Source organism: Tachyglossus aculeatus, chromosome 7, assembly GCF_015852505.1.
Source record: "Tachyglossus aculeatus isolate mTacAcu1 chromosome 7, mTacAcu1.pri, whole genome shotgun sequence".
Taxonomy (NCBI): Eukaryota; Metazoa; Chordata; class Mammalia; order Monotremata; family Tachyglossidae; genus Tachyglossus; species Tachyglossus aculeatus.
Genome location: NC_052072.1, coordinates 29,341,652 through 29,402,599, shown reverse-complemented (window position 1 = coordinate 29,402,599; position 60,948 = coordinate 29,341,652). Strand labels below are relative to the sequence as shown.

The 60,948-nt window shown below is 48.4% G+C and overlaps 4 protein-coding genes across 4 annotated transcripts; 3 read left to right on the top strand and 1 right to left on the bottom strand.

Annotated features, from left to right (window-relative positions):
• The first annotated feature begins 1,109 nt into the window (after nt 1–1,109).
• LOC119930957 (guanylyl cyclase-activating protein 1) lies at nt 1,110–9,939 on the top strand. The gene is made up of 4 exons (XM_038749774.1): nt 1,110–1,310; nt 7,729–7,878; nt 8,808–8,901; nt 9,826–9,939. The coding sequence occupies exons 1-4, from the start codon at nt 1,110–1,112 to the stop codon at nt 9,921–9,923; spliced, it is 543 nt and encodes a 180-aa protein (XP_038605702.1). The 3' UTR covers nt 9,924–9,939.
• An 8,178-nt stretch (nt 9,940–18,117) lies between these two features.
• Nucleotides 18,118–30,243, bottom strand: GUCA1B (guanylate cyclase activator 1B). Its single transcript, XM_038748773.1, has 4 exons — nt 30,037–30,243; nt 24,087–24,236; nt 19,312–19,432; nt 18,118–18,245 (listed from the first exon to the last, which is right to left on the bottom strand). The coding sequence occupies exons 1-4, from the start codon at nt 30,241–30,243 to the stop codon at nt 18,118–18,120; spliced, it is 606 nt and encodes a 201-aa protein (XP_038604701.1).
• Nucleotides 30,244–34,945: 4,702 nt separating this feature from the next.
• LOC119930445 (arginyl aminopeptidase) lies at nt 34,946–47,342 on the top strand. The gene is given in 7 exon segments (XM_038748772.1): nt 34,946–35,165; nt 35,749–35,847; nt 40,323–40,435; nt 41,461–41,569; nt 43,358–43,582; nt 44,858–45,000; nt 47,184–47,342. Coding segments are annotated over 7 exon segments (1,068 nt in total).
• A 7,602-nt stretch (nt 47,343–54,944) lies between these two features.
• ELF3 (E74 like ETS transcription factor 3) lies at nt 54,945–59,822 on the top strand. Its single transcript, XM_038749250.1, has 9 exons — nt 54,945–55,112; nt 55,525–55,689; nt 56,086–56,307; nt 56,628–56,723; nt 56,817–56,939; nt 57,147–57,242; nt 57,740–57,856; nt 58,536–58,731; nt 58,861–59,822. Exons 2-9 carry the CDS (start codon nt 55,533–55,535, stop codon nt 58,973–58,975), a joined length of 1,122 nt encoding a protein of 373 aa, XP_038605178.1. The 5' UTR covers nt 54,945–55,112; nt 55,525–55,532; the 3' UTR covers nt 58,976–59,822.
• The last annotated feature ends 1,126 nt before the right edge of the window (nt 59,823–60,948 follow it).

Genomic DNA, 60,948 nt, shown 5'->3' with positions numbered 1-60,948 from the left:
TCTTGAGCCTCCCCATCCCTCCCCACCTCCAGAAGACCTGGCTGGAGATGTGGAGCTCCAGTTGAGCTTTACTGATCTCCAGACATCTTTCTTGGGGAAGCAGTGTGGCTTAGTGGAAAGGGCACGGGCTTGGGAGTCAGAGGTTGTGGGTTCTAATTCCGGCTCCACCACTTGTCAGCTGTATGACTTCACTTCCCTGGGCCTCAGTTACCTCATCTGTAAAATGGGGATTAAGACTGTGAGTCCCATGTGGGACAATCTGATAACCTTGTATCTAACCCAGTCCTTAGAACAGTGCTCAGCACATAGTAAGCGCCTAACAAAAACCATCATTATTATTATTATTGAGCTGGAGATAGATCGTGTGAGGGAACTGGCTTTGAAGGGTGGGAATCCAAGAGCTAGCATCAAACCCAGTTTCCTCCTCTCCGGGCCGAGCCATCGACTTCATGGGGGGGGAAGGACAAGGTCAAATGCTGGAGACAAACAGAGCATGGGTCAGGTTGGGATCATCCTGTTTTGAATTCTATTCTGGGTGCCCCTGATGTCATTCATATTGATAGAGAGTCAGGAAGACCTGGGATTAGAGGATTACAGTCCACTAGGAAAATTCTGTCCCCTAATCCCAGGGCAGCCACCCAGCCCCTTGTGACTTCCTGCTTTCTACTTTTTCTTGACTCCTGGTTGACCTCATCCCCATTCCTTCACCCCATTGACTGTCAGGGGATTTAGGGGGGCCTTTAATTTGTCAGAATGAGGACTGGAGGAGGGCAACGTCTCCTGCAGGGAGGAAAAGACTGACTCCTGCCTCTGAGGACCGGGCCACCTCATGGGCAGGCAAGTCTGATTCCCTTCCACCTTTTAGGGTTTTCTCCTGCCTGTTTTTCCATTCTCCTGCTCTCCAGTTCTTCAGATTTCCAACTCATCTGCCCTCCGGCTTTCCACTCCCACTGCCCTGCTTTCTCTCCCACTCTCCCCATGGTAAAAGAGCTTTAGCCCAAGAAGATGTCAGGTTGAGAGTGAGAAGAAATCCCCCCAACACACACACACTCTGAAGTCCCTGTCCTAGTCCTGGCCCCCAGCCGCTGGCTGGCCTGTCACGTGGGGAAATGAGATATGTTATGGGAGGGAAGACCATGGAGGAACTGAGCAGCACCGAGTGCCACCAGTGGTACAAAAAATTCATTAACGTGTGTCCGTCGGGCCAGCTCACCCTGCACCAATTCAGACATTTCTTTGGCCTGAAGAACCTCAGCCCGACCGCCAAAGAATATGTCGAACAAATGTTTGAGACGTTTGACTTCAATAAGGTAGGCCTGAAAGGCGGTTTGGGCCAGACAGTAGATTTCTGAGTGGCCCTAATAACTGAAGGGTTAATACAAGGAGAATGATAGATCATCCTTCTCCAGGATCACAGAGGCTGGCACAAATAACATTAGGAGAGCACCAACTTAGATATTAGGAAGAATTTTCTGATGGCCAGGGGATCAGACCACTGAGCAAAGCTACCATGGAAGTGGTAGAATCTGAATATCTTTAAAAATAGGACAGGGACTTCTCTGACCTATCAATCAATCAATGGTGTTTATTGAGTGCTTACTGTGTGCAGAGCACTGTACTAAATGCTTGGGTAAGTTTGATACAGATACAACAGGGTTGGTAGATGCGATGGCTGCCCATGAGAAATAGACAGGGTGAGGCAGACATTAATATAAATTCCAAAGAGGGGAAATAGTAGAGTATAAGAACATTTACCTGAGTTTTTTGCGACTGGGATGAGTATCAAAGTGCTTTAAGGGTACAGAACCAAGTGCATAGTTGACACAGAGGGATGGCAGAATAGGGGAATAACGGGCTTAGACTAGGAAGGCCTCTTGGAGGAGTTGTGATTTCAGTAGGGTTTTGAAGATGGGGAGTATGATTTAGGCATTCATCTACTAGGCCAAATTACCTCTTGAGGTCTCTTCCAGTTCTTGTGTTCTAGAATGGGGGAATACTGGGGCATCTGGCTGAATCTCTTTTCAAGAAACTTGCAAGAAAGAAAAAAATTATCAAATAAAGAAGGAATCTGGAGCAGAGAAAGAGAAGAGGTCGAACAGGGCAGGAGGAAATTAAGTTCCAGCAGAAGGGTGTTAGATCAAACACAAAAAAGAACCTCTCGAGTGTTGGATTGTACACTGTGATGAATTGTTGAGGATCCTCAGGCACATGTTAACTGGGTAAAACGATGTCTTCTCTGTTGATTTTGAAGAAAATGGGAGATAGGCTGGATTAAGAGGCAGCCTGAATCCAGGCAGAGGAATTAGCTAAACGACTTCTTATACCTCCTTTCTGCTCTCTGCTTCCTGCGGACTACTCTGTCCCTGGGGGGCTCAGGTCTTCCTGCCTCTGCTCCCCTTCCTCTTCTTTCCTCTCCTCAGAAGGCTTAAAGCCTGGCGACTGGCGACCAACGACCAAGGTCTGCAGGGTCCAGATGAATAATTCACTGAAAGGATAATGCAGTAATGAGCTGTCATTGTTTCAACTCAGCCCTGTCTGTAATCCCTGTCCCTCCACCACCCCACCCCTCCCCCATGGGATTAAAACAGAGAAGCCATATGGAGCCCTACTGGACTCTACTGGACTAAATTCATTTTTTCTCTTCCCGCTAATCCGGGCTTCTTCAGCATTCGGGTGCTCAGTTCTAATCCACTCTGGAAATCCAGTCCCGGGGTGGAGCTCAGGGGCTACTTACAATTTATTGGGTTCTGGGAATCTAGGATAAAGTAGATTATGGGTTTCAGAATGGACCCTAGGGCCAGCTAGTGGGTGGGGTGGGGCATAATTGGCGTACGGTGCAATCAGTACAGTGCAAGCACTTAGTACAGTGCTCTGCACACAGTAAGTGCTCAATAAATACGATTGAACGAATGAATGTTCTTTGGGGACTGGGAACAAACAGGGCCAGGCTATGGGACTGGTCTTGAGTTGGCAAGGAGAAAGAAGCTTCTTTCATTTATAGTGTTAAAAAGACATAGAAGAGAAGGAGGAAGATAAAATGAAGGAGGAGGAAGAGGAAAAGAAGTAGGAAAAGGAGGAGGAGGAAGAGTCAGTCAAGCCTTTATTGAAGGCAAAAGTGAAAACAGGGTCAGTCAGGTCAGGCTGTCTTTGACAAAGACAGCCTTTGTGGGCAGTGTAGTTAAGGGTGGGGCTCCTGCATGACCTTTTGGTCAGCCACACATGCACCTATGGGTGAATTTCACTATTGGAAACATTATCTTTGGTCCAAAGAACAGCTGCTCTCTCTCTCTCTCTCTCTCTCTCTCTCTCTCTCTCTCTCTCTCTCTCTCTCTCTCTCTCTCTCTCTCTCTCTCTCTCTCTCTCGCATCTTGTTAGATGCTTGGGATCCATCTTAGAGAAGAGACACTGTTCCTGCTGCTTTAGAGCTCCCAGGCCAGCGTGGGAGTCAGGTCAATAATAATAATAATTGTGGTATTTGTTAAGTGCTCACTGTGTGTCAAGCACCGTACTGAACTCTGAGGTTGATACAAGGTAATCGGATAGCTATAATCCCTATAATAATAATGATGGCATTTGTTAAGTGCTTCCTATGTGCCAAGCACTGTTCTAAGCACTGGGATAGATACAAGGCTATAAGGTTGTTCCGTGTGGGGCTCACAGTCTTAATCCCCATTTTATAGATGAGGTAACTGAGGCCCAGAGAAGTTAAGTGACTTGCCCAAAGTCACACAGGTGACAAGTGGCAGAGCTGGGATTAGAACCCATGACCCCATGACTTCTGACTCCCAAGCCCATGCTCTGTCCACTAAGCCACACTGCTTCCCAATCCCAAATGAACCTAACAGCCTAAGCAGAGAGGAGAACAGGTATTGACTCCCCATTTTACAGTTGAGGAAACAGGCACAGAGAAGTCAATCAATGGTATTAAATGTTTATTATGTGCAGAGCATTGTACTAAGTGTGTGGAAGAATACAGTAGAACAGATTTGTTAGACACAGTCCCTGCCCACAAGGAGTTTACTGTCTAGAGGGCTTTGTCCAAGGTCACATAGTAGGCAAGTGGCAGAACCAGGATTAAAACCCAGGTCCTCTGACTCCCATGCCCACGCACTTTCCACAAGGCCAAGCCAGAGACTGTCATTAGAGTAACAGATTGTCAAGAGAAAAGACCGCTTCTTGTGCCCTCCGCTGTCTCTTTCCACAAAGCCTGGATCTGAACTATACTCTGAACTCTGTACACTTGTCAGCTGTGTGACTTTGAGCAAGTCACTTAACTTCTCTTTGCCTCAGTTCCCTCATCTGTAAAATAGGGATTAAGACTGTGAGCCCCCCATGGGACAACCTGATAATAATAATAATGATAGTATTTATTAAGCGCTTACTGTGTGCAAAGCACTGTTCTAAGCGCTGGAGAGGTTACAAGGTGATCAGGTTGTCCCACATGGGGCTCGGAGTCTTAATCCCCATTTTACAGATGAGGTAACTGAGGCACAGAGAAGTTAAGTGACTTGCCCAAAGTCACACAGCTGACAATTGGCGGAGCCGGAATTTGAACCCAAGACCTCTGACTCCAAAGCCTGTGCTCTTTCCACTGAGCCAGACTGCTTCTCACCTTGCAGGTCACCTGATCACCCTGTAGCCTCCCCAGCACTTAGAACACTGCTTTGCACATATTAAGCACTTAATAAATGCCATTATTATTATTGTTATTATTACTCCAAAGTCTTGCTAAAATACATATTCATTCATTCAATCATATTTACTGAGCACTTACTGTGTGCAGAGCACTGTACTAAGCACTTGGGAAGTACAAGTTGGCGACATAGAGACGGTCCCTACCCTAGGCTCACAGTCTAGAAGGGGGAGACAGACAACAAAATATATTAACCAAATAAAATAATAAGAACGAATATGTACAAATAAAATAGAGTAATAAATACGTACAAACATATATACATATGCATATATGAGGGGGATGAGGGGGATGAGGAGGGGCATCTCCCCCACCTACCCGCTCCCACCACCTCAGAGCTGCAGCCGGGACGGACGGACGGACGGACTGAGGGAGAGACATATCAATCAATCAATCAATCAATCAATCAATCGTATTTATTGAGCGCTTACTTTGTGCAGAGCACTGTACTAAGCGCTTGGGAAGTACAAGTTGGCAACATATAGAGACAGTCCCTACCCAACAGTGGGCTCACAGTCTAAAAGGGGGAGACAGAGAACAAAACCAAACATACTAACAAAATAAAATAAATAGAATAGATATGTTCAAGTAAAATAAATAAATAACTAGAGTAATAAATATGTACAAACATATATACATATATACAGGTGCTGTGGGGAAGGGAAGGAGGTAAGATGGGGGGATGGAGAGGGGGACGAAGGGGAGAAGAAGGAAGGGGCTCAGTCTGGGAAGTCTTCCTGGAGGAGGTGAGCTCTCAGTAGGGCCTTGAAGGGAGGAAGAGAGCTAGCTTGGTGGATGGGCAGAGGGAGGGCATTCCAGGCCTGGGGGATGACGTGGGCCAGGGGTCGATGGCGGGACGATGGCGATGGCAAGAACGAGGTACAGTGAGGAGATTAGCGGCAGAGGAGCGGAGGGTGCGGGCTGGGCTGGAGAAGGAGAGAAGGGAGGTGAGGTAGGAGGGGGCGAGGTGATGGACAGCCTTGAAGCCCAGGGTGAGGAGTTTCTGCCTGATGAGCAGATTGATTGGTAGCCACTGGAGATTTTTGAGGAGGGGAGTAACATGCCCAGAGCGTTTCTGGACAAAGACAATCCGGGCAGCAGCATGAAGTATGGATTGAAGTGGGGAGAGACACGAGGATGGGAGATCAGAGAGAAGGTTGATGCAGAAGTCCAGACGGGATAGGATGAGAGCTTGAACGAGCAGGGTAGCGGTATGGATGGAGAGGAAAGGGCGGATCTTGGCAATGTTGCGGAGCTGAGACCGGCAGGGTTTGGTGACGGTTTGGATATGACGGGTGAAAGAGAGAGCGGAGTCGAGGATGACACCAAGTTTGCAGGCTTGTGTGACGGGAAGGATGGTAGTGCCGTCAACAGAGATGGGAAAGTCAGGGAGAGGGCAGGGTTTGGGAGGGAAGACAAGGAGTTCAGTCTTGGACATGTTGAGTTTTAGGTGGCGGGCAGACATCCAAATGGAGATGTCCTGAAGGCAGGAAGAGATGCGAGCCTGGAGAGAGGGGGAGAGAGCAGGGGCAGAGATGTAGATCTGGGTGTCATCAGCATAGAGATGATAGTTGTACATGACATGACATGAGTAGTACATGACATATGTACTAGTAGAAAGAGTAATGACAAGAATGAGCCAGAAAAGGAAGAGTCGTGGATGGGCAGACCAGGTGGAGAATGGGAGGGATTAACCAGGAAGAGTTTCCTGGAGGAGTATGCTACAAACTGGGGTTCAGAGTGTCCCCTTAGGACTCCACTCCAAGGGGGTGATGGGGGCAATCACTCCCATTGCAGCCTGAACTGTACCCCCAGACTTGCTCATCCCAAGTCTCTGACCAGACCTGCAAGTTTCCAATCAGGGCTGAAAAGACTCAAAATGGAGCCTTTCTGGCCTATTGGCTTTTTAAAGCCTCACCCTATCCTCAATCCCACTAAAATCCCTACCCCATTTTCACCCCCACACTCCAAATGAAAAGTTGGAATCACTGACCATTCCCCCTCTCTTGTTTCTCTGACGTTATATGTCTCCCCATACTCCACCATTGTATTCCATTTGCCCAGCTTGCCTGCCCCCATATGCATTAGCAACCTTAAAAGCCTCTCTCAGCTCTCCGTACTAAGGGGGCACTGAAATCCACAGATCGTTCCAGCCAGTAACTTCACCCCTCTCCCCGCTGAAGCTTTATTAGCAACTCAAGAGGCCAGGTAGTGGAGTTGGAGTTTTGGCTCATCCATTTGCCCACTCCCTCTGGGGGGAGGGTCAGTAAGCAGTGATATGTTCAGAATTGGTGAGCAGATTGGTGAGCAAAGGGGCCTGGAGTGTTTAGCATAGTGCTCGGCACATATTAAGAGCTTGATAAATGTCATCATCATGCTGAAGAAACTTCCCCTGCATCACTGAATGTTGGCTACACTTGATTTCCCAAAATGGATAATGTTCAGAATGGTCTACAGTCATTCCAGAAAATAGGCTACTGTCCCAGGGCAAAATTTAACTCTTTTGGCCCCTAACTCTGTTGATATGTTGACCTGGGATTCCAGCACTAAGCCACTTCAGCTTGTATTCCGCTTCTGCCCAGCCTCTGGTTTGGTTCCATCCAATCTTTGACATTCGCTCTCCCCAGCACCTAATAATTAATCATAATTGTGGTATTTGTTAAGTGCTTACTATGTACCAGACACTATACTAAGCACTGGAGTGAGTACAAGCAAATCAGATGGGACACAGTCCCTGTCCCACATGGGGCTCACAGTCTTAAATTCCCATTTTACAAATGAGGTAACTGAGGCATAGAGAAGTGAAGTGACTTGCCCAAAGTCACATAGAGGACAAGTGGTGGAGCCTGTATTAGAACCCAGGTCCTTCTGACTCCCAAGCTCTATCCATTAGGCCACACTGTTTCTCACCTGTGAGATTTCCAGGCCAATTTGGCCTCAACTCCTTCCCTCCCACAGCCTCTCGTCTTTCCTCTCTTGCCTTTCCTGCCCTGTTGTTCCCCTCTGGACCCTCTCTGGCCCTGTTCTCTCCCCAGGATGGCCACATCGACTTCATGGAGTACGTGGCCGCTCTCAGCCTGGTCCTGAAAAGAAAGGTGGAGCAGAAGCTGCGCTGGTACTTTAAGCTCTATGATGTGGATGGCAATGGCTGCATTGACTGGGGAGAGCTGCTGACCATCATCCAGGTGAGCCATGATAGCAGCCCACGTCCCACTCCCCCCTCCTCCAACCTTCTACTTCCCATAGTGGAGCTTCTCTAGCTGGGTGGAAAGAGCTCTAGTGGAAAGAGCACGGGCTTTGGAGTCAGAGGTCATGGGCTCAAATCCCGACTCTATCAACTGTCAGCTGTGTGACTCTGGGCAAGTCACTTCACTTCTCTGTGCCTCAGTTACCTCATCTGTAAAATGGGGATTAAAACCGTGACCCCCCGTGGGACAACCTGATCACCTTGTAATCCCCCCAACACTTAGAACAGTGCTTTGCACATAATAAGCGCTTAATACCATCATCATCATCATCATCATCAATTATCTTGTATCTACCCCAGAGCTTAGTATGGTGCCTGACACATAGAAAGCGCTTGACAAATACCATAAAAAAATGGGGAGAATTATTCCTTCCCCTCCTTACCCCACAGAAGTGGAGTGAGACTACAGTGAGATCAAATCTGGGAAAGCATTTCAGGAGGGAGGTATTATTCATTCTAGTGTTCATTTGGTTTTCATAACTACTTTATGTGTTTTCCGACTGGGCTCAACAGGCAGGAGCGAGGCTGGTTTTTCCACCTTAAAGCCTCATATTTCAGACTTAGATCTTGCTCTGCAAGTTTTTGGCAAGGCTGAGGGGTGGCAGCCCAGAATGTCCCTCTTTGAGGAGCCAACTGTGAAGAGGACCACCACACCTCCCTCCCAATCACAGATAAACCCATGAAGGTGTAGACAGATGTCCCCATCCTGCAGTGCCTCCTGCTGTTGGTGCCCTGACTTTGAACTCCTTCCCACATGAATGAAGTTTCATGAGGTTTCGGCGTCTTCCTTCCCTTAGCTCTCCTGTTCCCTCTCCACCCATAGCAGTACATCCCCCTCTCATCCCTTCCCTCGTCCCCCCCTTCCAGGTCATCCGCGCTATCAACCCCTGTAAAGACTCCACCGTGACTGCCGAGGAGTTCACAGACATGGTGTTCACCAAGATTGATATCAATGGAGATGGTAACATAGGAGAAGGGTTGGGGGGCTCAGAGGAAGGGAGAAATGATCCTGTCCTCCTCCCAACAGTTCTTGCAGAGTGACCCGACCCATGGGGGCACCTGAGAAATAAGTGGGAATGTTGGGAAGGTTGATAACTGAGGGGCCTTCAGATGGGCAGGCCCCCTCCATCCACCTTGAGGACCATGGAATGACTGGGATTAGGATACAAAATGGGGAGACCCTCCCCAGCCACAGGAAAAGTCTTCTGGCTGTGGAGAGGAGTGATCCTGCAGCCAGTGGTAATCAATCAATGGTATTTATTGAGTGCTTACTATGTGCAGAGCACTGTACTGAGCATTTGGGAGAGTGTAATATGAGAGAATTAGCATGCCCATTAATAATGTTGGCATTTGTTAAGCACTTACTATGTGCCAGCCACTGTATTAAGTAAATCGGATTGGACATAGTCCCTGTCCCATGTGAGGCTCACAGTCTCTAACTCCATTTTAAAGATGAGGTAACTGAGGCAAAGAGAAGTTAAATGACATGCTCAAGGTCACACAGCAGACAAGTGGCAGAGCTGGGATTAGACCCATGACCTTCTGTACTCCCAGGCCCCTGCTCCCTGCCCATAATGAGTTTACAGCCCAAGAGAGGGCCTAGATTCACGATTCAGATGCCAACCTCCCAAGGCATAGGTTGCATGCAACTTGTGGGTTGTTCACTTCCCGTCCAAAGGCCCAGAGATTTGCCCAGCTCCTTCTCTTTTTCTCCCAAAGGCCCACAGCTGGAAGAGTTGACTGGTAGCCTGGACTCAGCCAGGTTGAGTGGCTTGGTTTCTGCTCTTGCACATCCCTGGCTCCCAATTCTAGCCCCATGTCACTTCCCAGGGCAGCCAGCGTACCTCTCTTCCCCTGCTCTTACTGGTGGTGACCTTCTCTGCAGGGGAGTTGTCCCTGGAGGAGTTCATGGAGGGCACCCAGAAGGACGAGATGCTGCTGGACACGTTGACCCACAGCCTGGACCTCATCCACATCGTGTAGATGATCCAGGAGGACGGGCAGGACAAAGACAAATTGGATGAGGAGGCCGGCTGAACCCAGCTTGGAAGGCCTTGCTTGGGCTGGTTTTTATATTTCTGTTTTAACTATCATATATTTATCTAGAAGGCTGGGAAGTGTGTTGTATCAGTGGGAGGAGAAGGTGTAGGTATCCTGGGCATAGAGGCTGGGGAACAGATCCAGATAGGGAGATGGGACTCCTGGAGAACCGTGACCCCAATCATTCATTCATTCATTCATTCAATCGTATTTATTGAGTGCTTACTGTGTGCAGAGCAATGTACTAAGCGCTTGGGAAGTACAAGTTGGCAACATCAGTTTCCTCCCCACTCCTGTGTGAGCTGCCCTCTGATTCCTGCCTCTAATGGTAGAATGTTAGGGAATTGAGCCTGGACCCCACAAAAGGCTATCTCCTCCCAGGACTTGAGTTTAGAGGGATTCAGGCCTTCCTTCTCTCTCCACTTTGGTCCAGACTCAATTCCCTAACATTCCACCATTAGAGGGCAGGAATCAGACGGAGGACACTCACGGAGGGGTGGGGAGGAAACAACGGCCTTTTGTGGGGACTGTGGGAGACTGGGAGAGCGAAGGGAAACACTAAAGATACCCAAAGCTGGATCACCTTCCTGCTTCCCTCTTACCTCCCAACAAAATGCCTCTTCCTTCTTGTGCAGAGAAGGCTGCTGGATGGGAAAGGAGGAGGGTGTCTCACCCTCCACCCCCAACCCCAGTCAGCCCCTTCCTTCTTTCCTGGACATCACTATTTTTCCAGGGCGTTATGAGGATTCAAGCTGGATTCAAAAATTTCTCAAGTTTGTAAATACCATTGGAGAAGCAGCGTGGCTCAGTGGAAAGAGCCCGGGCTTGGGAGTCAGAGGTCATGGGTTCAAATCCCGGCTCTGCCGCTTGTCAGCTGTGTGACTTTGGGCAAGTCACTTAGCTTCTCTGTGCCTCAGTTACCTCATCTGTAAAATGGGGATGAAGACTGTGAGCCCCACATGGGACAACCTGATCACCTTATATGTACCCTCCCCAGCGCTTAGAACAGTGCTTTGCATATAGTGAGCACTTAATACCAAAATTATTATTAATATTATTATTGACTGATAAGTACTTAGTTCAATGCTCTGCACACAGTAAGTACTCACTAAATACCACTGATTGATAAAGTTCTTTCTAGCCTTTTAGTCTATATTCTGGAGAAGTGGAAGGAAGAGGTATGAAAGGGCAGGGGCAGAGTCTTCCAAGAGGCCTAGGCTTCCCACCGCTTGCCAGGGGTCCCAGACACAAGCTTGGGTTCAGTGTTAATTTTCCAAAAGCTTGGAAACATTTACTTCAGCTCTTAATCATCTCCTTGTCTCCAAGCTCTAAGACAACCCTGGTAGCTGAGCTTCTATGCCCTCTTGAGTGACTTTTGGAAAAGGATAGACACCAGGATGCCTTCTTCCCACAAACAGGATCTGCTCTCCCAACCCTGAACCTTAGCGCCCACCCACACATAATAATAATAATGATGACATTTGTTAAGTGCTTACTATGTGCAAGGGACTGTTCCAAGCACTGGGGGGGATACAAGGTGATCATGTTGTCCCACGTGGGGCTCACAGTCTTAATCCCCATTTTACACATCTTACCTCTGTCCCGGAACGCCCTTCCACCTCGCATCGGACAATTATTCTCTCCCTCTCCAAAGTCTTATTGAAGGCACAGCTCCTCCAAGAGAACTTCTCTGACTAAGCCCTCCTTTCCTCTTCTCCCTCTCTCTTCTGCATCACCCTGACTTGCTCCCAACATTTATCACCCCCAGCCCTACAACACATATACACACCTGTAATGTATTTATATTAATGTCTGTCTTTCCACCTCTAGACAGTAAGCTCACTATGGGCAGGGAATGTGTCTGTTGTTGTACTCTCCCAAGCACTTAGTACAGTACTTTGCACACAGTAAGCACTCAATAAATATGATTGAATTGAATGAATCAATTGTTAATGGTGAACTTGTCCCTTCTTCAGCAGCTGTTTCTATCTCTACGTCCCCAGTGCCCTTTCCCCAGTCTGATCCCTTAGCCCATCTCTATCTCTCAGGTGCCCTTTCCCCTGTCTTGCCCTTTGGCCAATCTCTACCTCTGCAGCAGCCTTTCTCTCATCTGGTACCTTTGCCCATCTCTTCCTACCCGATGATCTTTCCCCAGTCTGATCTTTGGTGTTCGATGCCTTTCTCCATTCTGCTGCCCTTTGATCTTGCCAGGAGGTCCAATCCAAAGATCAAACATAAAAGGTTTTATAGAGCCCTGGATGATGTAGGGTCCATAAGAGACTTCATTTCTTCTGGTCCTGCCCCAAAGTGACCAGCCGGGCAGTACCACCCTCTTCAACTACTCCAACACTAGAGTGGCCAGTGACACCATAACAAACACTGGAAATGCCTTTGCTGAACCAGAAATAACAGGCCTATGTTACATTACAGGCGTTCCACAGATTATGAAGTGGAGAATGGTGACATCATACAGAATGTTTTATGGAAATTCACAGACCTTGAGGGGATCCCAGACCTTCCCAAACTTGTTCCAGAGCCTTGGGGGAATGTTTTACAAGGGGGGTTTGGGGACTGGCAAAAATACATACATAAACTTACAATCAATCAGTAGTACTTATTGAGCATTTACTCTGAGTAGAGCACTGTTCCAAATACTTGGGAGCGTGTAATAGAGTTGGTAGACATGATCCCTGCCCTCAAGGAGCTTGCAATCTAGTAAGATTACAAGGCCAGGAGGAAATACTGAAGGAAGAAACATGACCAGGTGTTTCACAGTAATAATAATGGCAGTGTTTGTTAAGCTCTGGTAGATACAATATAAGAAGATCAGATACAATGCCAGTCCCTCATGGGGTTCACAGTCAGAGAAGGAGGGAGAACAGATATTCTGTCCCTATTTTACTGATGAGGAAACTGAGGTCCAGAACAGTGGGAAGAAGTATAGCCTAGTGGAAACAGCCCGGTCCTGGGAGTCAGAGGATCTGGGTTCTAATCCTGGGTCTGCCAGGTGTCTGCTGTGTGACCTCGGGCACTTCAACAACTTCTCTGGGCCTCAGTTTTCTTACCTGTAAAATGGGAATTCAAAACCTGTTCTAATTTAGACTGTGATCCCCATGTGGAACAGGGACTGTGTCCAACCTGAGTAACTTATATCTACCCCAGAGCCTAGAACAGTGACCCACAGTAAGTGCTTAATAACTACCATTAAAAAATAAATTTAAACATAACGAAGTCCTCAAACATGTGCCTTTCAACTTGTCATAGACATTTTTTGCTGTATTTCCATTCACTCTTGTCTCCCAACTATCACCTCTCTGACCTTCACACAGAGATAAGGAATATTAGGGCAGGTTCCCCATTGTTCAGATGGAGATACTGAGGCCTTAAGAGGGGAAGGGGCTTGCTCAAAGTCAAGCAGCAGGTCTATGGCCCAGTGGCATCTTCCAGCTCTGGGCACTGTCTAAACAAACAGTTATTTTGTGATTTAGGGGTAGTTTAGTGGGTGGTCAAGAAGCCAAGGTTAGCGGGTGACAGTGGCTAAGATTAACTGCTTGTCCTGGGCTTCTATAACATCTCTGATACAGATAGCCTAGAAGAAATGTCTCTTGCCTTGCACAGGGAGTCCGGAGAGTCCCTGTCCCATGGCTATTGGGAGCCATGCTTCAACAGAACAAATGATAATAAAATCCCATAAAATATTCTGCTACTCCAAAGCTTCCCTAAGCACCTCTTGGTGGCTTGTGGATCCAGTGGAGAGAAAAGCACTCCAAGACATTTTGATGGTTCATAAGCAAAATGTCTGTGACCATTCAGGGCAGGTGTTCCCAGCCTCCTTCTGAACCTATGACACTCAGAGAGATCTCTGGATCATTCTGGAGCTCTGCCACCCTCACTTCTCAGAAGATTTAAAAGTTTCCTTCATCCAATATCCACAATTTATTTGCATTGTCTGCCTTCCTCTCTAGGCTGTAAGCTCCTGGTGGGCAAGAGACATGTCTACCAACTCTGTTACATTGTACTCTCCCAAGGGCTTAGTACAGTGCTCTTCACACAATAAGCACTCAATACCTTTGATTGATTGATTGAATTGTCTGGTCCCTAGATTTCTACAGGGTGGGATTTTCTGATTATTTTGTATCTACCCCAACACTTAGTACAATGGTTGGCACATCCTAAATGTTTAACAAATACCACAGTTATTAATCATCATCATGGGGCCTGAAAAACAGGCTTTTATCTATCAAAAATTAATAATAATAATAATAATAATGGCATTTGTTAAGCGCTATGTGCAAAGCACTGTTCTAAGCTAATATTAGGATGGTCCAGGTTGGGGTGAAGAGGATGACAACCAGGGGATAGGTTTCACAGGAACATGACAAAAGAAAGCTGTATTTTCACCTGGAACTATAGGGGAGGCATATCTGGTGGTCTCCAGAGGTCATTTCCGTGGTCATGTTCAGTTCTATGAGACTGTAATTCAGCCAACTTCATTACTTTAATGGTATTTGTTAAGTGCTTACTATTTTCCTGGCACAGTACTAAGCACTGGGGTAGATACAAGATAATCGTGTTGGATACAGTCCATGTCCCACATGGGGCTCACAGTCTTAATCCCCACTTTCTACAGATGAGAGAATTGAGGCACAGAGAAGTTAAGTGACTTGCCCAAGATCATACAGCAAACAAGTGGCATTCATTCATTCATATTTATTGAGTGCTTACTGTGTGCAGAGCATTGTACTGAGTGCTTGGGAAGTAAGTTGACAACATATAGAGATGGTCCCTACCCAACAACGGGCTCAAAGTCTAGAAGGGTGAGACAGACAACAAAACGAAACATGTGGACAGGTGTCAAGTCATCAGAATAAATAGAAGTAAAGCTAGATGCACATCATTAACAAAAATAGAATAGTAAATATGTACAAGTAAAATAAATAGAGTAATAAATCTGTACAAACATATATACAGGTGCGGTGGGGAGGGGGAGAGGAAAAAGGGGGCTCAATCTGGGATGCAGGTGGATAGTTAATAGAGGGCAAGAGGGTCCCTTTCATTTTCTGGCTTCCAGAAAGTCAAGTCTAGGTTTTACACAACATAGAGCCCAGCACTATTATCAACTATTAAGAACATTTAATAAGCACTCAATATATGTCCCACATAGTCCCACTGTTGGGTAGGAACCATCTCTATATGTTGCCAGCTTGTACTTCCCAAGCACTTAGTACAGTGCTCTGCACACAGTAAGCGCTTAATAAATACAATTGAATGAATGAATAGTCACTGATCCTCATCAGACCGCACTTACTGAAGTCCTACAGTGTGCAGAAATCACAGTTGTAGGCACAGGGAAAATATACAACAGAAGTAATAATAATAATTGTGGTATTTGTTCAGTGCTTACTGTGTGTCAGGCACTGTACTAGGTGCTGGGGTATATTAAGCAAATCGGGTTGGAACCAGTTCCTGTCCCACATCGGGTTCACAGTCTCAATCCTCATTTTACAAATGAGGTAACTGAGGCACAGAGAAGTGAAGTGACTTGCCCAAAAGTCATACAGCAAAGTGGCAGACCCAGGATTAGAACCCATGACCTTCTGACTCTCAGGCCCGTGCTCTAGCCACTATGCCATGCTGCTTCTCATAGTAGCAGGAGACATTATCCCTGCCCAGGAGGACTTACCATCTAAGAGAGGAGATGAGCAAAGACAAATGGCCAAAAATGCAATAAGTAAAAGAGGGAGAATTAAAAAAACAAAAGTAATCAATCAATAAAAAATTGAATAGACAAATATCACAGGAGTGATGAAGAGGCTGAGGGGAGCCAGGGCTGGGAAGTTTGGGGAGTGTCAATTGGCAGACAAGAGGGAAGTAAGGTGGCAAAGTGGGTATAGCACGAGCCTGAGAGTCAGAGGACCTGAGCTCTATTCCTGGCTCCACTACTTGTCTGCTGTGTGTCCTAGTACAAGTCACTTGACTTCTCTGTGCCTCAGGTACTTCAGCTGTAAAATGGGAATTAAAAGTGTGAGTCCTGTGTGGGAGGTGGATTGTGGCCAATCTGATTATCTTGTATCTACCCCAGCACTTTGTACGATGCCTGAAACATAGTCAGTGTTTAGGAGATACCATTAAAAAAAGAGGGCTTTTTTAAGAGAGCTCTGACAATGGGGAATGGTGTGGTTTGGTGGAATTGGGAAGGGAGTCCCATGAAGAGAAAAGATCTGAGCGATGGTTGGCAATAGGGAAGTAGCCAATTAGGTACCATTACAAGGTTGGCATGGGGACGGTGAAGTGAAGAATGAAAGCAGAGAAGGGAGCAGATATTCTGTTGGAGTTGAAGATGTTGTCCACAAGATACTGTGAACCCATTCTACAATAGGGGTACCTATTTACGAAGCACACTCACGAACATTTTCCAATCCAGGAGGACAGAAAGCCTCAGCCTGAGATGTGATAGAAGCCCCTCTTCCCCCACCCCTGACTACCATGTTTCCTGAACAAAAAGAAACTACAATGAAGAGACACCCATGAAATTTGGCACAAAAAACTCCAAACAAAAATTGATAACCCTTACCCAAAAGGCCTTGGAATAGTATTACGGAATGACAGCAGGGAGATTATTTGCTAACATCATTCAGACCTGCAGCAGGAGGGACTGGATCAGACTCCAAGAAGTCTCTTCTAACAGTGAGCCTGGGAAGGGCAGCCAGAGGAAATTGCTGTCCTGATGAAGCTTTAAGAGTCAGTGAGGGACACCTCCAACTATGTGCATTAGGGTCAAGGAAGTGGATGAAGTGAACCTGATTCATCTGGCCAATTCTCCCCAGGACTGGATGAGAGGGAGGAACCCCAAGACCTCTTCCCTGGGGAGCCCAATGATTCAGACCCCGGATTTCCATCCCGCGGAAGCTGTCCTCACGTCCCAAGCTAGAACCCGGCTTGAGTCCTGAGCCCTGTCCCTTACAGTCCTGGAAGGAAAAACATAACCAAGTCAAGAGGATGTAGATTAACCTTAGACCTAGAAACCCATGGGTTAGGGAAGGAGATCCTGATGATAATAATAATAACAATAACAATAATGTTGGTATTTATTAAGCGCTTACTATGTGCAAAGCACTGTTCTAAGCGCTGGGGAGGATACAAGGTGATCAGGTTGTCCCACATGGGGCTCACAGTCTTAATCCCCATTTTACAGATGAGGTAACAGACACAGAGAAGTCAAGTGACTTGCCCAAAGTCACACAGCTGACAAGTGGCGGAGCCTGATGGGTCTCAGACTCAGGACGGGTCATCCTGATCCTTCACTGGTGGGTTTGGCCAGCTGGAGAGTCTAAAGTAGGGGTGGAGGAGGGAGAAGACTCACAAAAGGCACTAGATCTAGGTACATTGGCTGCTCCACAGCCCAAGGACTAGTGCTTCTGTTATCAGCGCTCCTCTCCATCATCCCTCCATGGGAAGTTCTGGTTAGAATGAATGGGTGACTTCCAGGGAGGCCTGGCCCTCTTGCCTCCAGCACTTCTGAATCCAGGAACTGAAAGGGTCATTAGGAGGTCACCTAATCCAGCCCCCAGGCAGGCGAATGCTTATGACTCTCTGGAAAGGTGAGGGGCTGTTTTTGTACAAAAAAGGGCTCCCTTGTCCCTGTCAGCCAAGGCATCCTTCCTTACACTTAACAGAGTTCATCCTCACTGCAATTTTAGTCTGCTGCCCATAAGGACAGTGAACAACTGCTCAGTATCACCCTTGAACTGACCCTTCATAGGCTTGGCCCAGTTCATAAGTAGCCCTTCAGCTTTCTCTCCTCCCAACTCTCTCCTTCTAGTTTCAAGTCTTTCCTACAGTTCCTCTGTGCCCTGGCTCTCAGAGGCCTAAGGGGAGAGCTGCCCTTAGGGGCCCGCCCAGCATAGGCCCTGTCCCCATCTTCCTGGTGTGTTTGCAACTTTCAACTTCCTCCAGCACAGAAGAGGGAGAGGCCTGGTCCAGATGGGGGTGCTAGGCGATTGGGCAGGGCTAGGCTCCCCCCACCACCCCAGGGATCTGAGTCCTGCTGACCCTCTGGGGATGGGCGAGGGGGTGCAAAGCAGAGTCCTTTTAGAGCCCTGGTCTCCACAGAAGACTCGGCTCCCGGGACACTGTGTCAGGAGCTGGTGCCTTTCCTCTGCTGCTGGGAGATCCACCCACCGGGTTTCATGTCCATCTGGAGCATCTTCATCACCCACTTGTCTCGCCGGGCCCCATCGATGAACTCATTCAGGGACAGCTGACCTACAGAGCAGGGCAGGAAGGGGGAAGAGGCAGATTGGCAGTGACCAAGAAAGGACAGTTGGGGGGAGGGGAGTGGAGAGACAGAGAGGTGCCGAGGGAGGGGAGAGATATGAGAGAGACAGGATTGGCTTCTGCTGGAGAGGCAGGGAAACAGTCTCTTGGAGTGTGTGCAACTGTGTTCTCTGTCTCCCCTTTTTAGACTGTGAGCCCACTCTTGGGTAGGGACTGTCTCTATATGTTGCCAACTTGTACTTCCCAAGCGCTTAGTACAGTGATCTGCACACAGTAAACGCTCAATAAATACGATTGATTGATTGATTGATGTTTGCCCCAAGGCCCAGTGGGATGACGGCTCCCTGCAATTCCCCAAACGACCAGCAGAGGCACCGGGTAGCCTCTCTCCCTGCCATGGCTATTGAGTTAATAATAATTACGGTATTTGATAAGCACCTACTATGTGCCAAGCCCTATTCATTCATTCATTCATTCAATCGTATTTATTGAATGCTTACTGTGTGCAGAGCACTGTACTAAGCGCTTGGGAAGTACAAGTTGGCAACATATAGAGACGGTCCCTACCCAACAGCGGGCTCACGGTCTAGAAGGGGGAGAGAGAGAACAAAACACAACATATTAACAAAATAAAATAAATAGAATAAATATGTACAAATAAAATAGAGCAATAAATATGTACAAACATATATACAGGTGCTTTGGGGAGGGGAAGGAGGTAAGGCAGGGGGATGGGGAGGGGGATGAGGGGGAAAGGAAGGAGGGGGTTCAGTCTGGGAAGGCCTCCTGGAGGAGGTGAGCTCTCAGTAGGGCTCTAAGCACTGGGACAGCCACAAGGTAATCCGGTTGTCCCACGTGGGGCTCACAGTCTTAATCCCCATTTTATAAATGAGGTAACTGAGGCCCAGAGCAGTTAAGTGGCTTGCCCAAGGTCACACAGCAGACAAGTGACAGAGCCGGGATTAGAACCCACGTCCTTCTGACTCTCCAGGTCCATGTTCTAACCACTAAGCCATGCTGCTAGTAACCTCCCATCCCAGCCTCCCCTGCTCACCGTCACTGTTCTCATCCACCAGGAGGAATATCCGGTCCACCACCTCCTCCGGGGACAGCAGCGGGATGTGTTCGTCCGCCTCCATCTCCACGCGGCAGGCCTTCTTCAGTTGGTAAATTGACTGCCAAAGGAACCAACCCCGGGTGAACGTGGTCTCCTCCCACTAGAGAGCTGTGGTGCTTAGAGTCAGTCAATCATATTTATTGAGCACTTACTATGTGCAGTGCACTATACTAAGTGCTTGGGAGAGCACAATATAACAGATAAATTCCCTGCCTACAATGAACTTACAGTCTAGATGGGGCAGTGGCAGAGGCCAAGGCACCCATTCTGGAGGAAGGGGGATGGCAAATCGCTGCTGTTCAAACGTGAGAGCACTGAACATTTTGGAATTCACTGCAGACTCCCAGGGCTACAGGACCCTGAAGCCCATAGGTCTGGCTGAGCTTGCCTTTTTGTTTTAATGGTATTTGTTAAGCTCTTACTAAGCACCAGGCATTGTTCTAAGCATTTGGGTAGATACAAGATAACCATGCTGGACGCTGCCATTGTTCCACACACGGCTTACGGTCTTAATCACCATTTTACAGATGAGGTAACTGAGGCACAGAGACATTAAGGGACCTGGCTAAGGTTACACAGAAGACAAGTAGCAGAGCCAGGACTGGAACCCAGGTCCTTCTGCCTCACAGCCCCGTGCTCTGTCCACTAGACCATGCTGCTTCTTTTAGCCCAAGTGGGGTTTTGGGCAGGGTCTGGTTCCACCTTTCTGGGATTTGGTTTGACCCAAGATTTCGGCCCAAACAGGATTCACCTGAGTTGGGTCTAGAGACTCCTTGGCTATTCAAGAGCTTCTCATGCAGGGTTCATGATTGCCCTACTCAGCAACCGGTGGTAATAATAACAACTGTGGTATTTGTTAAACTCTTTGTTCCAAGTAAATGCTCGGGTAGATACAATATAATCACATCAGGCACAGTTCCTGTACCACATGGGGCTCACTGTCTAAGAAGGGACAGAGAACAGGCATCTAATCCCCATTTTATAGATGAGAAAAATGAGGGTCCAGAGAAGTTAATATAATGATGGTATTTCTTAAGCACTTTCTATGTGCCGAGCACTGTTCTAAGCGCTATGGTAGATACAATGTAATCAGGTTGTCCCACATGGGGCTCACAGCCTTAATCCCCATTTTACAGATGAGGTAACAGGCACAGAGAAGTTAAGTGGCTTGCCCAAGGTCACAGAGCAGACAAGTGGCAGAGCTGGGATTAGAACCCAAATCCATTAGAAGAAGCAGCGTGGCTCAGTGGAAAGAGTGCGGGCTTTGGAGTCAGAGGTCATGGGTTCAAATCCCGGCTCCACCAGTTGACAGCTGTGTGACTTTGGGCAAGTCACAACTTCTCTGTGCCTCAGTGACCTCATCTGTAAAATGGGGATTAAAACTGTGAGCCCCCCCCGGGACAACCTGATCACCTTGTAACCTACCCAGCGCTTAGAACAGTGCTTTGCACATAGTAAGCACTTAATAAATGCCATTATTATTATTATTATTATTATTATTATTATCCTCTGACTTCCAAGCCCATGCTTTTTCCATTGAGCCATGCTGCTTCCCATGTCCGAAGTCATACAGCAGGCAAGTTGCAGAGCCAGGATTAGAACTCAGGTCTCCTAATAAATAATAATAATAATAATAATAACAATAATAATAATAAATGGCATTTGTTAAGCACTTACTATGTCTCAAGCACTGTACTAAGCAGTGGTACTGGTACTGCTTTTATCATTGACAAAAAAACAAGCTCTGAGCCATATGACTGCACAAATTGCATGAGGTGGAAATGGAGTGGCCGATGGGGAGCATGGTTTGCAGGGATTTGGCCTCCCTTGGTGACTCTTGTAGAGCGACTGAATGGCAGAGCTGAGAGACCCAGAGCCACAAGGAGCTCATGCCCCCAGCCAGCCTCACTTGGGTCCCCCCAGAGTCCAATATCTCAGCAATGGGACAAAGTGGAGAAATAGAGTAAGAGAAATCATATCAAAGTCCCACCAATTATATTGCGTGAGCGGCAGTGTGGTCTAGTAGAAAGAGCACAGATCTGGGAGTCCTGGATTCTAATCCTGACTCCGTCAATTGCTTGCTGTGTGACCTCAGGCAATTCACTTAATTTTTCTTTCCTTGACTGCAAAATAGGGATTCAATATCTGTTCTCCCTCCTACTTAGGCTGTGAGTCCCATGTGGGATAGGGACTGTGGTCAACCTGACAAAGATGTATCTACCCCAGCACTTAGAATAGTGCTTGACACAAAGTACTAAACTGATACCATAAAACAAATAAATTAATACTGGGATAATAAGGTCAGGGATGCACACTCTAAGTAAAATGAGCAATAGGTATGAAATCCCCATTTTATAGATGAGGTAAGTGAGGCACAGAGGAGTTGAATGACTTGGACAAGGTCACACAGCTGGTAAATGGTGAAGCTGGGATTAGAACCCAGGACCCCTCACTCCCATGCCTGGGCACTTTCCACTAGGCCATGCTGCTTCTCTCATAACAATAATAGTAAATTGTGGCATTATAAATTATAAATTATTTATATTAATATTCATCTCCCCATCTAGATTGTAAGCTCGTTGTGGGCAGGGAAACATGTGGGACCTGATTATCTTGAATCGACCACAATGCTTGGCACACAGTAAGCACTTAAACACCATCATCGATAATCAATGGTATTTATTGAGCACTTACTATGTCCTTGATACCTGAGGGTTTTTTTTTTATAGTATTGGTTAAGCACGCACTTACTGTGTGCCAGGCTGGAGTAGCTACAAGCTAATCAGGTTGGACACAGTCCACGTCTCACATGGGGCTCACAATTTTAATCCCCATTTTCCAGCTACGGTAATTGAGCCACAGAGAAGTGAAGTGACTTGCCCAAGGTCACGCAGACAAATGGTGGAGCTGGGATTAGAACTCAGGTCCTTCTAACTCCTAGACTCATGCTCTATCAACCAGGCCATGCTGCTTCTGGATGGAATAAGAGAACACAGGTATTGATTCAGGCCCAGCAGGCTCTTTTCATTCATTCCTTCATTCAGCTGCATTTATTGAGCAGTTAATCTGTGAGGAGCACTGTACTAAGCGCTTGGGAGAGTACAATACAACACTAGACACATTCCCTGTCCACTACAAGCGAGGCCACGCTGCTTCTCTGTGAATATAATTTCCATGGGGAGGCCAACTCCAGGTACTCCCAGGTTTCTCCATTGCTCAGGACAAGGCTGGGTAGAGTTTTCCCAGAGATCTACTCTGCACACCCGGCAGCCCCCCTGCGCCCCTGGGATCCACGTTTGCTGGCTGGAATCCTCTTTCCACACTTGGAATCCTCCATGGACCCATTTGGCACAAGTGGGGTCCATGCTTTTTTTTTAAAAAAATGGTATTTGTTAAGGGCTTACTATGTGTCAGTCACTGTTCTAAGCACTGGGTTAGGTACAAGTTAATTAGGTCAGATACAGTCCCTGTCCCACATGGGGCTCACAGTCTAAGCACACTTTAAAAAAAAGCAAACCGTATTTTTTAAGTGCTTACTATGTGCCAGGCACTGTTCTAAGCATTCATTCATTCAATCATATTTATTGAGCGCTTACTGTGTGCAGAGCACTGTACTAAGCGCTTGGGAAGTACAAGTTGGCAACATATAGAGACGGTCCCTACGCAACGGCGGGCTCACAGTCTAGAAGGGGGAGACAGACAACAAAACAAAACATATTAACAAAATAAATAGAATAAATATGTACAAGTAAAATAGAGTAATAAATATGTACAAACATGTATACATATATACAGGCGCTCTGGGGAGGGGAAGGAGAGGGCTCAGTCTGGGAAGGCCTCCTGGAGGAGGTGAGCTCTCAGTAGGGCTTTGAAGGGAGGAAGAGAGCTAGCTTGGAGGATGTGCGGAGGGAGGGCATTCCAGGCCAGGGGGAGGACGTGGGCCGGGGGTCGATGGTGGGACAGGCAAGAACGAGGCCCAGTGAGGAGGTTAGCGGCAGAGGAGCGGAGGGTGCGAGCTGGGCTGTAGAAGGAAAGAAGGGAGGTGAGGTAGGAGGGGGCGAGGTGGTGGACAGCCTTGAAGCCGAGAATGAGGAGTTTTTGCCTGATGTGTAGGTTGATTGGTAGCCACTGGAGATTTTTGAGGAGGGGAGTAACATGCCCAGAGCATTTCTACACAAAGATGATCTGGGCAGCAGTGTGAAGTATAGACTGAAGTGGGGAGAGACAGGAGGATGGGAGATCAGAGAGGAGGCTGATGCAGTAATCCAGTTGGGATAGGATGAGAGATTGAACCAGCAGGGTAGCAGTTTGGATGGAGAGGAAAGGGCAGATCTTGGCGATGTTGCGGAGGTGAGACCAGCAGGTTTTGGTGACGGCTTGGATGTGAGGGGTGAACGAGAGAGCAGAGTCGAGGATGACACCAAGGTTGCGGGCTTGTGAGGTGGGAAGGATGGTAGTGCCATCAACAGTGATGGGAAAGTCAGGGAGAGAGCAGGTTTTGGGAGGGAAGATAAGGAGTTCAGTCTGGGACATATTGAGTTTTAGATGGCAGGCAGACATCCAGATGGAGATGTCTAAGCACTGGGGTAGATACAAGGTAATCAGCTTGGATGCTTCCCACCTAAGACCCACTCTATTAGGGGGGTCCTCTCCCAGGCCTGTTCCATGACACTCCTTCCTTCACCGCGAGCGGGTCAGTAGTTCAGACTCACATCCACAATCTCCAGGAGCTCCGGCTTGTCGATGCAGCCGTTGCCGTCTCTGTCGTAGACCTTGAATGTCCACTTCAGCTTGTGCTCCAGCTTCCCCCGAAGGACCAGATTCAGGGCTGCCACATACTCCAAAAAGTCGATGGTATTGTCCTGGAATCAAATAAGGCCTCTGAGCCTAAGCCTCACACCATGTCCCCAGGGGCAGGAAGGAAAAATGGACGGAGTCACACTATTGCCTAGAAATCCAGGCTGCCCAGGAAGCAGTCTCCTTCTGTCTGATAGGACTTTCAAAGTTTATCCCATCCAACCCCCTGCCTCCAGAATGACCCCAGCCTCGAGCCCTGACAGACAGGACCCTCTCCTGTTCCGAAAGGTTTCCAAGAAAGGGAGTTCACAGCCTTACCTAGTCACCCATCCCAGTGTCTAACCCTCCTCACTGTTAATTATAAATATATAATTGTGGAATTTGTTAAGCACTTTTGGTTCACAATCTGGGGGAAACAAGAACAGGTATTTAATCCCCATTTTACTGATGGGGAAATTGAGGCACAGAGAAGTTAAGTGACTTGCCCAAGCGCATGCAGCTGGCAAGGGTAGGATCCAAGTTTGAACCCAAATCTCCTAATTCACACCCTTCTACTCTTTTTTTAATGGTATTTGTATTTTAAATGGTATTTATTTAAATGGTATTACACTTACTGTGTAATAATACAGAATAATAATGGTAAGAGTTTATTACATGCCAGGTACTGTACTAGGCGCTGGAGGAGATAAAAGAAAATCAACTTAGCACAGTCCCTGTCCCACCTGGGACCCACAGTCCTAATCCCCAGTTTACAGATGAGATAATTGAGGCATGGAGAAGTTTAAGTGACTTTCCCACCAAGATCACACAGCAGACAAGTGGCAGAGCTGGGATTAGAATGGAAATCCTCCAACTCCCAGGCAAAGACTCTTTCCACAAGACAATGCTGACTTTTTTTATAATAGTATTTATTATTTGCTTATTATGTGCCAGGCACTGTACTAAGCCCTAGGGTAGATACAAGCTAATCAAGTTGGACACATGTCCCACATGAGGCTCACAATCTTAATCCCCATTTTACAAATGAAGTAACTAAGGCACAGAGTAGTTAGTGATTTGCCCAAGGTCACACAGTGGACATGCAACGGCACTGGAATTAGACCCAGGTCTTTCTGACTCCCAAGCCTGTGCTCTGTCCACTAAACCACACTGCTTCTTAAGAAGTACTTCCAGGTGACAGGCTAGGCTTACTCAGCACCCAGCTCTTTGCTGATGTCCTTGTCCCCTGCAATTATTCACTTAATAGTATTTATTGTGTTGAATGTGAGCAGAACACTGTGTTATGTGCTTGAGAAAGTAAATTAGTGTTAGTAAACATGACCCCTGCCTTCAGGGAGTTTATAACATAGTGAGGGAGAAAGACACTATAAAATAATTTATAAATAGGAGAAAGAAAGGAGGGCATGTTTATAAGTTGGTACTTAGGTCAGAGGCTACATAAGCTATGTAAGTATTACCACCTAAACTAGATGTGACCCCTTAGACCATAAGTTCCTTGGGGTCAGGAACATGTCAACTCTGTTCCCTTGTACTCTCCCAAGTGTTTAGTACAGAGTTCTGCACACAGTAATAATAATAATGATGGAATTTGTTGAGTGCTTACTATGTGCCAAGCACTGGGTTAGATACAAGGTAATCAGGTTGTCTCACATGGGGCTCAGAGTCTTCACCCTTATTTTACAGATGAGGTAACTGAAGCACAGAGAAGTTAAGTGGCTTGCCGAAGGTCATGCAGCAGACAAGTGGAGGAGCAAGGACTAGAACCCACATCCCTTGACTCCCAAGCCCGTGCTCTTTCCACTAAGTCACGCTGCTGTAAGCACTCAATAAATTCTACTGATTAATTGGTAGAGGTTATGAGCACCCAAGTGCATAGGTAGTGCTGATCAGCGGCAACTGGGGGATATAACTTAGAAATTAATTAAGAAAGGCCTCCTAGAGGGGATATTTCACAAGGGCTTTGAAGCTGGAGAAACAGTGATATGTCTGTTGTGAAGGAGGTAGGAGTTACAGACAAAGGGCAGGGCTTAAGGAAGGGGTCTAAAGAGGGGAGAGACAAGAACAAGGCATGGGCAGTGGGGGTGCTTGAGAGGAGTGAAGATTATGAGCTGTGTTGCATTGGAAGATGAGTGTGGATAAATAAGAGATGGAGAGCGAGTGCCTTGAAGCCAATGATCTGCTTGACATGGAGAGGAAGGGGAAACCACTTGAACTGGTTGATGAGTGGGGAAGTTGTGACTAGAATGATGATTTAGAAAAATAATCCAGGCAGCACAGTAAAGCAGAGACTGGAGGCAGTGAGATCAGTGAAGAGGCTGAGACAGGAATCGAGCTGGGAATGATAATAATAATGATGGAATTTGTTAAGCACTTACTATGTGCAAAGCACTGTCTTAAGCGATGGGGAGAATACAAGGTGATCGGGTTGTCCCACGGGGGGCTCACAGTCAATCCCATTTTACAGATGAAGTAACAGACACAGAAAAGTGAAGTGACTTGCCCAAAGTCACACAGCTGACAAGTGGTGGAGCTGGGATTTGAACCCATGAACTCTGACTCCCAAGCCCGGGCTCTTTCCACTGAGCCACGTTGCTTCCCCTCTAGATAATAATAACCATGGTATTTGTTAAGCACTTACTATGTGTCAAGCACTGTTCTAAGCACTGGGGTGGGTACAAACTAATCAGGCTGGACACAGTCCCTGTTCCACACGGGGCTCAGTCTAAATCTCCATTTTAGAGATGAGGTGGCTGAGGCACAGAAAATTTAAGTGACATGTCCAAGGTCACACAGCAAAGTGGCTGAGCTAGAATTAGAACTCAGATCCTTTTGACTCCCAATCAACCATATTTATTGAGCGCTTACTGTGTGCAAAGCACTGTGCTTGGGAAGTATAAATTGGCAACAGATAGAGACAGTCCCTACCCAACAGTGGGCTCACAGTCTAGAAGGGGGAGACAGAGAACAAAACCAAACATATTAACAAAATAAAATAGAATAGATATGTACAAGTAAAATAGAGTAATAAATATGTACAAACATATATACATATATACAGGTCTACATATATATAGACTCCCAGGCTGGTGCTCCATCCACTAGGCTATGCTGCTTCCAAATACCTGGACCTGTGTGGGTCAGGGGAGGTTGGGGGAGAGAAGGATTCTGGAAATAACCCCCACCTGCAGCTATCTCTGTATTTTTGTAACTGCACTTTGTTTTCTAAACCAGATTGCCTGGATCTCAAGTCAAATGTGATGCAAAGCCAGAAGTCAGTCACTTGTATTCCTGTCCCAGCTGCTTCGGAGACCCTGGCTTCCACATTTTCCTTCTAGGCAGGGACTATGTATGACCTTAGATTTTCAGTCTGTGGCATCGCTTGGCAAATGCCTGTTGGCAGTGGCAGCGACTAAGGGGGAGTTATTTTGGGGGGGAGCCTGGTAGCCAGACAGTTCTGATTGGCCTGACCCTTCCATGTCATCATGGAGAAGGAGAAAAAGGGTGGGGGAGGAGAGCTGTTAGTCATCAGCACTTAGTACAGTGCCCAGCACATAAGCATTTAACAATTACCATCATTTTCATTCTAAAACTAATCCAACCTACAAGCCTGAGACTCAAAGGACCAGAGTTCTAACTCAGGCTTTCCACTCCAAGATTTTTATAATAGCAATGTTTTACAACAGTGATAAAAAATAAATTACAATGTAAATTCATTCAATAATGAAAGGTTTTAGATTCTAATTTTTGTGTGGACATATGGGAATTTTCAAAGTGCCACCTTTCTCATTCTTTTCAGAAAAGGACTACACACTTGTCTATGCTAACCCTCTAGAAAATCTGCTACTATCTGTGCTAAATAGATATTGAAGTAGTGTTTAAGTAATAGTCAAGTGTCAAAATTCTTCAAAGGTTGAGAGCAGAGAGGAAGTGGGGTGATTTAAGCCAAGGTAAATTTTGTTATCTTAAAATGAAAAGGCATCCTAGGATATCCTGGCTTAAAATTCAAGGGCCCTGGAGCTAAAACCAAGAACTTATTTACTTAGGATTGTGCACACAGTGTGACCAATTGAGTGTCCTTGTTGACAGGTAGTTAGTTATGGTGACTTAGAAGCAGAGTGTAGATCAGGGAGATGCATTCCCAATCAGATACCCAAGAAGCCAGGGCTGTGACATTATTTAGACTGCTAGATGGTAAGCTCTAATAAGGGCAGACCATGTCTACCCACTGTATTGTATTCTCCCAAGTGATTAGTACAGTGCTTGGCACAAAGTAAGTGCTCAATAGATATCATCAAGGGATTGATTTTTTTTTAAATGGTTTTTGCTTAGCACTTCTATGTGCCATGTACTGTTCTAAGCATCGAGGTAGATATTCATTCAATCATACTTATTGAATGCTTACTGTGTGCAGAGCACTGTACTAAACACTGGAAAGTATAATTCTACAACAGATAGAGACAATCCCTACCCCAAAACAGGCTCACAGACCAGAATGGGGAGATATAAGGTATTCAGGTCGGGCCCAGTCCATGTCCTACATGGGCTCAGAGTCTTAATCCCCATTTTACAGATGAGGTACAGAAAATTTAAGTGACTTGCCCAAGGCCACACAGCAGACAAGTGGCTGAGGCAGGATTAGAACTCAGGTCCTTTGGACTCCCAAGCCCATACTCTATCCGCTAAGCCACGCTACTGTGTTAGGTGGACCAGATGTGTTAAGTCCCAAGAAGCTCCAGCCATCCTGGAAGAGAAAAGGATGAGGATTGAAGGAATCAGGTGAGTAAATCCTACATAACATGGCAGGGTGTGTCCCAGAATTATCCTGATTACCTCCATCAGTCAATTGCATTTATTGAGTGCTTACTGCGTGCAGTGCACTGTATTAAGTGCTTGGGGGTGTACACTACAACAGAGTTGGTAGACACGTTTCCAGCCCAAAGCGAGTTTACAGTACAGAGGGGGAGACAGACATTAATAAAAATATTCTTATACTCTATTTTCCTTATCCCAAAACTATTTTAATGTCTGTCTCCCCCTATAGATTATAAACTCCTTGTGGGCAGGGATTGTGATGATGATGATGATGATATTTGTTAGGTGCTTACTCCGTATCAAATACTGTTCTAAGTACTAGGGTGGATACAAGCTAATCAGCATGGACACAGTCCCTGTGCCACATGGGGCTCACAGTCTTAATCCCCATTTTACAGATGAGGTAACTGAGGCATGAGAAGTGAAGTGACGTGCCCAAGGTCACACAGAAGACACAGCTGAGCCAGGAGTAGAGCCCAAATCCTTCTGACTCCAGGGCCCATGCTCTATCCACTAGGCCATGCTGCTTTCCAACAGATTGTTCCGACTCTGTTGTGTTGCACTTTCCCAAGAGTTTAGTACAGTACCCTGTAAACAATAATCATTCAATAAAAATACCACTGATTGATCAACTGACTCCTTTAATTCACCCCTTGGGCACTCTGATATGCATCCCAGCCCCCCAATACTTTTGTAAATATTCTTATACTCTACTATTTCACCTCTCTCTAGTCTATTTTAATGTCTGTTTCCCCCTATAGGCTGTAAACTCATTGTGGGCAGGGATATCTCATCGACCAACTGTTATATTATATTGACCCAAAAGCTTAGTAAAGTACCCTGCATAACAGTAAGCATTCAATAAAATACCATTGAGCCCACTGTTGGGTAGGGACTGTCTCTATACGTTGCCAACTTGTACTTCCCAAGCACTTAGTACAGTGCTCTGCACATAGTAAGCACTCAATACAATTGATTGATTAACTGAGCACCAGGATGAGAAGATCAAGGGCTGAAACACTGGTTATGATTTCCATTTTCCATGATCCTTACCCCATTCTTGTCAAAGGCTCTGAACATGCTCTCCAGGTACTCGGCAGCCTCCTTATTCTCCGTGACCCCAAAGAAGCGCTTGAACTCGTGCATGAAAAGTGTTCCACTGGGACACTCCACAACAAACTTCTTGTACCATTCTTGCAGCTCCGCCACATCCATCTCCCCGGCCTTGTCGGCTTCCTCCAAGGAGAAGTGCTGTCCCATTGTGTTACCTCTCAATCAACCAGCCAATCAAACCGGAATCCTCTTCTCTCCCCCTCTTCCTTTTCTCCTCTGCTCGCAGTTCCTCCTGTCTTCTCTGCCTAGGAACTACTCCTGTCTCCCTGAGATATACCAAGCTAATCTCCCAGCCTCTTCTCTGCTCTCCTTTCCTCCCACCCGATCCACATGGGGTAGGTGTTCTGAGTCTGAGCAAACCCTAATGTTAAAACCTTCCAGGTGCTGCTCAGATCCAGCTAAGAGGATCTAGGGGGATTAGAAGATTCCTCACCCCTCCCCTGCAACACCTGGATCAGGAAGAGCCCCCCCAGCCTGGCAAAATAATACCTGCCATCATGGCTCACCCCCAGGATGCCCCCCTTATCTGTCTGCTCTCATCTCCCACCCCGCTTTAACCTGAACTCTCCACCAAGCTGCGACCTGGCTTCCCTCTAACTTCATTCATTCATTCAATCGTATTTATTGTGAGCCCACTGGTGGGTAGGGACTGTCTCTATATGTTGCCAACTTGTACTTCCCAAGCGCTTAGTACAGTGTTCTGCACACAGTAAGTGCTCAATAAATATGATTGATTGATTCCCTCTCCTGCCTGAGTGCCTTTGCCCAAGTTGTCCTTTGAGCATGGAAGAGCCTGTTAGTACAGTGCTCTGCACACAGTAAGCGCTCAATAAATATGATTGATGATGACTAGGGGAGACTGGAGCCTTGCTGGGCAATGCCAAAAGCTAATCAGGTTGGACACAGTCCATGTCCCACATGGGGGTCACAGTATTGATCCCCAGTTTACAGATGAGATAGCTGAAGCACAGAGAATAATAATAATGATGATGATGATGGCATTTGTTAAGTGCTTACTATGTGCAAAGCACTGTTCTAAACGCTGGGGAGGATACGAGGTGATCAGGTTGTCCCATGTGGGGCTCACAGTCTTAACCCCCATTCTACAGTTGAGGTAACTGAGGCATAGAGAAGTTAAGTGACTTGCCCAAAGTCACACAGCTGACAAGCGGAGTCAGGATTTGAACCCATGACTTCTGACTCCCAAGCCTGGGCGCTTTCCACTGAGCCATGCTGCTTCTCTATGTGAAGTGACTTGCCCAAGGTCACAGAGCAAGTAAGTGGCAGAGCTGGGATTAGAACCCAGGTCCTAACTCCCACGTTTCACACATGCTTGAGGCAGGCTAAGCTTCAGAGTGAAGAGTTGACATTTTAAGGGAGACGAGTAACTAAGAAAGGAACCCAGGTGTCCAGGCTCCCATTAATGTCTCTGGGCGACCTCTCTGGGACTCAAAGCTGACAAAGGATGCGGGCCAGGAATGTCACTGTTTATTGTTGCATTATACTTTCCCAAGCACTTAGTACAGTGCTGTGCACATGGTAAAGCAATTAATAAATATGATTGAATGAGTGAATGAATGAAAGTGACCAGACATGTTAATGGGTAAACTTTTAAAACTTCCCCCTGATTGTTAAGTGGGATTTAATGATCAGAGTAGGACTTGAGCAGGTTACCCCCTTGCCAAAAGTTTCCATATTCAACTGATTTCCTTTGGGGGTCAGAAGCCCGTGATCTGCTCCTATAAATATGCCTTAGCTGTCCCTTTAGAGAAATAGGATTTCTGATTTAAGAGGATTGGGTCAGCATTACAGGGAAACAATAGCTGACACTATGCAATTATAGGGAGGGCTTTGAGGACAAGCTGTAGGTCTGACCCTGGTGAGGGGGAGGAGAGTGAAAAAAGGGAGAGAGACAAAGAGAGCTTGCACATATGTATGAGGGTGTCAGGAAGTAGAGAAGCAGCGTGGCTAGTGAAAAGAGCACGGGCTTGGAAGTCAGGGGACCTGAGTTCTAATTCTGCCTTTGCCACTTGCCTGCTTTATGACCTCAGGCAAGTCACTTAACTTTTCTATGACTCAGTTTCCTTTTCTATAAAATGCGGATTCAATTTTTGATCTCCCTCCTACTTAGACTGTTCTCCCTTTGGGAGACAGAGACTGTGTCTGACATGATTAATTTGCATCTTTCCCAGAACTTAGAAGAGTTAAGTAAGTACTTAACAATAATAATATAAATAAATAAAATACAACACAGAACTCCTTGCACCTGGACTGGGCCGCAGGCTCCCTTCCCAGTCAGAGTCAGGCATGTGAAGTGGGAAAAGAGTTGCAACGTTGCTAAAATCTGCTTTTTCCTCTGTGTGACTTTGGGCAAGACACTTCACTTCTCCGTGCCCCAGTTATCTCATCTGTAAAATGGGGATTGACTGTGAACCCCACGTGGGACAACCTCATCACCATCTCCCCAGCGCTTAGAACAGTGCTTTGTACATAGTAAGCGCTTAATAAATGCCATCATTATTATTATTATTAAGAGCCTCGTTCTCGCCTGTCCCGCCATCGACCCCTGGCCCACGTCATCCCCCTGGCCTGGAATGCCCTCCCTCCGCACATCCACCAAGCTAGCTCTCTTCCTCCCTTCAAGGCCCTACTGAGAGCTCACCTCCTCCAGGAGGCCTTCCCAGACTGAGCCCCCTCCTTCCTCTCCCCCTTTGCCCCCTCTCCATCCCCCCTTCCTTACCTCCTTCCCCTCCCCACAGTACCTGTATATATGTATATGTGTTTGTACGTATTTATTACTCTATTTATTTTATTTGTACATATTTATTCTATTTATTTTATTTTGTTAACATGTTTTGTTTTGTTCTCTGTTTCCCCCTTCTAGACTGTGAGCCCACTGTTGGGTAGGGACCATCTCTATAGGTTGCCAACTTGTACTTCCCAAGCTCTTAGTACAGTGCTCTGCACGCAGTAAGTGCTCAATAAATACGATTGAATGAATGGATGAATGAATGAATGAATGAAAGAGTTCTGATTTCTCTTCCATTTCCACTCTGGTTGGAAACCATAAGGGAGAACCTGGCATACTCGATAGCTCCCCCAAAGTGGACTAAACATCTGGAGAACAGCCATACCTGGGAGGTTGAGCCAGGTGAGTGGTACTGAGAGAAATGGGAATGCTGGGTTCCTGCCACACTAGTCAATCAATCAATCAATCATATTTATTGAGCACTTGCTGTGTGCAGAATGCTGTATTAAACAGTTGGGAGAATATGATACAACAGAGTGGATAGAAATGCTCCCTGCCCACAGCACGCTCGCTTGCTGGTCTACCAACGGGAAGAACAGGTTGGTCTCATTTCTATATTCATAATCTGTTCCTGCAATCCCAGAAAATTATATTTATAAACAGTCTTTTTATTACAAAGTCTTACTTTTCTATTGCCCTGGTAAATATACAAAAAAGTCTTCCAAATTAATCCCTTCAGTTTCAATATAAAGAGGTTTTCTTTATAACTAGTCTCAAGTCTGGGCTTGGGAGTCAGAGGTTGTGGGTTCTAATCCCGGCTCTGCCGCTTGTCTGCTGTGTGACTTTGGGCAAGCCACTTAGTTTCTCTGTGCCTCGGTTACCTCATCTGTAAAATGGGGATTAAGACTGCGAGCCCCATGTGGGACAACCTGTTTACCTTGTATCTACCCCAGGGCTTAGAGCAGTGCTTGGCACATAGTCAGTGCTTAACAAATACCATAATAATAATAATAATAATTATTATTATTATTATTATTACTATTATTATTATTATTATTAAATACTCTCGGCAGTGGTAGCCACAAGGGGAAGGCAGCTGCAAGACAGAGTCCTGGCCCAGACGGAGAGGCAGGAGGGGTGGTTAGAAATCCCCAGTGGGGTCCTCTCTCTACTATCTCTACACCGATGATCTCCAAATCTACCTCTCCAGCCCTGACCTCTCTCCTACACTTAGTCTCCCATTTCCTCCTGCCTTCAGGACATCTCTACTTGAAAGTCTCACCACATCTCAAAATTAACATGTCTAAAACTGAACTCCTTATCACCCCACACAAACCCTGTCCTCCTGCCCTTTCCTCTTCATTCGAACTGCTACCACATTAAACCAAGTACTTATCCTATTCCAGTTCCTTGGACTTTTGACTCCAATCCCTATAGATCATATTTGTTTTATGATATTTGTTAAGCACCTACTATGTGTGAAGCACTGCTCTAAGTGCTGGGGTAGGTACAAGTTTATCAGGTTGAACACAGTCCCTGTCCCACATGGTGCTCACAGAGTAGAAGGGAATAGGATTTAATCCCCATTTTACAGTGAAGAAACTGAGGCACAGAAAAGACTTGTCCAGGGTCACACAGCAAGCATTTAGGAGAATCAGGCTTAGAAACCAGGTCCTCTGACTCCTCTGACTCTGACTCCTGTGCTCTTTACACTAGGCCATGCTCCTTCTCAATAGGATTAATTCACTTTTTTGGATCTAGTACTGTGTCGATCCATGTACCTCAAGAAGGTTTGTGTATCTTCGTGATCATGAGCTTGTCTCCAAGGAACTTGAGCACTTTACACTCACTACTAGGTCTTTACTTTGGCACTTCTCTGAGAGCAGGTTAGGCGACCTTTCCCCCCTTCCCAGGGAGGGTGAGGACATCTGGAAGAAGCCAGGGGTCTTAAGTGTGTAACCCCTGGATAATACCATTTTCTTGGATCTCTTTTAGATACAGGAATGGGGAGGAAGAGAAGCAAAAGGTAAAATGAGACCAGTTCCAACTGTGAGTGCCAGGGTCACCCTCTCTAACCAGATTTCCTCTCTCTCCAGGTTCATGCCACTGTCCTTTCCCTTTGGGGGAATGGAGAACCCCTGCCTGACCTTTGTCACTCCTTGTCTGCTGGCTGGGGACCACTCCCTGGCTGATGTCATCATCCACGAGATTGCTCATAGCTGGTTTGGGAACGTAGTCACCAGTGCCAGCTAGGGTGAGTTTTGGTTCAACGAGGGTTTCACCATGTATGCCCAGAGGAGAATTTCCACAACCCTGTTTGGTGAGCCGTCCTCATCGTAGCTCTATCACCTAATTCTCTTGAGGCCTTTTGAAATGAAGTGGGCGAAGAGGTCACTCTGGACTTGCTTTGATGTTGAAGTGATCGGGCCACAGGGTTTCAAGTGGGAAAAAATTGTGTCCACTCATTCCGTAGGACCTTCGGTGGCAGAGCTTTCTCCCGGGGTGGGGGTGCAGGTGTCTAGCTAGTTCCCTGATGGGGTTATATATTAATGAGGTAAATGAAAAGGAACAGAATATCTTAACAGGAATGAATAAAGCAGTGACCAGTCTAAGTTTTTGATCAGGACTTAATTTGGCCAGGAAGGTCTGGTGCCAGAGAAGAGTGAATACAAGAAAAGTGTGCGTTTGTGTGCGTCGTGGGGGTCGCATTAGATATGCAGTCTCACCGCCTTGGCTGTGAGCCCAGAGAGCCTGAGTTTCCAGGGATTTCTTGCTCACTAGCCACCACTCTCCTCCCTGTTACCTATGGTTTACCCAAAACCACATGAGGGCAGTGCAGGCTTGGTACCAAATAAGTTGATTTCTTTTTCCCAATTCATCCCAAGTGTTGGTCTTTGCTCCAGGTGCTGCTTATACCTGCCTTGAAGCTGCAACTCGGCAGCACATGGACCACACTGGGGAAGACCATCCGTTAAGCAAGCTGCGACTGAAGATAGAGCCAGGTGTGAACAGAAAATGAACGCCTGAATCCTCACCCTTGCAGGGCTGGGCTTAGGGCCTAGAGTTGAGGGACCCAAGGAACGTTGGTGACCCTCCCACTCTTTGGGAGCGATGGGATCTGCAGAGGATCCTAGAATAATAATAATAGTAATGGCATTTATTAAGCGCTTACTACGTGCAAAGCACTGTTCTAAGTGCTGGGGAGGTTACAAGGGGATCAGGTTGTCCCACGTGGGGCTCCCCGTCGTCATCTCCATTGTACAGATGAGGTAGCTGAGGCCCAGAGAAGTTAAGTGACTTGCTCACAGCACCTGTATATATGTATATATGTTTGTACATATTTATTACTCTATTTATTTATTTATTTATCTTACTTGTACATATCTATTCTATTTATTTTATTTTGTTAGTATGTTTGGTTTTGTTCTCTGTATCCCCCTTCTAGACTGTGAGCCCGCTGTTGGGTAGGGACTGTCTCTATGTGTTGCCGACTAGTACTTCCCAAGCGCTTAGTACAGTGCTCTGCACACAGTAAGTGCTCAATAAATACGATTGATTGATTGATTGATTGCTCAAAGTCACCCAGCTGACAAGTGGCGGAGCCAGGATTTGAACCCATGACCTCTGATTCCAAAGCCCGGGCTCGTTCCACTGAGCCACGCTGCTTCTTCCATACCTCAGCTGGCCCTGCCGCCCTCTCCCACAACTACTATAAGTCACCTTCCTGCTTCCAGGCAGGACTCTACCTAGGGAGTCTGTCTTGTTATGGTCAGAAATCTCTGCCTGTGAAGAAATCTTCCTGTAAGTGAATAACCATGTCATTGCAGTAGCAGGAAACTGGTGAAAAGATAGAAACAATGTAGGGGTGAATGGACAGTACTGGGGATGAATAAGAATTAATAGTGAGGGTCCCCCCGCCCCATGCATCAGTTCCAGGATATATTAGATTCAACATGTAAATGATCTCAAAAAGCATGTAGTGAAAACGTCAGGTTTGCATGACACTAAACTCTTTTTGTGGATGAGGTGCTGCGTAGCTGGGGATAAACATCAAACCAGAGAGAGAGCATAAAAGGGTGAACAGGCGAGAGTGTAGAGAAAAATAATCCTAACTACAGGTGTGTAATGATGGGTGATCAGGCATGGCTCAGAGAGAGCTTGGAGTTATTGTTGACCATTCCTTCAAGTTGTCAATCAAAATCACAGTAGCAGTCAAAAAGGCCAACAGAATACTGGACATCATCAGGAGGGGGTTAGAAAACAAAAGAGGATGTGTAGTTTTACCATTGTATAAAACCATGGTACATCACGGAGTCCAGTTCTGGTCATCACACTTTGGGAAAGATATAAAAGCTTGTGGAGGTAATCAATTAGTCAATCAATGGTATTTATTGAGCACTTACCACATGCAGAGCACTGTGCTAAGCACTCAGGTGGAGTATAATGCAACAGTGTTAACAGACACATTCAGAAGACAGCCATGATGGGGAGGCAGGGTGGAGAAGCTTCTGTATCAGTCAATCACTGGTATTTATTGAGGTTTACAATGTATGGAGCACTGTTCTAGGCACTTGGAAGAATTAAAGAGGTTGACAAGACCGCTGCCCACAAAGAGTTTACAGCCTATTTGAAGAGATGCATGGTAAATTACAGACAGAAGAAATGGGAGAGTATAATATGTATATAGCTGCTTCAGGACTGAAATGGGGTGAATATCAAGAGCATAGATGATACAAAAGGGAGGGTGAACAGGAGAAATTAAGGCTTATTTAGGGAAGGCCTTCTGAAGGATATGTGATTTTAGGAGGGCTTTGAAGGAGGGGAGAGGGTGGTCTGTCAGATTTAAAGGGGAGGGAGGATGAGGGCAAAGGAGTGTCAGTGAGACAGACAAGATTGAGATAACAGTCTAGTGAGTTGGCATTAGAAGAGTGAGGTAAGCTAGGAAGGGGTGATCTGATTGAATGCTTTAAAGCTAAAGGGAAGGTGCTTGTTTCTATTTGATGTGAAAATGGATGAACACCCATTGAAGGTTTTTTGAGGAGTGGGGAGTTCTAGATCAAATGATCTGGGCGGCCGAATAAAGTATGGATTGGAGCGGAGAGAGACGGGAGGCCGATGCCTTAGTCGAGGTGGGAAATAAGTGCTTGTATCAGCATGGTAGCAGTCTGGTAGCAGATTCTAGGGACTAGATTGATAGAACTGACAGAATTTGGTAACATCAAAGATGTGGGTTGAGTGAGAGAGATGAGGACAAACTGGAAACGTTAGGACTCTTCGGTCCAGAGAGATAAAGGACGAGAACAGACATGACTAGAATTTATGAAATCATGAAAAGTTGGACTGAACAGATTTAAGTTCTTATCCCAGTGTTTGCGGAGTCAGTAAGTAAGGAAGCATCCATTGACAATTGAAGGTTATAGGTTCAAAAATAAAGAAAATACCTTTTCATATAGCAGGTGATAAGCATATGGAATGTATCACTAACTGTGTAGGCTAAAAGTATCTGAAGATTCAAAAAGTGGATAAGTGGATGGGAGAAAGATCCAAAATGAGTCACTGGAGGAAAAGTTAGAGAGGTGGGAACATCAAGGGGGCAACCGGGGACAGACTGCTAGGCTGGTTGGGTCATTGCTCTGATCCTAGGATGCTGTTTGGGGGTATGTAAGTCTAGAGGGAGTAATGATCACTGTGGTATTTGTTAGTCCCTTACTATATGCCAAGTACTGTACTAAGTGCTGGGGTGGATACAAGCAAATTGAGTTGTACACAGTCGTTGTCCCACATGGGGCTCACAGTCTTCATCCCCATTTTACAGATGAGGTAACTGAGGCATAGAAAAGTGAAGTGACTTGTCCAGAGTCATACAGTGGATAAGTGGTAGAGTCAGAATTAGAACCCAGGTCCTTCTGACTCTAGGCATATGCTCTCTCCACTAGGTCATGCTGCTTATAAAGTTATAAAGCTGTGGAGTGTGGGGTTGGGGGGAATCAAGACAGCATCTAGTCCCCTTCCTCCAGAGATGATGATCAATTCATTCTAATTAAAAAAACAAATGGTATTTGTTAAGTGCTTACTATGTGCTAGGCACTGCACTAGGTGCTGGGGTAGATACAAGATAATCAGATTGGACACAGTCCCTGTCCCACATAGGGTTTACAATCTTAATCCCAATTTTACAGGTGAGGTAACTGAGGCACAGAGAAGTTAAGTGGCTTGCCCAAAGTCACACAGCAGGCAAGTGGTGGGGCCAGGTTTCTTTTCTTCAAGTTACCTAGTAATGGACTTTCCACAGTCTCCCCAGGTTATCTACAACCAGTGTTTTCTCACCAGGCAGTCTAGAAATTGTTACCTTCTTCTGAAGTCTTTTTTATTCTCCTTGCCTCTGTGCAAGTGGAGAAGAATTGGTCAGCATCCACCTCACAAAAACCCCACAAAGATTGAAAGATGACAGGTCCCTCTTCACTAGGCTGTGTTCCCCACGCCACCCCTGCCCCCACACCCAATGTCCTTAGAGAACCTAATTTCTAACCCTTGAAATATTTTTGTCACTCTTAAAGTGAAGCCTTAAACTGCAACTCAAGGTATTTTCTCCAATTGCCAGTGTAGATGGAGAAGATCAAGTGGGAATCCCATCAGATCCTAGACCGCGTCCTAGTCCCACCTAGTCTTCTGAAGTGGGCAGGCTGTGCAGCCTGGAAAACTGACAGGGTCAGTAGTCAAAGTGACATTGCTGGCCTTGCTTCCCTAGTGGCAATCAGCCAGTAACATTTATGGGAATTCCTTACAACATGGGAAGACCATCCTGAGTGCCAGGAGGAAAATGGGAACATTGATTCAGATGCATGATCTAGCTCACGGATAATTCACAATCTAAAGGGACGAGGACAGGCACATAGTATTGTACATTCCCAAGTGCTTAGTACAGCACTCTGCACACAGTAAGCGCTCAATAAATATGACTGAATGAATGACTGAATGGGGGGAAAATAACAGGTTCCAATCAACAACTCAAATGAAACAGCAGTAAGAATAATAGTTCATTCCTGTTAATGATACCTGCTTCCCAGTGAAGTAGGTAGCAATAGTGAAGTAGAGAAGCAGTGTGGCTTAGTGGAAAGAGCCAGGCTTGGGAGTCAGAGGTCATGGGTTCTAAACCCTGCTCCACCACTTAACAGCTGTGTGACTTTGGGCCAGTCACTTAACTTCTCTGTGCCTGTTACCTCATATGTAAAATGGGGATTAAGACTGAGTCCACGTGAAACAACCTAATTACCTTGTATCTACCCCAGCGCTTAGAACAGTGCTTGGTACATAGTAAACACTTAACAAATACCACCATCATCATCATCCTCATCAGTGGGCCCAGAAATGTGTCTTGGGGTGATTGCTAAGCCAGGCTGATTATCTTATCAACCCTGGTACTTAGGCCAATTCTTAATAAGTAAAAACTCAGGCCTCATTCTCTTTTCTCTGCCAGGTTTGGATCCTGATGATACCTACAATGAAACACTGTATGAGAAAGGCTTCTGCTTTGTCTCATACTTGGCCCACTTGGTTGGAGACCAGAGCAAATTTGATGGGTTTTTAAGGGTACTGTAAATGTTTTGGTTGTCTCCTTCTCCCAAGGTTCATGGAAGTCCGAGAATCTTGTGTCTTCATAGTGGGGGAATTTTTTTTTTTAGCTAAATCCTGCCCCTTATGGGTAGTCTGCCAGACCCTCACCACCTTCCTGACAGACATGGTTCTGCAGCCTAAAACTGGAAAGAAGTGAATCCAAACAGTAGCCCCTGGCACCCACCACAAAGCTAAGGCTGACCAAGGAAGACATGCAGGAAGGAGCAACGGGGAGATCCTTGTGTTCACCTACTGACATCATCATCATCAATCGTATTTATTGAGCGCTTACTATGTGCACAGCACTGTACTAAGCGCTTGGGAAGTACAAATTGGCAACATATAGAGTCAGTCCCTACCCAACAGTGGGCTCACAGTCTGGAATCATCAGAGGCATCTGCAAGGAATTAGACCAACCCTGAATGTGCAGGCCCACTGCTGGCTATCAGGGCCCATTAGACTCTTAAACCTTTACATTTTAAGTTCTTCGTGGCAGTTTTTTCCAATTCCAGGCACATTGTGGACTCTCACACACTGGTTGTTGGTGATGAATTCTTTTTCTACAACAGTTTGGCCTGGAATCTCAGTCTCATGCCCTGGGCCATTGAAAGGGATTAAAAGCTTGAGGGGCAGAGGACCTGGGTTCTAATCCCAGCTCCACCACTTAATGGTATTAACAAGTAACAGATACCATTAAAAAAAAGGATTAAGATGACCTTACCCAGCTTTGGAGGGTGGGGGAATACCCTCCTCCCCCCACCCCCTAAGTCTTTACTGAGACCCTGGGAGATGTTATTTTCATGGTCAAGGATAGATATGGGCTCTGTCTAGCCACTCCTATTAGACAGTGAGTTCCCAAAGGCAGACACGGGGATAATCCTCAATTGGCTACTGACCCATAATGGATTTGATGTCATCAGGAGAGGGAGAAAATCTATGTAGTCTAGCTCTGAGTTCTTGTCATAGGCTAGGCTCCATAATAAGCATCTCCCTTCTTGAAGGCCTCTATGAAGGAATTTAAACTCCAGAGCATCTTGGCTGATGACTTTTTGGAGTATTTCTTGGAATATTTCCCAGAACTGAAGAAGAAGAGGGTGGACTCCATTCCAGGTGAGCAGACTGGCTCTAAGCCTTGGGAAACCAGATGTTTCAGAAGGAGGGGAGGTAAGCTGAAGCAGAAAAAAATGACATCTAAAGATAGAAAGTGGGATCTGGGTTCCCTGTCTCCCATTGCTGAATTTGCTCTGGTCTAACTCCTGTTCCCTTCTTCCTTTGTTCTCCCCCTCTAGACTGTAAGTTTGTTGAGGGCAGGGAATGTGTCTGATATTGTTATACTGTACTCTCCCAAAGTGCTAAGTACAGTGCTCTGCACACAGTAAGTGTTCAATAAATATGATTGACTGACTGACTGAACTGTCTGCTGCTTTGCTGGGTTCCCCCACCTGCCAGATTGCCAATGCTGAATGCTGACTTGGAACTATTGTACTCTCCCAAAGTGCCTAGCACAGTGCTCTGCACACATTAAGTGCTCAATAAATATGATTGATTGGACAGCAGGTCATCCCTCATTGCCACCTTTGGGATCACGGTTGGGTCAGTTTGGCCTAGTGGAGAGAATATGGATCTGGAAGTCAGAGGACCTGGGTTCTAATCCTGACTCCACAACTTGTTTGCTTTATGTCCTTGGACGAGTCAGTTAACTTCTCTTTGCCTCCATTACCTCATCTGTAAAATGGGGATGAAGACGATGAGCCCCATCTGGGTCAGGGACTATGTCCAACCTGCTTCTCTTATATCTACCCCAGCACTTAGTATGCTGCCTTGCACGTAGTAAGCACTTAACAAGTACCATTAAAAAAAAGTCTGTATACAACCTGGTTCTTGCGTTGGTTGAGTGACCGCTTCCTTGGGCAGGGCAGCTTCCTTCCACACGGGAATCAGAGCAGGCGGGCCAACCCCTGGAGTCTTTCCCCATATACATTTCTGATCCCTGGAGAAAAATCCCAAATTACTCAGCTCATTGCCTGCAATCACTGTCCCCAAAGACAGAAGGGTGTGGCCTCAGACTTCCAAGTTAACATGATCCCAGCACCAGCCTGATTCAGAGCAGACCGGACCTTTAGTTGGCACCTCTCCCAGAAGGAGAGAGTGTAGGATGTGCTGTCATTGATGAGGTGGCCCATTAAAAATAATCCCTAATTAATCCTGTCAGGCTTCCAGCGGGTCATCCTGGGATTTGCTCTGTCCAGAAGACATCCTTCTTACTGGAAGCTCATACTATGGATTTTGGGCTCGATATTTGAAGATAAGAATTTGGTAAGTATCAGAAGGACAGCACCAGACATTATAGTATCAGAAAACAGGATAGAAGTGTACCAGAGGATTTTGAAAGATAAGAGAAGATTTCCCATCTTCTGTCCTGCCTGGATCAGGGGTGTATTTAAGGCTCTTCTTGCTGTCCATGCTGTGATAACACATGATGCTAGAGGCCATGTTCTCTAGCATCTCTGCTTGAAATTCATTCAGTTCATTCAATAGTATTTATTGAGCACTTACTGTGTGCAGAGCTAGCTAGCATTTGCAGCTAGGGGTCACCAAGGAATTGTACCTTGAAAAAGAGGTGTTTACTAGAGTCTTGGTGCTCCATGGGGACAAAAGAGTCACCAGTCTGGGCCTCAGTCCCAGAGATGGTCTGCTGAGAAGGACATCTCTGGGGCACTCCGGATCACTAAGTAAAGGGGGTGCCGTGGGAGGGGGGAGTGGGTAGAGCTCTACTTGGCCCTACCTTCTTTTAGCAGGGGGTGTGAGGTGTAGGGAGGGTAAGGGAGAAAACCTGCCTTTGTGGGTGGATTCACGGGCATGCTTTGTCAGGGTCTCCTTTTGTTGTCCCCTCTCCAGGCTTTGAGTTTGATCACTGATTGAACACTCCAGGGTGGCCCCCCTCCGTCCCCGACCTTTCTCCCGGGCATTCGCTCATGAAGCCAGCCAATGACCTGGCCCAGCTGTGGGCTGCCCAGGGCCTGGATTTGGAGGCCATCAGCACCGTGGACACTTCCACCTGGAAGACCTACCAGCTGGCCTACTTTTTGGATCAAATCCTCCAGAAATCTCCTCTTCCTGCAGGTGAGGTGTGTGTGAAGTAGGGAAGGAGGCATCAAACCCACGAAATGGGATTTCTTTCCCATCAGCCGATTGATCGCTGGCACAATGGGCTGTCCCAGGAAACCTGGGAATCCCCTAAATTGCCCCCCAAGTAGAACCCTCTAGTAAGGCACATGTCTCTTTAAAACAGATCAGTTCTGCTGTGACAAAAGGCCGGCTCACCCTTTGCATGGCATTTTATGCACCGGCCCCATATGGAGCTGAATAAATGGGCTTTAACTCCTCAAGGCTCCTGCTGAATGAGAAGTTGGAAGACTTGGCAACCAGAAACAAGAAGAGACCTCCGCCTCTAGCAAACAGGCAAACACTGTGAACTAAGGCCTCTTCCTGCTCCTAGTCTCCACCCCTTCCTCCGCCAGAGTGGGATTGGTCAGTGGGTGAAGAGAAGGGAGGAGGGAAGGAGTAGGGGAGTTAAGGCAAGTCAGAACAAGCCAAAAGAAAATCAGGCGCTGGTCCGAACCTCCGCTCTGTGTTTGAGGTGCCCATTGAACTCAGCCCCCTAATGTTTCAGTGAGGACACCTCTCCTGCAGAGGGACGGGGAACCGACTGACAACTGACCACCCCTGCCTTCTCTCTGGCACAAACCCATTCCCCATCCCCAAATTGTCTGGTCCACCCACAAGAGTGATCTTTCAGCCGTGCACGAAATCTAGGATGATTGCCATCCTTTAATCGCCAGAGGTTTCAATTTCCCAGAATTCCTTGGGAGATTGTGGGCAGATCTGTTGGCACCACATATTCCCCAGGTCCCGGCCCTCAATCTGTACAGAGAATCTAGGGTTTGGGACATATGGATGTGATCGAAGGCTGCAGTGATGCATTGCTGTCTTCTCTTCCTGATGGGCAAAGCCAATCAATCAACGGTATTTACTGAGCTCTTACTTTATGCAGAACACTGTACTAAGTGCTTGAGAGAACACAACACAGTAGAGGAGGTAAACATGATTCCTGCCCCAAAAAAGGTTGCAGAGGGCTGGGAAGCTGTAGAGGGTGGAGAGGCGGGGAGCCTTTAACCTTTCACTCTGTGGAAACGGACTTTTCTTGATCTCTGTAGGACTCTTCCCTATAATCTTTCCAGGAAGGTGACTCTCCCATTCTTAACATTGCCAATCCACATACTGCCGGCTGTCTCCTCACCTCCTCATTTGTTTCTCCTTCTTTCTCTCTCCCTACCCCCATCACTCCATTTTTGTCTCCACTGACTGAGCCCCCTGCATTTTTCTTCTCTTCCTCAGGGACCATGACAGAGCTGAAGAAGGCCTACCTCAAGATCTCGGATGCCAAGAATGCAGAGCTGCGCTTGCACTGGGGCCAGATAGTCCTCAAGAATGACTACCAGGAGGACTTTGAGAAGGTGAAGGATTTCCTGCACAACCAGGTGGGTGTCCAGGAGCAGCAGTATATGTGGCCCACTCAGCTCAATCAATCATGTTTCTGGAGAGCTTACTATGTGCAGAGCACTGTGCTAAGTGCTTGGGAGAGTACAGTATAGCATTATAATGGTGCTGCTAGACACATCTCCTGCCCACAACTAGCAACTCCTTAACCATTCCCCTCTCTTGCCTCTGCCCAACAGACATTCCTAAAACAGGGCAAGGGAGGAGCCAGGATTGGCCACCTTTACTTTGGGAAGCTCCCAAAATTGACTTGGGACATTGGAGAGCCACAGGCCAGGGTGCTGGAGGGTTGGGAGGGTGTGCTCACAGGAATGGCTATTTGAACTTTCTCTTCCCACCCAGCCTCGGCAGCCCAAGGTCACTGCTTTCTTTGCTTCCTAACACTCAGCTCTAGGGAGTATAAATGAGGGTGGAAGGAGCCGGCCTTGCGTTCAGAGTGGTGCACAGGGGGAGGTGGGGAACCAGGATGGGAGGGCCATTTGGCAGGTATGGAGTGATACCTGGGAAGCAGAGAACCCACTCTGTCTTCAATGGTGCTCTCTGGGGTTCTCAAAGTGAGATTTGCTCCCAGAGGGCAGCCCTGCCCCAAATTGGTAAGAGGACAAGATGAACTCTGGAGGCTGTCCTAGCTGGAGACGTTGGTCTTCCTGAATGCAGGGCCTTAGGATGGGAGTGGAGGGAGGAGCGGTCTGGAGTGCGCCCCTGATTGTGGGCCAGGGCGGGGAAGCTGGTCAGATGTCAGCTTGATCTAATCGCAGGCAAGCCTCTGGCAGTCAGTCAGAAAACTCAGCCGACCAAAGTAACAATGAGTAAGAGAACTAGTGCTTACTCCCAGGAGTTGCAGGGCAAGGGGGAGGGGCAGCTCCTGGGACGGGACACACCCCTGAGAGTACCAAGTGATAGCCTCCAGTGGGAGAAGGGGCAGGCAGAGGCATAAAGCCATCTGATCGTATTTTCCCCTCCGAGCCAGCGTGGCAGAAATGGCCATCTTGGCTGGTGGCGGGGACAGGAACTTGATCAGTTCTCGAGATTTCTCACAGTCCCAAGACTTCTGTGACTCAGTTGGCCCTCTAGGGACAGCTGAGCCAAATGTTTGACCTGTAGGTACTCATTGCTCCTCGACCTCACCTTGGTCTGAGGTCTTGAAGGAACATTTTACCTTGCACTTCATAATAATAATAATAATGATGGCATTTATTAAGCGCTTACTATGTGCAAAGCACAGTTCTAAGCGCTGGGGAGGTTACAAGGTGATCAGTTGTCCCTCGTGGGGCTCACAGATTTAATCCCCATTTTCCAGATGAGGTAACTGAGGCACAGAGAAGTGAAGTGACTTGCCCAAAGTCACACAGCTGACAATTGGCGGAGCCAGAATTTGAACCCATGACCTCTGACTCCAAAGCCCGTGCTCTTTCCTACTGAGCCACGCTGCTTCTCTATTCATCTTGAGAATCAACCTAGGTTTCCAAGATGGGGTGGAGGTGGGGGAAGAGAGTCAGAGGTGAGTCAGAGGTCATGGGTTCAAATCTCGGCTCCGCCAATTTTCAGCTGCGTGACTTTGGGCAAGTCACTTAACTTCTCTGTGCCTCAGTTACCTCATCTGTAAAATGGGGATTAAGACTTGGAGCCCCCCGTGGGACAACCTGATCACCTTGTAATCTCCCCAGTGCTGAAAACAGTGCTTTGCACATAATAAGCACTAAATAAATGCCATTATTATTATTATTAAGAGAGAGAGAGAGATGCCCCATTCAGGCCTTGGAGTAGCTATGGTAGGGGCAGATCTGTAGCTCCCTGTGCCAAGTGTACTCTTGAGACCTTGCTGCCAAGGTGGGGAGGTTTCCTCCCCCTAGGAAGTGGGGAGAGGGAGCCCAGTGCCAATACCCTGTCCTTCTAGTGCCAAACTGTCCCTCCACTGGTCAGAGGGTAAGGAAGCTGCCTCTTGCTCGTCCCTGCCTGTTCCTCCACAATTCTCTGCCTCCCACCAGCTTCAACTCCCCTGCCCTGGTTGGGGAGGAGAATGTAGCTTCTGCCACCTCTGCCTGTCTGTTTCTCCATAGGCAGCCATCCAGGGGCTGGAGGGGGCTGGGTAGTGCCCAGATGCAGAGACAGAGAGAGAGAGAGAGAGAGAGAGAGAGAGAGAGAGAGAGAGAGAGTGTTGCAGGGGAAGCAGAAGTACCCCCTCCCTCTCTACAGGGCCATGATGTCAAGCAGCAGTGCAGCCCAAGCGCAGGCCAAGGCAACGTTTGCTGCCACCACTCCCCAGCTCCACTTCAGTGTGGTCAACTACGTCCAACAGATCCTGAAGCCCCTAAAGATTTAGAGCCCCTCTCTCTGTCAAACCCTGGCCCCCCTCCACACTGGGACCCGTGATTCTGAGCTCCGGCTGGTGTCTTCACCAAACAGCAGAATAAAAGGAACAGAGCACCTTCCGTCCCTCCCAATTTCAGATCTGGTTCCAGTCAGATGCCCACAATCTTCCCCTGCCAGCTACCCATCCATCCCTATACCTTCCTCTCCTTCCCTTCCCCACAGCCTGAGATTGATTCATTTTCTCCTAAAATCAGTCAGCTGGTGCTGTTTTCCAAGGATTTTTTTTTCCAAGAACAGTGTTTCTGTAAAAAAAGAAAAAAAAAGTTGTGTCTTTTTTTGAAGTGGGTGGTGGGGCGGGGAAGGGTGGAGGTTGAAAGTTGTAAATCTGTGTCTCCGGGCAGGGGTCATGTAGATGTTTCTTTATCTGCATCCTTATTCCTGAACTAGTTCCCGCACCTTCTCTCCACTCCCCATTCCAGCCCACGTGCTGTTTTCTCATTTCATTTTGCGGCCTCGCCATCATTCCTGTGGCTCCCCTGTGTCTCTTCCAGCTCTGACCTGCTTTGGTCTAGCTGATGAGCCCACTCCCCTCCCCATCTCCAGGTCTCCTGTCTAGGCTCCACACCCTTTAGGGCAGGGGTGACAGAGTTTGTGAACTCACGCTTTTGCTCGTTGTTTCTGCACAGGAAGTGGGGAAGAAAGCCCCGTATCTGCCACGTCTGCATGTTTAACAGATTGTGGCTACCCTAAGCAATCCCATGTTACTCCTTTGTACCTGCTTCTCTTCCCCCCCCGCCCCACCTTGGGCTGGGGCCTTCTGGACACTATGCCTCCCCCCCAACCATGTCTTTGAGCACCTTCTGGGCTAAGGTGCCAAAAGTGGGGGTGGCAACCATGGCTACTAGAGGATCTCCAGCCTCAATAGGCCAGAGCCTTTTCCCCCTGCTCCTTTGGGCCTATTTCAAATTGTCACTAGCTTTCAGTGGACCATTAAAGTTTTCTTTCCCCTTGAATCAGGGCTCCATGACCCTGTCTAAAACAGGCTCCAGCTGATCTAGAATGACAGTTGGTTCCTAGAGTTGGGCAGGGAGGGGAGGAACCCCCAGTTCATCATGGAGAAGCAGCGTGGCTCAGTGGAAAGAGCACGGGCTTTAGAGGCAGAGGTCATGGGTTCAAATCCTGGCTCCACCAACTGTCAGCTGTGTAACTTTGGGCAAGTCACTTAACTTCTCTGTGCCTCAGTTACCTCATCTGAAAAATGGGGATTAAAAACTGTGAGCCCCCCATGGGACAACCTGATCACCTTGTAACCTCCCCAGTGCTTAGAACAGTGCTTTGCACATAGTAAGCACTTAACAAATACCATTATTATTATTATTGTTATTATCTTGGGCACCCTGACTTTTCCCTCCAGAATATCAGTCCCCTAACCCCTTCCCCACCCTGGTCTCCTATCATTCTAACCTCCAACCTGGGGCCCCCAGAGGATCAATCAGTCGAATTGTACTTTCCAAGCACTTAGTGCAGAGCTCTGCGCACAGTAAGTGCTCAATAAATATGATCAAATGAATTAAATCAGTGGTATCTGTTGAGCACTTTACTAAGGGCTGGGGAGAGTACAGTGTAACAGATTTGGTAGGCATGTTCCCCACCCACAATGAGCTTACAGTCTAAGGGGGGAGATGGACATTAAAATAAATTATGGATTTGTACAATAAGGGAAGCAGCGTGGCTCAGTGGAAAGAGCATGGGCTTTGGAGTCAGAGGCCGTGGGTTCAAATCCCGGCTCCGCCACTTGTCAGCTGTGTGACCTTGGGCAAGTCACTTAACTTCTCTGGGCCTCAGTTCCCTCATCTGGAAAATGAGGATGAAGACTGTGAGCCCCACGTGGGACAACCTGTTTATCTTGTATCTACCCCAGCGCTTAGAACAGTGCTTTGCACATAGTAAGCACTTAACAAATACCAACATTATTATTATTATTACTGTAGGGCTGAGGGTGGGGTGGATAAAGGGTCTGCCATCCTCGGGCAGCTGAGCAGGCTAAAGGGCCAGGGTCCAGCCTCTGGTGAGTAACCTCCCCAGCGCTTAGAACAGTGCTTGGCACATAGTAAGTGCTTAATAAATGCCATCATTATTATTATTACTAAGAGAATGACCCAGTGTCAGGTGGGGCTGGGGTGGAGGTGGTCTGGGCCAAAATGATTGTTTCAGCTCCCCAGTGCCCTTGTTATGCCGGTCTGACTTTGCTGGCCAGGGCACCAGGGATGGCCCAGTTGTAGCTCCAAGGGACTGAGCCAGAGAGAGGTGGACCCAAGCCAGGAGAGAGACTGTCCAAGCCTCCAGATCAGACCTGAGCTTGGCTTCTGCTCCTCCCTCGGGGGCCCAGGCCAGGCCTGGCCTGTGGTCCCCTCCCAGTCCTGTGAATAGCCTTGGCTGGTCTCTGCCCGCAGGCCAGGAGCGCATGAGCAGCCTGCGGGGCCAGGAGCTGCTGGTTTTTCCACATTCCAGACCGGGTGTCAGGGCGAAGGGTGTGCCAGCTCTGGGGGCCGGGGAAAATCCTACTGGCAAGAGAGTCCTGGGCTGCTCATGCTCCCCTTCCACAAAGAGCCTGGAACATTAACTCCTTCCCCACCGGACCCCAGGGTGAGGTGACTTGGCCCCAAACCCTCTGCTGGCTGGGACTTCAGTGCGTTTGGGATCAGACAACCTGGAGAATGGGTTCTTTGGCAGCCTATCAGCCCCATGTCGGACCCGATTATCTTGAATCTACCCTAGTGCTTAGTGTAGTGCTTGGCACATAGTAAGCCCTTAAATACCACAATCAGTATTAACAGCGTTATGAGAAACAGCATGGCTTAGTGGATAGAGCATGGGCCCGGGAGTCAGAAGGTCATGGGTTCTAATCTCGGCTCCCCCACTTGTCTGCTATGTGGCCTTGGGCAAGCCACTTCACTTCTCTGTGCTTCAGTTACCTCACCTGTAAAATGGGGGTGAAGACTGTGGGCTCTGTGTGGGAACAGGATGTTGTCCAACCTGATTTGCTTGTATCCACCCCAGTGCTTAGTACAGTGCCTGGCACACTCATTCATTCATTCATTCAATCATATTTATTGAGTGCTTACTGTGTGCAGAGCACTGGACTAAGCACTTGGGAAGTACAAGTTGGCAACATATAGAGACGGTCCCTACCCAACAACGGGCTCACAGTCTAGAACAGGGGGACAGACAACAAAACAAAACATGTGGACATGTGTCATCATCACAGTAAATAGAAATAAAGCTAGATGCACATCATTAACAAAATAAATAGAATAGTAAATATGTACAAGTAAAATAAATAGAGTAATAAATCTGTACAAACATATATACAGGTGCTGTGGGGAGGGGAAGGAGAAGGAGGTAGGGCGGGGGGATGGGGAGGAGGAGAAGGAAAAGGGGGCTCAGTCTGGGAAGGCCTCCTGGAGGAGGTGAGCTCTCAGTAGGGCTTTGAAGGGAGGAAGAGAGCCAGTTTGGAGGATGTGCGGAGGGAGGGCATTCCAGGCCAGGGGAGGACGTGGGCCGGGGGTCAACTGCGGGACAGGTGAGAACAAGGCACAATGAGGAGGTTAGCGGCAGAGGAGCGGAGGGTGCCGGCTGGGCTGGAGAAGGAGAGAAGGGAGGTGAGGTAGGAGAGGGCGAGGTGATGGACAGCCTTGAAGTCGAGAGTGAGGAGTTTTTGCTCCTCATAGTAAGCACTTAACAAATACCATGATAATAATAATAATAATAATAATGTCCCTTTCAGGGCTGGGGCAAGCTGGATCTCTTGACCGGGTTCTGGAGTCCTGAGCCTCCAGATTGCTGAGCTTCCGGATTCTGGGTTTAGTGCAAAGAATGCTTGTCCAGGCTCTTCTCCCCAAGCATTATGGGACTTCCACCAATTTCTTTGCCTTTTCCGGGCCTCTGTTTGAGGCCTAGTGGAAAAGGCATGGGACAAGGAGACCTAGGTTCTAGTCCTGGCTTCTCTACTTACGGTGTGACATTGAGCAAGTCACTTTAACCTCTCCATGCCTCAGTTTTGTCATCCATAGAATAGGGATAAAACACCTGGCCTTTCTTCCTCTTGGGGCTATGGATGATCCGATTATTGCATCAATCCTAGCACTTAGCACAGTGATTGGCACAGACTAAACCAAATAAATACTGTTATTATTATGACTAATAATTGATTAACCTGTTGATCTTGTATCCTACCCCAGTGCTCAGTACAGTTCCTGGCACATAGTACAGTTGCTGGCACATAATATGTACTTAACAAATACCATAAAAAAGTGCTTACAATAATAATAATAAAATAATAATAATAATAGCATTTGTTAAGCACTTACTATGTGCAAAGCACTGTTCTAAGTGCTGGGGGTGGATACAAGGTGATCAGGTTGTCCCATGTGGGGCTCACAGTCTTAATCCCCATTTTACAGATGAGGAAACTGAGGCAGAGAGAAGTTAAGTGACTTGCCCAAAGTCATACAGCTGACAGGCGGCGGAGCCGGAATTAGAACCCATGACCTCTGACTCCCAAGCACACGCTCTTTCCACTGAGCCATGCTGCACTGACTGTACTAAATTCTGGAGTTGATACACAATAAGTAGCCCACATGGGGCTCATGGTCTAAGTAGGTAGGAAAATGGGTATTGAAGAGCAGCGTGGCTTAGTTGGTTAGAGTGTGGGCTTGGGAGTCAGAAACATCTGGGTTCTAATACTTCCTCTGCCACTTATCTGCTGTGCAACCTTGGGCAAGTCACCTCACTTGTCTGTGCTCATCTGTAAAATGGGAATTAAGACTGTGAACCCCAAGTGGTACAGGGATTGTGTCCAACCTGATATGCCCTAGCATTTAGTAGGGTGGCTGGCACCTAGTAAACGCTTAAAAACAACGCAATTATTGTTATTAAAACATTGAATTCCCATTTTACAGATGAAGAAACTGAGGCACAGAGCAGTTTAGTGACTTGACCTAGGTCACAAACCGGCAAGTGGAGGAGTCAGGATTGGAACCTGGGTCTCTGATAACCAGCCCATACTCTTTCCACTAGGCCATGTATTACAAGGATGATGGTGATGATGGTATTTGTGAAGCACTTGCTATATCATCAATCGTATTTATTGAGCGCTTACTGTGTGCAGAGCACTGTACTAAGCGCTTGGGAAGTACAAATTGGCAACATATAGAGACAGTCCCTACCCAACAGTGGGCTCACAGTGCCAAGCACTGTTCTAAGCACTGGGGCAGATAGGAGATAATCAGGTTGTCCCATGTGGGGCTCACAGTCTTAATCCCTATCTTACAGATGAGGTAGCTGAGGCACAGAGAAGTTAAGTGACTTGCCCAAAGTCACACAGCTGACAAGTGGCGGAGCCGGAATTAGAACCCACGACCTCTGACTCCCAAGCCTGGGCTCTTTCCATTAAGCCACGCTGCACTCAGTTTCTCTTTTTCCTGTCTCCCAGGGGTTTTGAAGAAGAAAACAGCAAGAGAATTCCATGAGGGAAAGCCAAAGGAAAATAATTCATTAGATGCCTTCGTTTTCCGGCCCCATTTTTCACTCCCTGCCCATTCCCAGTCCCTCCCTTCTTTTCCTCGAGGTCCTTATAGCACTGCGGTATTTTGCTTTCCCTCCCCCGCAGGTGAGGGGGCAGAGATGGGTTTTCCTGTCTGACAGGGGAGGAAATAGAAGAAAGGGAGGGCTTCCTCCCGGTTCCAGAGCCTTAGGCCTCAGCGTTAGCCTTCCTCCCGCAGGTCACGGCCGCATCTCGGGGACTCTTTTAGACTGTGAGCCCGCTGCTGGGTAGGGACTGTCTCTATATGTTGCCAACTTGTACTTCCCAAGCGCTTAGTACAGTGCTGTGCACACAGTAAGCGCTCAATAAATAGGATTGATTATGACTCCTGGGACCGGCCCTCTGGGTCTAGACACAAGAGGGCAGCAGGTGAGCACAGGTGAGCACAGGTGCGCACAGAGTGGGAGCAGGTAGGGAAAAGCAGGGTCTTCTTGCCCTCAGTGCGACGACCCTCCCATTCCCCCTCAGCAAGCATGAATCTGGACAGAGAAGGCCTGGTCCCAGGGATTCTCCGTGTAGCTTAGTAGAAAGAGCACGGTCTTGGGAGTCAGAGGCCATGGGTTCTAATCCCGGCTCCGCCACTTGTCTGCTGTGTGACCTTGGACAAGTCACTTAATCAATCAATCAATTTATTGAGCGCTTACTGTGTGCAAAGCACTGTATTAAGTGCTTGGGAAGTACAAGTTGGCAACATATAGAGACAGTCCCTACCCAACAGCAGGATCACGGTCTAAAAGGGGGAAACGGAGAACAAAACCAAACATACTAACAAAATAAAATAAATAGAATAGATATGTACAAGTAAAATAAATAAATAGAGTAATAAATATGTACAAACATATATACATATATACAGGTGCTGTGGGGAAGGGAAGGAGGTAAGATGAGGGGGATGGAGAGGGGGATGAGGGGGAGAGGAAGGAAGGGGCTCAGTCTGGGAAGGCCTCCTTCTCTGGGCCTCAGTTACCTCATCTGTAAAATGAGGATTAAAAGTGTGAGCCCCACGTGGGACAACCTGATTACCCTGTATCCACCCCAGGGCTTAGAACAGTGCTAGGCACATAGTAAGTGCTCAAAAAATACCATAATAATAATTATTATTAACTCTCTGACATTCCCTGCTGACTGTGGGGTGGTTCCCAGTTGCTGGGCTGCGCTCCCTCTTTGCCTCCCCACTCCCCTCTGGTAGCCCAGACAAGCAAGGCTTTATGGATGAGATTGATAAGGTGGGGGGTGAGTAAGACTAGCAAGTACCATGGGGCCCCAGCTGACCGCCGGACCTGGCCCAATGGGGAGTCTGGAGCAGGAGTCGTTTTAGGCCCCGCCATCCCACCCCACCAACACAAACAGCTGGCCAGGCCGGGCGTACCCACCTGAACTGGTGCCCAGACCGGGCAAGGATCGCTAGAAAATCTATCAATCAATCAATCGTTTTTATTGAGCACATACTATGTGCAGAGCACTGTACTAAGAGCTTGGGAGAGGACAATATAACACAGTTGGTAGACGTGTTCCTTGCCCACAACGAGATCAGTCTAGAGGGAAGGTTCCCTTGCCCCTTTGGTGCCTCAGCTTGGCCCGCACTGCTCTTGGGCCCACCCCCACCCTGGGCCCCTTTCCCATCTTGCCTCTCCTCGAGTGGGCACCGAGTGGGCACGGGGACCCAAGGAGTGGGAGCAGACCGAATGGGGCACTCGGAAATCCAGACTCTCCGGGAGCCGTGACAAGGGGAAGACAGGGGGAAGGATGGAGAATCTGGGGTGGGAGAGGGAATGGAGAAAAGGAGGTGGGGGGTGGGGGGTGGGGAAGATATTCGGGCAACTCCTTCACCCCTTCCCCGGGAGTAGGCGAAGCTCTGACAATCATTAAACCAGAGTCTGATTTCCCAGCACAGGCAGCCTGGGTCCCTGCCAAGTGGCACAAAATATGCAAATGAACAGGGCAGGGAGCCTGGGTCCCTAGGCCAGGAAATCCCCCTCCAGCCCAAAGAGCCAGGCATCTCGGGTTACCGAGGGTGGCTCAGCTATAAAAGCACCACACCTGGGAGGGGCGGCTGCAGGCCTTATTTAGGGCGGCGGGGGATGAGACCGAGTTAGTTGCCGTGGGTTTTCCTGGAGTTTATTTGCCGCCTCCCCACTGTGGATTACTCGCTGTTGTGCCCTGGTCCCCGTTCAGGTAGGTGTCTTGTGGCTGGCCCTGGTCAGTCCTTCCTCCAAAGCCCTCTCCTCACTTCCAAGCCCTCCTACCCCGAGCAGGGAGCCTGGGATGGTTGGCCGAGGGGTGGGGGGAGATGGGGGCAAACCGATGGCCGCGACCACCCGGGGATGAAGGAGGGGGCTACAACTGTCGCCTGTGGGAGGGATTTTGGGTGGAGAGACCCAGGCTCACGGAGTCTCCTGGGCCTCCCTGCCGACAGGGCCTGGCGAGAGGCCAGTTGTCGTGGTTGGCCAGTGTTGGTGTTCCGGCCCGGCCATCGGTCAGTCTGCCCAGCTGAGGGTCTGGCCCAGAAGTTTCCCCTCGGAGGGTTTTGGGTCAGGGAGGGTGGGGACGTCCCCACCCCCTGCCATGACCTCCCCGCTCTCCCCAGGGAGCCACATGGCTGCATCCTGTGAGGTCAGCCACATCCTCAGCAACTACATCAGCGCCATGTACCAGGCTGAGGACGCGGCCCTGGCGCCCCCGGCCCCCGCGGGTGCCGATGCTGACCTGGTACTGACCCTCAACAATGCGCAGTTGCCTCCCGAAGGCACAGGTGGGTCCAGGGTGGTGGTGGGGGGCTAGGGTCCCTGGGAAATGGAAGAACTCCTCCCCTCCCCTAAGGGGCCAAACAGGAAGACAGGAAGGCTGGTGGAGGGGCTGGGATGGGGAGGAGGAGGAGGAAGCAGGAGTTTTGTAAGTGGGAGCCAGCCTGTCAACCTAAGCAAGGCTGTGAAATGGTCAGTGCCCAGGCTCCAGGGGAGGCGGAGTGAGGGAGGGGAGAGGGGGACCCTGGGCTCTTCCCCTACTTTCTGGGAGAGAGACGTGGCCAAGGGAGGAGTGTGGGGCCGGGGATAGACCCAAGAGAGAATAGAGCACCCAGTGGATTGAGAAGTGACCCTGCCCTCCAGGCCTGTCCCTTGTTGACCCCGGTGACTTCTGTCCCTGGCAGAGAAGGCCAGCTGGTCTGGGGAAATGCCCCAGTCATGGACGAGGGCCCAGGTGCTGGACTGGATTGGCTACCAAGTGGAGAAGAACAAATACGACGCCAACGCCATTGACTTTTCCCGCTGCAACATGGACGGTGCCATGCTGTGCCGATATGGGCTTGAGGAGCTGCGCCTCGTCTTTGGGCCCCTGGGGGATGAACTGTACGCTCAGCTTCAGGAGATCAGTGAGTCCCGGGGCAGTGGTGTGGGGCTAGGGACCGGGACACGGACCACTGGCTGAGCTGTTGGTGGCCTTGGAGGAGCTGGGGACAAAAGCAAACTGGCAGGACCATTTCTGGACCCCAGTCTTCAGCCACTTTGGCACTTCCCCTGGCCTCAGTCTCCCCAGAGGGACCCAGAGTCTTGGTTTGGAGGTTCTCTTGCCTCCTCAGGAGTCCTCTGGAGGAATCCAGGACAGCCAGCCCCCACCCAGGATAAGAAGCTGGGGGGTTGGGCAGGGCTGAAGGAGGACAGGTCCCAAACACTCTATTCACTTTTTTTTCAGCTTCCGCTGCATCTGATGAGCTGAGCTGGATCATTGAGTTTCTAGAGAAGGACGAGTTCTCCTCCCATGATCCTATGGTGGACACTATCGCCTTTGGTGAGACCCTCTCTCCTCTCCTCCCTGTCTTTCCCCAACTCCCACCCCTTACCACCATGGGGAGACCCACTCACCCTCCACTCTCTCCCCCAGACCAGGACAGTCCATTTGGCCCAGAGCTGTTGGAGGATCCAAAGCTTCTCAGCTCCCACTACCAGGGTGGCTACAGGCCAGGCGCCCCAATCTCTCCTGGGAATTCTGATGTCTCCACTTCAGGTGAGGCCCCAGGAATGACCCCAGCCTGGAGGGCACTACCCCGGGGCAGTGTTGCTCCTGCTGGATCAGGAATGGGTGGGAGAGCCCTGGCTTGGTTTGGAGGGCTTTGGCCCAGTGGGGCCTGTCTGGGGAAGGTAGAGTTGATGCAGTTGGCTGGGGCACAGCCCAACTTCTCACCACCTCCCCCCAACCCCAACCTATCTCCAGGCACAGGAGCATCGCAGAGCCCCAACTCCTCAGACTCCGGTGGAAGTGACCTGGACCCAGACCCCACAGACACGAAGCTCTTCCCCTTTAGCCAGGGTGAGTGCAGGCGACTGGGCTGTGTGCCAGGGGTGGGGCTGGGTCAGAACCGGCATGCGGGAACAGGGCAAGAGGACGAGGCAAGATGCGGGTGGCGTGGTGGGAAGGTGTGGGCGAGGTGGGGCGGGCCCAGGGCACCGGGGCGAATGGGTCACCGTGTCATTCCCTGCCTGGCTGGCTCTGCCTGAGGTATGGGCATGCTGAGGGAGGGGCCCGTGGTCTGGGGATCCTGGTTGCCCGGGTTCCAGTCAGGGGAGACATGCTCTGGTCGGGGGAGAGTATTAGAGGATCCCCAGGAGAGGAAATTTTGGAGGGGGGCTGGAGAGGTCTGGTCAAGGAGGTGGGATGCCCAGCCCTCCTGATCCGGGGAAGACTGACAGAGAGGAAATCAAAGGAGAGGCACCTTACGGGGGGGGACCCCTGGGCAGAGTGGCTCCCTAGGACCTGTTCAGAGAGAGGAGTTTACTAACTGTTCTACTCCTCGCCCATCCTCACAGGGGTCTTCACCGACCACAAGAAAGGAGACCTGAAGCATGGCAAGCGCAAGCGGGGCCGACCACGCAAGCTCAGCAAGGAGAACCGCGAGTGCCTGGAGGGAAAGAAGAGCAAGCATGGTGAGCCCTCACTGGTGGCCCCGGACCCTGCCCTGACCTCTGCGGGCCTGCCGCATGGAGGAACAGGGCCACACTGCCCCAGAGAGGCGTGCTCATTAAAGCTGGGGAGACGGGGGACGGGGACGGGGAAAGAAGAACTTTAAAGGGGACCCAATTCAGCCTTCCCTGGCCCCTGGGGGATGTTTGCTGGGTGGAGCAGTGGTCAGCCTAGGAACCATCCTTTGGTCAGTCAGTGGCATTTACTGAGCACCTACCCTAACGACAGTGCTGTACTAAGCACCTGGGACGTATGACAGAAGCGAGACAAACCCTCTGCCCCCGAAATCTGCAGCCCCAGAATCCGCAGTGTCATTAAAGAATGCTGGGGCGTATTGCGGGAAAGGAGGAGGTTATGCTCTGTGCCCCAGCTCCCTTGTCCCTTATCCCCCTGGGGAAGATGGGAACAGAGAAGAATCCCAATCCAGGGCCAATTTGGACAAGGAGCCATATGGAGAGACAGCCCCACAGCCTGGGCAGAGAAATGCACAGGAGATTCCCCAGGCGGGGAAAAGGGGAGGCTCTCTGGCTCTGTTGGGGTGCTGGGCCTTTGTGGAGGCCGAGGGGCAGCACTGAGGTTCAGGGAAGAGCTGCCCGACTTCACAGTTGCCCAGCTGACCGGGTCTCCCACTCCAACCCCCAGCCCCCCGCGGCACCCACCTCTGGGAGTTCATCCGTGACATCCTCATCCACCCTGAGCTCAATGAGGGCCTGATGAAGTGGGAGAACCGGCACGAGGGGGTTTTCAAGTTTCTGCGCTCTGAGGCGGTGGCCCAGCTGTGGGGCCAGAAGAAGAAGAACAGCAGCATGACGTACGAGAAGCTGAGTCGGGCCATGAGGTACGTGCAAGCCAGGGCAGGGGCTGCGGGTGGGGACCCCAAAGGACTCAGGATGAGGGGTTGAGGTTCCCAGGGCCACAATGGGTGACTAGGACCTCTTTTTGTCCCCACCACCACCACCACCTCCAGATACTACTACAAGCGGGAAATCTTGGAGCGCGTGGACGGTCGCCGGCTGGTCTACAAATTCGGCAAGAACTCGAGCGGCTGGAAGGAGGACGAGGTTATCCTGGGCCGGAACTAGGCGGACGAGGGATGTCTGAGCAGCCCGGGCCCAGAGACGTGTCCGAGTGGCCCAGGCCCAGAGACCCTTCCTTGGACATTGCCCTCCTCCGAGGGCATCTACGTTTGCGCTGGTACCTGGCGCCTTGGAAAGCAAAAGCTGAATATTTTGGCTGCAGTAGGTTAATGTCAACCGCTATTACCGGGAGACTGAGCAGGCCAAGTCGCAGTTTTCTTCTGCTCCTTCAACTCCTGGATTTACAAATCCTGAGGCCCACCTCCTCCAGGGCCTGAAAGAGAAGTGGGGGTGGCAGACCCCTTCCTCCAGCCTGGTTGTTCTCTGCCCTCTGCTAACACCTCAACCCACTCCTACTCAAGAGGCTACCCGGCCCCAGGCCCTTCCCAGGTGGCACTTGGCTTGGAGATGCCAGGGGGAGGCCCAGAGGAGAGGAAACTCCTGACTGTTGGATTGGATTCCTGTTCTGTCCTATTCCTCTCCCTCCCTATACCCCCTACCCCCATTCCACTGCTGCTCAGACGCCGCAGGCCGAACGTCTGAGTGTGCACCCTAATTTATGATATAAATATGTAAGTTGTACATAGATCTATTTTTTCATACCACCCATGACTCTGTGTGTATGTGTGTTCGTGTGCGTGCGTGCATGTGGGCAGAGAGAGCACCCCAAGGTCCTGAATCCCCAGGGCTGTAGCTGGGGCCCCCTCAGCTGGACTGATCTGAAGTTTCCAATTTTTTTTTAATTTTTTAACCCATCCCCTCCTCCTACAGGGGCTCTCTTCCCCTCCTCCCTCTCTGTCGCCAGAATGAGTAGGGGTCTAATAAAGTGTTGTGTTTTTTTTCTAACCTGAAACTTTTAGTGTCTATTCCTTTTAGAGACTTGGTTTCCAGCAGTGTTGAGTGGAGGTTGGGGTGAAGGAGAGAACAGGCAGTGGATTTCCCCCACCCAGAGGGCCTGGCCCAGCTTGACTGCTTTTGCTATAGCAGGGCAGGAGGAGCCGAGGAAAGGAAGGGTGACACCCTGGGGCCTGGGGCAGGGCTGGATAGAGAAGGAAGGGGAGAGGAAGCCTGGGGTCTGGGAGCTGGGTGGACTGACAGACTGGGGCTCGGGAGGCAAGGAGATGAGATGACCCCTGAGGTCCTGCCAGGCTAGGGCCCCCTCATTCATGGGGAGCCGTCAGAGGGCTGGAGAGTCAGGGAGCCGGGAGATCCAGAAAAGGAAAAAATCTGGCTTTGTGGCAGAAGGGAGGGGAGGGTGAGGGTCACAAAATGGCCAATATTGAGTCCAGCACAGAGATCAGGTCAGTCTGAGTCCAGGTCAGAGATCTCCTGGTGACATGGCCTGGCTAGACCTGTCTGGAGTCAAGAGTCCACTCTGAGCCTGTGACTCCCATGGAAAAGTAATTGCCTGATGTGGGGGAAATAGTGAAAGGTCAAATGCTCCCAGGTGAAGCTCTGCTGGATTAAGGGATCAAATTGGGAACCTGGAATGAGAGGACTGGGACATGAGCTGCTGAGGACTTAGTAGGATGGGGTGGCTGTGGGGTCAGGCCAGCTCTTCTCAATGGGACATACCTTCTGGCCAGTTGGTGTGACCCTCAATGCCCCAAGCAGTGTCCAGGGGAGAGACTTGCGGGACTGGGGGAAGGGGAGGATGGGATTATGTTTGACAATGATGGGTTTAGGTCACCCCAGCTTTCAAGGACTAACCTGAATCCCAGCTAACCTGGGAGACTTCATGGAGGAGGTGGCATTCTGTTCTCTTCTCAAAATGACCACAGGCATCTTCAATTAACTAGTGGTATTGATTGAGCACTTACTGTGTGCTGAGCATGGTACTAAGCACTTGGGAGAGTTGGTATAACAGAGTTGGTAGACATATTCCCTCCCCACAAAGAGTCTATTTTTTAAAATTGTATTGAGCATTTACTGTGTGCAGAGCACTGATTAAGGGCTTGGGAGAAGAGTTGGCAGACATG

Excerpts from the sequence above, each read along its gene's own strand:
- LOC119930957 (XM_038749774.1), top strand. The coding sequence starts at position 1,110 with ATGAGATATGTTATGGGAGGGAAGACCATGGAGGAACTGAGCAGCACC. Across the intron at positions 7,879-8,807 it reads AGCTGCTGACCATCATCCAG|GTCATCCGCGCTATCAACCC; the intron begins GTGAGCCATGAT and ends CCCCCCTTCCAG. Across the intron at positions 8,902-9,825 it reads GATTGATATCAATGGAGATG|GGGAGTTGTCCCTGGAGGAG; the intron begins GTAACATAGGAG and ends CCTTCTCTGCAG.
- GUCA1B (XM_038748773.1), bottom strand. The coding sequence starts at position 30,243 with ATGGGACAGCACTTCTCCTTGGAGGAAGCCGACAAGGCCGGGGAGATG. Across the intron at positions 19,433-24,086 it reads AGCTCCTGGAGATTGTGGAT|TCAATTTACCAACTGAAGAA; the intron begins GTGAGTCTGAAC and ends TTCCTTTGGCAG. Across the intron at positions 18,246-19,311 it reads GGTGGATGAGAACAGTGACG|GTCAGCTGTCCCTGAATGAG; the intron begins GTGAGCAGGGGA and ends CCTGCTCTGTAG.
- ELF3 (XM_038749250.1), top strand. The coding sequence starts at position 55,533 with ATGGCTGCATCCTGTGAGGTCAGCCACATCCTCAGCAACTACATCAGC. Across the intron at positions 57,857-58,535 it reads GGGAAAGAAGAGCAAGCATG|CCCCCCGCGGCACCCACCTC; the intron begins GTGAGCCCTCAC and ends TCCAACCCCCAG. Across the intron at positions 58,732-58,860 it reads AAGCTGAGTCGGGCCATGAG|ATACTACTACAAGCGGGAAA; the intron begins GTACGTGCAAGC and ends CACCACCTCCAG.